Source organism: Pelobates fuscus, chromosome 3, assembly GCF_036172605.1.
Source record: "Pelobates fuscus isolate aPelFus1 chromosome 3, aPelFus1.pri, whole genome shotgun sequence".
In the NCBI taxonomy this organism is placed as follows: domain Eukaryota; kingdom Metazoa; phylum Chordata; class Amphibia; order Anura; family Pelobatidae; genus Pelobates; species Pelobates fuscus.
This window is the reverse complement of record NC_086319.1, coordinates 419,358,615-419,430,703: the sequence shown is the minus strand read 5'-3', so window position 1 is coordinate 419,430,703 and position 72,089 is coordinate 419,358,615. Positions and strand designations below refer to the sequence as shown.

Here is a 72,089-nt window from a genome sequence, read left to right as displayed (position 1 = left end):
AGCGCATCAGCTACCACATTCAACATACCAGGGATGTGCCTAGCCCTAAACACCAAATTAAAAGACATACAAAGAAGGACAAAACGCCGCAGCAAACACAAAACAGGGGGGGACGACGCCGACAAACTATTGATCGCCTGTACTACCGCCATGTTATCCGAGTGAAATATAATATGCTTGTTGGACAACACCCGCCCCCACAAACTCACCGCTACCACCACCGGGAATAGCTCCAGAAACGCTAGATTTTTAATCAGCGAGCTCTGCCTCCAGGCCTCCGGCCATGGCTCAGCGCACCAGTGACCCCCCAGGTAAGCCCCAAAGCCTATGCTACCAGAAGCGTCGGTGTATAGACCAACAACCTCCCCTGATGCCGCCGGCTCTCGAAAAACCACCGTCCCATTAAAATCCTGCAAGAACCGGTCCCACACCATTAAATCCGCCTTCATATCCGCCGAAACCCTAATGTAATGTGACGGCAGACGCACCTTACTCGTAGCTTGCGCGAGGCGCCTACAGAAAACCCTCCCCATGGGTATGACCCGGCACGCGAAATTAAGGCTCCCCACCAGCGATTGGAGCCCACGCAGTGTCACTTTCTTGGCCCTCCCTACCGTGGCCACCAGCTCCCGCAGCCGTGATAATTTGTCCCCCGGTAACCTGCATTCCCATTTACAGGAGTCAATTTCTAAGCCCAAAAAACTAAGGCACGTCGTAGGCCCTACCGTCTTGTCTTCCGCCAGGGGAACCCCTACTTTATGCGCCACCCACTGAAACACGTCCAATATCTGTTTACAGCGGTCCGAGTCCCGCGGGCCCACGCAAAGAAAATCATCGAGGTAATGCACCACCGCACCCTCTGCCGATTCCGTCCGCACAACCCACTCCAAGAAGGTACTAAACTTCTCGAAATAGGCGCACGAGATCGAACACCCCATAGGCAGGCACAGATCAACAAAATATTCCCCTTCAAAACAGCAACCGAGCAGATGATGGCAGTCCGGGTGTATCGGGAGCAGTCGAAATGCTGCTTCCACATCTACCATTGCCATCAGCGCACCATGCCCCAGCCTCCGAACCAACTCGACTGCCTTGTCAAATGACGTATAAGAGACGGAGCTAAGAGCCGTGTCGATGTCATCATTCACCGAAGCCCCTTTCGGGTACGATAAATGGTGAATCAACCTGAATTTGCCTGCCTCCTTCTTGGGGACCACGCCCAACGGGGATATTCGCAAATCGGGCAATGGCGGTGCCGGGAACGGCCCCGCCATCCTCCCCAGTTGCACTTCCTTACTTAGCTTGTCCTTCACTACCTCTGGGTGTTCCCGCACTGACTTAAGATTCCCACATAACGTACCAGGTCCCCTAACTACGTAGGGAATAAAGAACCCTTCCCGAAAACCCCGCCACAAGAAAATAGCATCTTCCCTGTTAACGTATCGCCTTAGCCAAGGCAACATCACGTCTATTTTCACCGGAGACGCTCCCAACGGGAGCTGCGGTAGCTGCCGCCCCTGCGGGCCCGCTTCCCCCGCCAGACTTACCCTTTTTGAAACAACGGTTGACACCGTGGGACCCCCCGCAGCCTGAGCATTCGTGCCGGAACCTGCAATTATTTCCCCATTTGCAATGTCCTTCGTTGAACATCCAACAGAAACCTTTCTTTTGCCCAGCCGACCCGGCCCCCGAGGCCGTGCCGGCTGCCCCAGGAAAGGGCGCCGTCTTCTGGGCCATCATAAGGCGCATCCATAACGGCAGGTCCATTTGGTCCCACCGCATGCTCGCATTCGCTGCCAGCCGCTGACGAAATTGTTCGTCGTACCTCCACCACGCCAAACCTCCGTAGGTTCGGTACGCATCACCTATCCCATCCAAATAACAAAATAGTTCTGAGCAGCGCCCCGGAGCCTTCTCCCCGATTACACTAGCTAGAATGCAGAAGGCCCTCAACCAATTCCCAAAGGTCTTAGGTATCTTGCGATACCTCCGCCTTTTCTCCTCTTCCTCCTTTTTAGCATCCTTCTTATCCTCCTCCTTCAAGTCTAAGAACTCCTCTAGGGGAAGGAGGGAAAATATCTCCACAAACTCACCTTTCCATATCTTCTCCTTCACTTCCACCTTTAAATGACATCCGAGGGGGCCCGCGAAGGACACGTGCACATTCTGCCGCGCCGCATCCGGGACATCACCTACCTCCCGCTCCTCGCCCCCTCCTTCCAACCCAGACAAATCAGCCCCCGCTCCCGACTCACCTCCGCCGTGCGCGGACAGCTGTGTAACCCCGAGCCCTGCAGCTATGTCCCGACTACTCTCTCGCGCCCACACCTTCCCGAATTGCGCAGGCGACCCCTCTTTCCCAGACCAAGAATCTAAAATTGTTCTTAAATCATTTAACAACTGTCCTGGGTGTCGTGTGTGTAGGAACTCACCACTCGAACCTCTGGCCGTAGCTGGCTGCAGAGGCGCCGTCCTTCCGTCCACCTTTTCAGGCACCGGAGAATCCCGTTGTCGCCGACTCCCAACCGCCTGGACTCGCCTCGAGACCGTAGGGGTATTGCTCCGAGACCTGTAGGGAGAAGGAAATCTGGGTAGTCTGTCCTGAACCTTCCTCACCCGCCTTTCCTCCCTACGTTCCTCCCAATCCTCCTCAGCAACGCTGCGTCTCGCAGGGCGACTGCCCTCACGAGGTGATCCCCTCCACCGATCACTGAGCCTCTCTCCCGGCGAACCCGATCTTCTCCGCTGACTCCTCCTCCTGCTATCCCTGGAATCACGCCTCCTACAACATGAGCCTGCTATGCTGCACCCGCTCCGCGCAGGTGATCTTTCCCTGCTCCCTGAACTCCTTGCTCTGCTCCTCGAAACGCTGCGCCTGACGCCAGAGAAGCGTCGTTCTGCTCTCCACTCACTCCCTGCGGCCTCCCTGTCATGAAGCTGACCCTGGGAGCGGCCAGATGGGCCCTCCCGCCTACCGTTGACATCCCGAACCAGCTTAACAGTTTGAGCACCCTGTCCCTCAACTGTCAGTGCCGAGCCTGGCCTCTCCTCGGCCGTCTGCCCCAAATCAGATTCATCTTCGCTATCCTGGCAGCCTGCCGTGTGCCCAGACCCACTCGCTTCTTGTGAGGTCCCCTTGTCCCTGCATCTGTCTCCCTGACCTGCCTCAGCCTGAGACGTCCCTGCCCTCACACCGCTGTCCTGGCCTCCCCCCACGGCCTGAGGGGCCGTCATACATCCGACATCACCATCACTCCCCTGCCCCCCAGCATTCGCACTAGTGGCTGACTCACCGGGACGTGTCCGCTTCGTGCCACCGCTCACATGACTCCCAGCCGGCCTGGCCTCCGTCCCGGCCGTCTTCCGAGATCCGCCCAGACCGTTCCTCCTGCCAGCCGCGGAACCGCGTGGCTTGGATCCATCCGCCACCATGCGCTGTGCGGCCGTCCTCGCCAGGCCGCTGCCGCGCCCCCCGGAGCGAGCCGTGCGCCTGCCTGGCTCTGTTGACCGGGGCTCACCCGGACCGTCGGTCTCCCCACCTCCCGCCGAAGGGCTCCTCCTCCGCCGCGCTGCAGGCCCAGCGCCCGGGCTCAAACGCTGAGGTGGTCTCGTCCTCCTCGCCGGTCGACGGGCCGGTACCGCAGGAGCAGGCCCAGCAGTCCCCAACTGCTGATGAAGCCAATCCAGTCCTCTGTCCTTCACCGCTGCCCGAACACCATCCGGGATCTCATCTAGCGACGCCATAATCCTGCAGAAACGACAAAGAAAAAGAACCTCGCCGACCTGACACAATTTACAGGTAAGAAAGGCTCTGGTTAAAATGGCCCCTATTCAAAAATGGCTGCTCTTTATACTCCCTGTCTCCGCCCCCAAGCTCCATTAAACTAAGCCAACCCCCAAACACTAGCACCTGCCCACTTCCTGGCTCTGTCAAGGCCCACTCCTCCTACTGCGTTGTTCCATGGGCTTCAATGTGTTCATTATCAGTGTATAGATACTCAGTATCATTATACAGAGCGGTGTGTTCATTATCAGTGTATAGATACTCAGTATTATTATACAGAGCGCTGTGTTCATTATCAGTGTATAGATACTCAGTATCATTATACAGAGCGCTGTGTTCATTATCAGTGTATAGATACTCAGTATCATTATGCAGAGCGCTGTGTTCATTATCAGTGTATAGATACTCAGTATTATTATACAGAGCGCTGTGTTCATTATCAGTGTATAGATACTCAGTATCATTATACAGAGCGCTGTGTTCATTATCAGTGTATAGATACTCAGTATCATTATACAGAGCGCTGTGTTCATTATCAGTGTATAGATTCTCAGTATCATTATACAGAGTGCTTTGTTCATTATCAGCGTATAGATACTCGGTATCATTATACAGAGCGCTGTGTTCATTATCAGTGTATAGATACTCAGTATCATTATGCAGAGCGCTGTGTTCATTATCAGCGTATAGATACTCAGTATCATTATACAGAGCGCTGTGTTCATTATCAGTGTATAGATACTCAGTATCATTATACAGAGCGCTGTGTTCATTATCAGTGTATAGATACTCAGTATCATTATACAGAGTGCTTTGTTCATTATCAGCGTATAGATACTCGGTATCATTATACAGAGCGCTGTGTTCATTATCAGTGTATAGATACTCAGTATCATTATGCAGAGCGCTGTGTTCATTATCAGCGTATAGATACTCAGTATCATTATACAGAGCGCTGTGTTCATTATCAGTGTATAGATACTCAGTATCATTATACAGAGCGCTGTGTTCATTATCAGTGTATAGATACTCAGTATCATTATACAGAGCGCTGTGTTCATTATCAGTGTATAGATACTCAGTATTATTATACAGAGCGGTGTGTTCATTATCAGTGTATAGATACTCAGTATCATTATACAGAGCGGTGTGTTCATTATCAGTGTATAGATTCTCGGTATCATTATACAGAGCGCTGTGTTTATTATCAGTGTATAGATACTCGGTATCATTATACAGAGCGCTGTGTTCATTATCAGTGTATAGATACTCAGTATCATTATACAGAGCGGTGAGTTCATTATCAGTCTATAGATACTCAGTATCATTATACAGAGCGGTGTGTTCATTATCAGTGTATAGATACTCGGTATCATTATACAGAGCGCTCTGTTCATTATCAGTGTATAGATACTCAGTATCATTATACAGAGCGCTTTGTTCATTATCAGTGTATAGATACTCAGTATCATACAGAGCGCTGTGTTCATTATCAGTGTATAGAAACTCAGTATTATTATACAGAGCTGTGTGTTTATTATCAGTGTATAGATACTCAGTATCATTATACAGAGCGGTGTGTTCATTATCAGTGTATAGATACTCAATATCATTATACAGAGCGGTGTGTTCATTATCAGTGTATAGATACTCAGTATTATTATACAGAGCGCTGTGTTCATTATCAGTGTATAGATACTCAGTATCATTATACAGAGCGCTGTGTTCATTATCAGTGTATAGATACTCAGTATCATTATACAGAGCGGTGTGTTTATTATCAGTGTATAGATACTCAGTATCATTATACAGAGCGGTGTGTTCATTATCAGTGTATAGATACTCAGTATTATTATACAGAGCGCTGTGTTCATTATCAGTGTATAGATACTCAGTATCATTATACAGAGCGCTGTTTTCATTATCAGTGTATAGATACTCAGTATTATTATACAGAGCGCTGTGTTCATTATCAGTGTATAGATACTCAGTATTATTATACAGAGCGGTGTGTTCATTATCAGTGTATAGATACTCAGTATCATTATACAGAGCGCTGTTTTCATTATCAGTGTATAGATACTCAGTATTATTATACAGAGTGGTGTGTTCATTATCAGTGTATAGAAACTCAGTATTATTATACAGAGCTGTGTGTTTATTATCAGTGTATAGATACTCAGTATCATTATACAGAGCGCTGTTTTCATTATCAGTGTATAGATACTCAGTATTATTATACAGAGCGCTGTGTTCATTATCAGTGTATAGATACTCAGTATCATTATACAGAGCGGTGTGTTCATTATCAGTGTATAGATACTCAGTATCATTATACAGAGCGCTGTTTTCATTATCAGTGTATAGATACTCAGTATTATTATACAGAGAGCTGTGTTCATTATCAGTGTATAGATACTCAGTATCATTATACAGAGCGGTGTGTTCATTATCAGTGTATAGATACTCGGTATTATTACACAGAGTGGTGTGTTCATTATCAGTGTATAGATACTCAGTATCATTATACAGAGTGGTGTGTTCATTATCAGTGTATAGATACTCAGTATCATTATACAGAGCGCTGTGTTCATTATCAGTGTATAGATACTCGGTATTATTACACAGAGTGGTGTGTTCATTATCAGTGTATAGATACTCAGTATCATTATACAGAGTGGTGTGTTCATTATCAGTGTATAGATACTCAGTATCATTATACAGAGCGGTGTGTTCATTATCAGTGTATAGATACTCGGTATCATTATCCAGAGCGGTGTGTTCATTATCAGTGTATAGATACTCGGTATCATTATCCAGAGCGCTGTGTTCATTATCAGCATGTAGATACTCGGTATTATTGTACAGAGCGGTGTGTTCATTATCAGTGTATAGATACTCTGCATCATTATACAGAGCGCTGTGTTCATTATCAGTGTATAGATACTCAGTATCATTATACAGAGCTCGGTGGGTAGATACTCAGTATTATTATACAGAGCTCGGTAGGTAGATACTCAGTATTATTATACAGAGCTCAGTGGGTAGATACTCAGTATTATTAGACAGAGCTCGGTGGGTAGATACTCATTATTATTATACAGAGCTCGGTGGGTAGATACTCAGTATTATTAGACAGAGCCCGGTGGGTAGATACTCAGTATTATTATACCGAGCTCGGTGGGTAGATACTCAGTATTATTATACAGAGCTCGGTGGGTAGATACTCAGTATTATTATACAGAGCTTGGTGGGTAGATACTCAGTATTATTATACAGAGCTCAGTGGGTAGATACTCAGGATTATTATACAGAGCTCGGTGGGTAGATACTCAGTATTATTAGGCAGAGCTCGTGGGTAGATACTCAGTATTATTATACCGAGCTCGGTGGGTAGATACTCAGTATTATTATACAGAGCTTGGTGGGTAGATACTCAGTATTATTATACAGAGCTTGGTGGGTAGATACTCAGTATTATTATACAGAGCTTGGTGGGTAGATACTCAGTATTATTATACCGAGCTCAGTGGGTAGATACTCAGTATTATTATACCGAGCTCAGTGGGTAGATACTCAGTATTATTATACCGAGCTTGGTGGGTAGATACTCAGTATTATTATACAGAGCTCGGTGGGTAGATACTCAGTATTATTATACCGAGCTCAGTGGGTAGATACTCAATGTTATTATACAGAGCTCGGTGGGTAGATACTCAGTATTATTATACAGAGCTCGGTGGGTAGATACTCAGTATTATTATACAGAGCTCGGTGGGTAGATACTCAGTATTATTATACAGAGCTCGGTGGGTAGATACTCAGTATTATTATACCGAGCTCAGTGGGTAGATACTCAGTATTATTAGACAGAGCTCGGTGGGTAGATACTCAGTATTATTATACAGAGCTCGGTGGGTTACTCAGTATTATTATACCGAGCTCAGTGGGTAGATACTCAGTGTTATTATACAGAGCTCGGTGGGTAGATACTCAGTATTATTATACAGAGCTCGGTGGGTAGATACTCAGTATTATTATACAGAGCTCGGTGGGTAGATACTCAGTATTATTATACAGAGCTTGGTGGGTAGATACTCAGTATTATTATACAGAGCTCGGTGGGTAGATACTCAGTATTATTATACCGAGCTCAGTGGGTAGATACTCAGTATTATTAGACAGAGCTCGGTGGGTAGATACTCAGTATTATTATACAGAGCTCGGTGGGTAGATACTCAGGATTATTATACAGTGCTCGGTGGGTAGATACTCAGTATTATTAGACAGAGCTCGGTGGGTAGATACTCATTATTATTATACAGAGCTCGGTGGGTAGATACTCAGTATTATTATACAGAGCTCAGTGGGTAGATACTCAGTATTATTATACAGAGCTCGGTGGGTAGATACTCAGGATTATTATACAGTGCTCGGTGGGTAGATACTCAGTATTATTAGACAGAGCTCGGTGGGTAGATACTCATTATTATTATACAGAGCTCGGTGGGTAGATACTCAGTATTATTATACAGAGCTCAGTGGGTAGATACTCAGTATTATTATACAGAGCTCGGTGGGTAGATACTCAGTATTATTATACAGAGCTTGGTGGGTAGATACTCAGTATTATTATACAGAGCTTGGTGGGTAGATACTCAGTATTATTATACAGAGCTTGGTGGGTAGATACTCAGTATTATTATACAGAGCTTGGTGGGTAGATACTCAGTATTATTAGACAGAGCTCAGTGGGTAGATACTCAGTATTATTAGACAGAGCTTGGTGGGTAGATACTCAGTATTATTATACCAAGCTCAGTGGGTAGATACTCAGTATTATTATACAGAGCTCGGTGGGTAGATACTCAGTATTATTATACAGAGCTTGGTGGGTAGATACTCAGTATTATTATACAGAGCTTGGTGGGTAGATACTCAGTATTATTATACAGAGCTTGGTGGGTAGATACTCAGTATTATTATACAGAGCTCGGTGGGTAGATACTCAGTATTATTATACCGAGCTCAGTGGGTAGATACTCAGTATTATTATACAGAGCTCGGTGGGTAGATACTCAGTATTATTATACAGAGCCTGGTGGGTAGATACTCAGTATTATTATACAGAGCTCGGTGGGTAGATACTCAGTATTATTATACAGAGCTCGGTGGGTAGATCCTCAGTATTATTATACAGAGCTCGGTGGGTAGATACTCAGTATTATTATACAGGGCTCGTGGGTAGATACTCAGTATTATTATACAGAGCTTGGTGGGTAGATACTCAGTATTATTATACAGAGCTTGGTGGGTAGATACTCAGTATTATTATACAGAGCTCAGTGGGTAGATACTCAGTATTATTATACAGAGCTCGGTGGGTAGATACTCAGTATTATTATACAGAGCTTGGTGGGTAGATACTCAGTATTATTATACAGAGCTTGGTGGGTAGATACTCAGTATTATTATACAGAGCTTGGTGGGTAGATACTCAGTATTATTATACAGAGCTTGGTGGGTAGATACTCAGTATTATTAGACAGAGCTCAGTGGGTAGATACTCAGTATTATTAGACAGAGCTTGGTGGGTAGATACTCAGTATTATTATACCAAGCTCAGTGGGTAGATACTCAGTATTATTATACAGAGCTCGGTGGGTAGATACTCAGTATTATTATACAGAGCTTGGTGGGTAGATACTCAGTATTATTATACAGAGCTTGGTGGGTAGATACTCAGTATTATTATACAGAGCTTGGTGGGTAGATACTCAGTATTATTATACAGAGCTCGGTGGGTAGATACTCAGTATTATTATACCGAGCTCAGTGGGTAGATACTCAGTATTATTATACAGAGCTCGGTGGGTAGATACTCAGTATTATTATACAGAGCCTGGTGGGTAGATACTCAGTATTATTATACAGAGCTCGGTGGGTAGATACTCAGTATTATTATACAGAGCTCGGTGGGTAGATCCTCAGTATTATTATACAGAGCTCGGTGGGTAGATACTCAGTATTATTATACAGGGCTCGTGGGTAGATACTCAGTATTATTATACAGAGCTCGGTGGGTAGATACTCAGTATTATTATACAGAGCTCGGTGGGTAGATACTCAGTATTATTATACAGAGCTTGGTGGGTAGATACTCAGTATTATTATACAGAGGTCAGTGGGTAAATACTCAGTATTATTATACAGAGCTCAGTGGGTAGATACTCAGTATTATTAGACAGAGCTCGGTGGGTAGATACTCAGTATTATTAGACAGAGCTCGGTGGGTAGATACTCATTATTATTATACAGAGCTTGGTGGGTAGATACTCAGTATTATTATACAGAGCTCGGTGGGTAGCTACTCAGTATTATTATACAGAGCTTGGTGGGTAGATACTCAGTATTATTATACAGAGCTCGGTGGGTAGATACTCAGTATTATTATACAGAGCTCGGTGGGTAGATACTCAGTATTATTATACAGAGCTCGGTGGGTAGATACTGAGTATTATTATACAGAGCTCAGTGGGTAGATACTCAGTATTATTATACAGGGCTCGGTGGGTAGATACTCAGTATTATTATACAGAGCTCGGTGGGTAGATACTCAGTATTATTATACAGAGCTTGGTGGGTAGATACTCAGTATTATTAGACAGAGCTCAGTGGGTAGATACTCAGTATTATTAGACAGAGCTTGGTGGGTAGATACTCAGTATTATTATACCAAGCTCAGTGGGTAGATACTCAGTATTATTATACAGAGCTCGGTGGGTAGATACTCAGTATTATTATACAGAGCTTGGTGGGTAGATACTCAGTATTATTATACAGAGCTTGGTGGGTAGATACTCAGTATTATTATACAGAGCTTGGTGGGTAGATACTCAGTATTATTATACAGAGCTCAGTGGGTAGATACTCAGTATTATTAGACAGAGCTCGGTGGGTAGATACTCAGTATTATTAGACAGAGCTCGGTGGGTAGATACTCAGTATTATTATACAGAGCTTGGTGGGTAGATACTCAGTATTATTATACAGAGCTCGGTGGGTAGCTACTCAGTATTATTATACAGAGCTTGGTGGGTAGATACTCAGTATTATTATACAGAGCTCGGTGGGTAGATACTCAGTATTATTATACAGAGCTCGGTGGGTAGATACTCAGTATTATTATACAGAGCTCGGTGGGTAGATACTGAGTATTATTATACAGAGCTCAGTGGGTAGATACTCAGTATTATTATACAGGGCTCGGTGGGTAGATACTCAGTATTATTATACAGAGCTCGGTGGGTAGATACTCAGTATTATTATACAGAGCTTGGTGGGTAGATACTCAGTATTATTAGACAGAGCTCAGTGGGTAGATACTCAGTATTATTAGACAGAGCTTGGTGGGTAGATACTCAGTATTATTATACCAAGCTCAGTGGGTAGATACTCAGTATTATTATACAGAGCTCGGTGGGTAGATACTCAGTATTATTATACAGAGCTTGGTGGGTAGATACTCAGTATTATTATACAGAGCTTGGTGGGTAGATACTCAGTATTATTATACAGAGCTTGGTGGGTAGATACTCAGTATTATTATACAGAGCTCGGTGGGTAGATACTCAGTATTATTATACCGAGCTCAGTGGGTAGATACTCAGTATTATTATACAGAGCTCGGTGGGTAGATACTCAGTATTATTATACAGAGCCCGGTGGGTAGATACTCAGTATTATTATACAGAGCTCGGTGGGTAGATACTCAGTATTATTATACAGAGCTCGGTGGGTAGATCCTCAGTATTATTATACAGAGCTCGGTGGGTAGATACTCAGTATTATTATACAGGGCTCGTGGGGTAGATACTCAGTATTATTATACAGAGCTCGGTGGGTAGATACTGAGTATTATTATACAGAGCTCAGTGGGTAGATACTCAGTATTATTATACAGGGCTCGGTGGGTAGATACTCAGTATTATTATACAGAGCTCGGTGGGTAGATACTCAGTATTATTATACAGAGCTCGGTGGGTAGATACTCAGTATTATTATACAGAGCTTGGTGGGTAGATACTCAGGATTATTATACAGAGCTCGGTGGGTAGATACTCAGTATTATTATACAGAGCTCGGTAGGTAGATACTCAGTATTATTATACAGAGCTCGGTGGGTAGATACCCAGATTAATATACAGAGCTCAGTGGGTAGATACTCAGTATTATTATACAGAGCTCAGTGGGTAGATACTCAGTATTATTAGACAGAGCTTGGTGGGTAGATACTCAGTATTATTATACCAAGCTCAGTGGGTAGATACTCAGTATTATTATACAGAGCTCGGTGGGTAGATACTCAGTATTATTATACAGAGCTTGGTGGGTAGATACTCAGTATTATTATACAGAGCTTGGTGGGTAGATACTCAGTATTATTATACAGAGCTTGGTGGGTAGATACTCAGTATTATTATACAGAGCTCGGTGGGTAGATACTCACTATTATTATACCGAGCTCAGTGGGTAGATACTCAGTATTATTATACAGAGCTCGGTGGGTAGATACTCACTATTATTATACAGAGCCCGGTGGGTAGATACTCAGTATTATTATACAGAGCTCGGTGGGTAGATACTCAGTATTATTATACAGAGCTCGGTGGGTAGATCCTCAGTATTATTATACAGAGCTCGGTGGGTAGATACTCAGTATTATTATACAGGGCTCGTGGGGTAGATACTCAGTATTATTATACAGAGCTCGGTGGGTAGATACTGAGTATTATTATACAGAGCTCAGTGGGTAGATACTCAGTATTATTATACAGGGCTCGGTGGGTAGATACTCAGTATTATTATACAGAGCTCGGTGGGTAGATACTCAGTATTATTATACAGAGCTCGGTGGGTAGATACTCAGTATTATTATACAGAGCTTGGTGGGTAGATACTCAGGATTATTATACAGAGCTCGGTGGGTAGATACTCAGTATTATTATACAGAGCTCGGTAGGTAGATACTCAGTATTATTATACAGAGCTCGGTGGGTAGATACCCAGATTAATATACAGAGCTCAGTGGGTAGATACTCAGTATTATTATACAGAGCTCGGTGGGTAGATACTCAGTATTATTATACAGAGCTCGGTGGGTAGATACTTAGTATTATTAGACAGAGCTCGGTGGGTAGATACTCAGTATTATTATACAGAGCTCGGTGGGTAGATACTGAGTATTATTATACAGAGCTCAGTGGGTAGATACTCAGTATTATTATACAGGGCTCGGTGGGTAGATACTCAGTATTATTATACAGAGCTCGGTGGGTAGATACTGAGTATTATTATACAGAGCTCGGTGGGTAGATACTCAGTATTATTATACAGGGCTCGGTGGGTAGATACTCAGTATTATTATACAGAGCTCGGTGGGTAGATACTCAGTATTATTATACAGAGCTCGGTGGGTAGATACTCAGTATTATTATACAGAGCTTGGTGGGTAGATACTCAGGATTATTATACAGAGCTCGGTGGGTAGATACTCAGTATTATTATACAGAGCTCGGTAGGTAGATACTCAGTATTATTATACAGAGCTCGGTGGGTAGATACCCAGATTAATATACAGAGCTCAGTGGGTAGATACTCAGTATTATTATACAGAGCTCGGTGGGTAGATACTCAGTATTATTATACAGAGCTCGGTGGGTAGATACTTAGTATTATTAGACAGAGCTCGGTGGGTAGATACTCAGTATTATTATACAGAGCTCGGTGGGTAGATACTGAGTATTATTATACAGAGCTCAGTGGGTAGATACTCAGTATTATTATACAGGGCTCGGTGGGTAGATACTCAGTATTATTATACAGAGCTCGGTGGGTAGATACTGAGTATTATTATACAGAGCTCGGTGGGTAGATACTCAGTATTATTATACAGAGCTCGGTGGGTAGATACTTAGTATTATTAGACAGAGCTCGGTGGGTAGATAGTTTTCCGGCAGCGATGGGTGAAGAACAGACAGAGAAGCTGTTGAGAAGTTGCCAATATATACAGAGTAAGAAAGGGTGAAAGAGAAGGGGGATGGGAAGATGTAATAAGGGAGGTATGGAGAGAAGGAATGAGTGAAGGAGGGCAGGAGAGAGAGAGAATGATCAGGAACTGTATGGAGAGGAGTAAGTGTAGGAATGAGAGAAGTAAAGGAGGAAAGAATGGAGAGAAGGAATAAATGAAGGTATTTCCTGTCCTAACGTGTTTTACACCCCACCTCCTATAGACTGTAAGCTCGTTTGAGCAGGGTCCTCTTCAATCGATCGTTCCTGTAAGTTTTCTTGTAATTGTCCTATTTATAGTCAAATCCCCCTCTCTTATAATATTGTAAAGTGCTACGGAATCTGTTAGCGATATATAAATGGCAATAATAATAATAATAATAATAATAAGGAAGGAGGGAGTGGAGGAGAGGGAATGCGGGAGTAAAGGAGGGAGAGAAAGAGTAATTGGAGAAAGAAGGGAAGGTGTGAGTGAGTGAGTGAGTGAGTGAGAGAGAGAGTGGGAGGGAGGGAGGGAGAGAATGAGTGGATGGAGATAAGGAGTGATTGAGGGAGAGAAGGAGGGAGGGAGTTTAGCAGGGAGTAAAGGAGGTAGAGAAGGTGAAGGACAGAGGGAGGAAATGAGTGAGTTAAGAAAGGAGGGAAGGAGTGAAGGAGTGAGTTAAGGAAGGAGGGAGGAAAGAGGTGAGTGAAGGAGGGATTGGAGGAAAGGTGTGAGTGAAGGAAGGAGTGAGTGAAGGAGAGAGGGAATACGTGAGCGAAGGAAGGAGTGAGTGAAAGAGGGAGTGAAGGCGGGAGGAAATAAGTGAGTGAAGGAGTGAGTGTAGCAGTTAGTGAGGGAGGTAAAGAAGTTGAAGGAGTGAGTGAAGGAGATATTGAAGTTGAAGGAGGGCGTGTAGGAGTGAGTGTAGCAAGAAGTGAGTGAGGTAGAGCAGTTGAAGGAGTGAGTGTAGCAGGCAGTGAGTGAGGTAGAGCAGTTGAAGGAGGAGTGTAGCAAGCAGTGAGGGAGGTAGAGAAGTTGGAGGAGGGAGGGAGTGAAGGGGTGAGTGTAGCAGGCATTGAGGGAGGTAGAGAAGTTGAAGGAGGGAGGGAGTAAAGGGGTGAGTGTAACAGGCAGTGAGGGAGGTAGAGAAGTTGAAGGAGGGAGGGAGTGAAGGGGTGAGTGTAGCAGGCAGTGAGGGAGGGAGTGAAGGGGTGAGTGTAGCAAGCAGTGAGGGAGGGAGTGAAGGGGTGAGTGTAGCAAGCAGTGAGGGAGGGAGTGAAGGGGTGAGTGTAGCAGGCAGTGAGGGAGGTAGAGAAGTTGAAGGAGGGAGGGAGGGAGGGAGTGAAGGGGTGAGTGTAGCAGGCAGTGAGGGAGGGAGTGAAGGGGTGAGTGTAGCAGGCAGTGAGGGAGGGAGTGAAGGGGTGAGTGTAACAGGCAGTGAGGGAGGTAGAGAAGTTGAAGGAGGGAGGGAGTGAAGGGGTGAGTGTGGCAGGCAGTGAGGGAGGTAGAGAAGTTGAAGGAGGGAGGGAGTGAAGGGGTGAGTGTGGCAGGCAGTGAGGGAGGGAGTGAAGGGGTGAGTGTAACAGGCAGTGAGGGAGGTAGAGAAGTTGAAGGAGGGAGGCACAGAGAGGAGGGAGCACTGACAGGCTCAGACAGACAGCAGAGGTCGGGCTTACTGACAGCAGAGATGTCAACAGGCTGGAACAAGGAAGAGACAGTGTGACAGTGTCAGGAGGGAGCAGCGGGGAGAATACTGTCAGCTGAGTTCCGGAGAGAGTGCTATGAGCAGTGTAGAGACCGCTCAGTGTGAGTATTATAATTATTGGGGGTGTTTATAGAGCACTTTACAATATTACACAGAGAAAGTGTGGAGAGCAGAGTGAGTGTGAGTGATGTACAAAGTGAGTGTGAGCAGTGTGGAGAGCAGAGTGAGTGTGAGTGATGTACAAAGTGAGTGTGAGCAGTGTGGAGAGCAGAGTGAGTGTGAGTGATGTACAAAGTGAGTGTGAGCAGTGTGGAGAGCAGAGTGAGTGTGATTAGTGTGCATAGAAAACTGAGTGTGAGTGTGATTAGTGTAGGGCAGAGAGTGAGTGGGAACTGCCTGCAGACAGGGAATGAGCTGCAGTGAGTAGGACTGGGACATGGAGACTGAGTGGGATAAGTACAGATAGTGAGTGAGGTTGGAGTGCAGACAGTGAGAGTGGGATACAGAGAGCAAGAGTGGGGTACACAGAACAAGAGTGGGGTACCCAGTGTGATTGTGGTACACAGAGCAAGAGCGGGGTACACAGAGTGTGATTAAGGTACAGAGTGGGGTACAGAGAGTGTGAATGGGGTACAGAAAGTGTGATTGGGGTGCAGAGAGTAAGAGTGGGGTACACAGAGTTTGAATTGGGTGCAGACAGTGAGAGTGGGGTACACAGAGCATGTCAGACTTTGTATAAGTGTGTCAGATTGTGTATGAATGTTTCAGACTGTATATTAATGTGTATAAGTGTGTCAGACTGTGTATGAATGTCAGACTGTGTATAAGTGTGTCAGATTGTATATGAGTGTGTCAGACTGTATATTAATGTGTATGAGTGTATCAGACTATGTATAAGTGTGTCAGACTGTGTATGAGTGTGTCAGACTGTATATGAATGTCAGACTGTGTATAAGTCTGTCAGACTGTATATGAGTGTGTCAGACTGTATATTAATGTGTATGAGTGTATCAGACTATTTATAAGTGTGTAAGACTGTGTATGAGTGTGTCAGACTATGTATAAGTGTGTCAGACTGTGTATGAGTGTGTCAGACTGTATATGAGTGTGTCAGACTATGTATAAGTGTGTCAGACTATGTATGAGTGTATCAGACTGTGTATGAGTTTGTCAGACTGTGTATAAGTGTGTCACACTGTGTATAAGTGTGTCAGATTGTGTATGAATGTTTCAGACTGTATAATAATGTGTATGAGTGTATCAGACTATGTATGAGTGTGTCAGACTGTGTATAACTGTGTCAGACTGTATATGAGTGTATCAGACTGTATATAAGTGTGTCAGACTATGTATACGTGTGTCAGACTGTGTATGAGTGTATCAGACTGTATATTAATGTGTATGAGAGTGTCAGACTGTGTATAAGTGTGTCAGACTGTGTATAAGTGTGTCAGACTGTGCATGAGTGTATCAGACTGTATATTAATGTGTATGAGTGTGTCAGACTATGTATGAATGTGTCAGACTGCATATACGTGTGTCAGACTGTGTATGAGTGTATCAGACTGTATATTAATGTGTATGAGAGTGTCAGACTGTGTATAAGTGTGTCAGACTGTGTATAAGTGTGTCAGACTGTGCATGAGTGTATCAGACTGTATATTAATGTGTATGAGTGTGTCAGACTATGTATGAATGTGTCAGACTGCATATACGTGTGTCAGACTGTGTATGAGTGTATCAGACTGTATATTAATGTGTATGAGTGTGTCAGACTATGTATGAATGTGTCAGACTGCATATACGTGTGTCAGACTGTGTATGAGTGTATCAGACTGTATATTAATGTGTATGAGAGTGTCAGACTGTGTATAAGTGTGTCAGACTGTGTATAAGTGTGTCAGACTGTGCATGAGTGTATCAGACTGTATATTAATGTGTATGAGTGTGTCAGACTATGTATGAGTGTGTCAGACTGTATATTAATGTATATGAGTGTGTCAGACTGTGTATAAGTGTGTCAGACTGTATATTAATGTATATGAGTGTGTCAGACTATGTATGAGTGTGTCAGACTGTATATTAATGTATATGAGTGTGTCAGACTGTATATGAGTGTATCAGACTGTATATTAATGTATATGAGTGTGTCAGACTGTATATGAGTGTGTCAGACTTTGTATAAGTGTATCAGACTGTGTGCTTGTATGTGTGTGTGTGTGTGTATGTATGTGTGTGTGTGTGTGTGTGTGTGTGTGTGTGTATGTATGAGTGAGTACACATAGTTATACATATAGGAAAGCAAGAAGAGAACGAAGTCTGTCCTATATTATGGGGATATACCCCATATGTCAAAAGAAAACAGTTAAAAAGTTATATCTTTATTAGGTAACATAAACTGATTTATGTACACAGGGGGAGGGGGTGAGGAAAAAGGAGACAATGAGGTGCACAGCACCTTAATCAAACAATTCAAGTAACAATAAAGTAGCACTACCTAACCCTAAGGTGGTGTACAGTGAGATACTCAGTACTGTCCAGCGCTAGTGCTGGTTTACAATGGTAACCGTGGTCACCTGTCGGAACAAAAAATAATAATAAAATAAAATAAATAGTGATAAATCAATGGTCGTGATTTAAATGAAAAAACACCCGGTCTCAGGTAACCTGACCTGTCAAAGTTTGCAATAGGTACCGCAGACTCGTGCAACCCACTGTCAGCTGAAGGCTGAAATGTCAAGGGTTTTGCTCGTAGGATCAGTGTATGTGTCAATTACTGTCCAAAGGGTGCTAACAAAATCTCGTGTACAGGTTGGTGATACTCGTCAAGGGATATATGCCCCTAATGAGAGCCCACCGTGGCCAGAGTGCTACACGGCTTGGTCAATATCGATTATAGCAGAGCGGGGTTAGGGAGTACTGTAATCACTTCAGGGCTAAGGTGTACGTGTCCGGGGGTGTTGCTGATAGGATCGATGAAATGAACACTATTCAGATATGCAACCAAATCCCAGTACACAAATTAGCAAATTAGCAAATACTGGCTCCCAATACAATATGGCAAGTTAGGGAGTACTGTAATTATCTCAGGGCTAAAGTGTATATGTCCGGGGAAGTTGCTGATAGGATATGAACACTATTAGAATATGCAACCAGAACCCAGTATACAAATTAGCGGTGCTCGTGGAGAGAGATATCCCCTTAGTAAGAGCCTTAGGTTGAGAGAATGTAGCAGAACTCGCCTGCCAATACCAAATGCTGCAGAAAGTAACGGGGTTCGTCAATGGCCGGCCAACTACTTTGTGCACGTCTAAAGTGACGAGACAGGTGTACGATTGGCCGGATTCCCTCCTTCTAGGGGGAAAAAAAAAATATATATATACAGCAATATGTGGGGAGTACAGTGCAGTGTGCTATAACCCCTACTCTGTGCCTGTAAGGATGTTGAAGATTAAGTGTCCCGGCTGGTATAGATATGCCAAGTAGAGAGTAAGGAGGAATGGTGCCTTCATGGGTACCGGTTATAGGAAAGAGAGAGGTAAGAAGAATAGCGAAGAGGGTACAGTGCTGAGTGCACAAGTAACCCGTCTGGGTAGTCAATACACTGAGTTCAATAAATAACTTTCAAACAGTCGCCGAAAGGGCATCAGTGTAGGTGCTAGGTAATGGAAAGCCCAGCTGTATGGTCCAGTGGGGCGGGTGAAGGTCTCACCCGAGGTAAAGCCTAGGTCGGTTTGAGTGTCGACAGAGTGGATATGATCTCCCGGTTGTCTTAGCCCGACGCGCGTTTCGCCTGAGTGTCACAGGCTCGTCAGGGGTTCTCTCAACCTAAGGCTCTTACTAAGGGGATATCTCTCTCCACGAGCACCGCTAATTTGTATACTGGGTTCTGGTTGCATATTCTAATAGTGTTCATTACTTTGATCCTATCAGCAACTTCCCCGGACATATACACTTTAGCCCTGAGATAATTACAGTACTCCCTAACTTGCCATATTGTATTGGGAGCCAGTATTTGCTAATTTGCTAATTTGTGTACTGGGATTTGGTTGCATATCTGAATAGTGTTCATTTCATCGATCCTATCAGCAACACCCCCGGACACGTACACCTTAGCCCTGAAGTAATTACAGTACTCCCTAACCCCGCTCTGCTATAATCGATATTGACCAAGCCGTGTAGCACTCTGGCCACGGTGGGCTCTCATCAGGGGCATATATCCCTTGACGAGTATCACCAACCTGTACACGAGATTTTGTTAGCACCCTTTGGACAGTAATTGACACATACACTGATCCTACGAGCAAAACCCTTGACATTTCAGCCTTCAGCTGACAGTGGGTTGCACGAGTCTGCGGTACCTATTGCTAACTTTGACAGGTCAGGTTACCTGAGACCGGGTGTTTTTTCATTTAAATCACGACCATTGATTTATCACTATTTATTTTATTTTATTATTATTTTTTGTTCCGACAGGTGACCACGGTTACCATTGTAAACCAGCACTAGCGCTGGACAGTACTGAGTATCTCACTGTACACCACCTTAGGGTTAGGTAGTGCTACTTTATTGTTACTTGAATTGGTTGATTAAGGTGCTGTGCACCTCATTGTCTCCTTTTTCCTCCCCCCCTCCCCCTGTGTACATAAATCAGTTTATGTTACCTAATAAAGATATAACTTTTTAACTGTTTTCTTTTGACATATGGGGTATATCCCCATAATATAGGACAGACTTCATTCTCTTCTTGCTTTCCTCCCAATTACGTAGGGTTACCCCCTGTTCTGTCCTTTGGGACCCACTATCCGGCCACCCTTCTTTATATGTAGTTATACATATAGTCATAGCAGTTGTCCTGTACACCTGGAGTCTGTAAAATGAGCTGTGGGCTGTTAGTGTGGATGTTACAGAGTTGCAGTCTGGGCTCCCCTAATGCAAGGCTGGCAGTACGGCTGTTACAGAGCTGCATTCTGGGCTCCCCTAATGTGAGGCTGGCAGCACGGATGTTACAGAGATGCAGTCTGGGCTCCCCTAATGCGAGGCTGGCAAATGATTTAGGTAAACTAGAAAAATGGTCAGAGTTGTGGCAACTGACATTCAATGGGGATAAGTGCAAGATAATGCATCTTGGATGTAAAAACCCAAGGGCAGAGTACAGAATATTTGATAGAGTCCTAACCTCAACATCTGAGGAAAGGGATTTAGGGGTGATTATTTCTGATGACTTAAAGGTAGGCAGACAATGTAATAGAGCAGCAGGAAATGCTAGCAGAATGCTTGGTTGTATAGGGAGAGGTATTAGCAGTAGAAAGAGGGAAGTGCTCATGCCATTGTACAGAACACTGGTGAGACCTCACTTGGAGTACTGTACACAGTACTGGAGACCATATCTTCAGAAGGATATTGATACCTTAGAGAGAGTTCAAAGAAGGGCTACTAAACTGGTTCATGGATTGCAGGATAAAACTTACCAGGAAAGGTTAAAGGATCTTAACATGTATAGCTTGGAGGAAAGACGAGACAGGGGGGATATGATAGAAACATTTACATACATAAAGGGAATCAACACAGTAAAGGAGGAGACTGTATTTAAAAGAAGAAAAACTACCACAACAAGAGGACAGAGTCTTATATTAGAGGGACAAAGGTTTAAAAATAATATCAGGAAGTATTACTTTACTGAGAGGGTAGTGGATGCATGGAATAGCCTTCCAGCTGAAGTGGTAGAGGTTAACACAGTAAAGGAGTTTAAGCATGCGTGGGATAGGCATAAGGCTATCCTAACTATAAGATAATGCCAGAGACTAATGAAAGTATTTAGAAAATTGGGCAGACTAGATAGGCCGAATGGTTCTTATCTGCCGTCACATTCTATGTTTCTATGTACCTGAAGTCTGGCTCCTCTAATGTAAGGCTGGCAGTACGAATGTTTTACGGAGCTGCAGTCTGGGCTCCCCAAATGTGAGGCTGGCAGTATGGATGATACAGAGATGCAGTCTGGGCTCCCCTAATGTAAGGCTGGCAGTATAGATTTTACAGATCTGCAGTTTGGGCTCTGCTAATGTAAGTCTGGCCGTACGGATGTTACAGAGCTGCAGTCTGGCTCCCCAAATGTGAGGCTGGCAGTACGCATGTTACCGAGCTGCTTTCTGTGTTTTCTTGATGTGAGGCTGGCAATACAGATCACAGCCTCCATTTTAGAGTTTGTCTCCATTCATTACAGGAATTCTCTGAAATGAGCCTTGGGAAAAAACGGAGTGGATTTCAGATTACTAGTGTCACCAGTGATTACCAGCCATTGTCTCCGGTCTCCCCAATCTCTACAGAACATTGTCTCTCCCCAACTCCCAATGGGCCATGTTCCCCACCTACGTCACGATTCCGGGTAGTGCGTTTGGACCATGACCCTGTTGGTGCAGGTCGCAGATACCAGAGGGGGCGTTGGTTATGTGTGGACTTTTACCAACCCGAGACTGGATCTCCGCAAAGGGTGGGCGCTGGACACTCTCTGGACTCAGGACTTCCACGAGCTGCCCCAATTCTACCCATTTTATTATTGTCCCCAGGAGCTGGGGGTAAAGGGCAGCAAGCACCAAGATCCCAAGGGGCCCCGGTGTTGGGAGTAACAGAAAAAGACACAGTAATACAGGTGAGATATTCTCATATTCTCCCCAACTCGTATCCTTGTATAACTCACAGTATGCACTTTGGCTCTGTCACCTGAGAACATTCCTTAAACTGCTTCTTCCCAATCTGCTCCACAAGAATCACCTCAGGTTTCATAGATTCTTAATATCTGTTTAATACTGCAGAAGGAGTGATGGATGTGGGATAGGGCCCTCTACGTATGTCACTGTGTCACTCTGCAGGGTAGGGACGGATTCATAGCGGCCCCTGTCTATGTCACTGTGTCACTCTGCAGGGTAGGGACGGATTCATAGTGCCCCCTGTCTATGTCACTGTGTCACCCTGCAGCGGGAGGGATATATTTATAGCGCCCCCTGTCTGTGTCACTCTGCAGGGGCAGATTCATAGCGACCCCTGTCTGTGTCACTGTGTCACTTTGCAGGGAGAGGGACAGACTTATAGTGCCTCCTGTCTGTGTCACTGTGTCACCCTGCATGACTCATAGTGCCCCCTGTTTGTGTCCCTGTGTCACACTGCAGGGTGAGGGACAGATGTATAGCACCCCCTGTCTGTGTTACTTTGCAGGGAGGAGGGACAGACTCATAGCACCCCCTGTATGTGTCACCCTGCAGGGGGAGGGACAAATTTATAGCGCCCCCTGTCTGTGTCACTCTGCAGGGGGGAGGGGCAGATTCATACCGCCCCCTGTCTGTGTCACTGTGTCACCCTGCAGGGGGAGGGACAGATTTATTGCTCCCCTGTCTGTCACCCTGCAGGCAGGGGGAGGGACAGACTCATAGCGCCCCCTGTCTGTGTCTCTATATTAAATCTTGCTTTTTCCACATAGATCACTCCCCCTGCATCTCAGCTTCAGTCTCGTTTACTGTCCCCAGCACCGACTACACCCAGCGACTCTCATCCCAAGCGGCCAATTTCAGATGTGTTTAATGAACGACTCATTCTTGCTCGCTCTGTTTTCGGTCTGGGAGAAGATAGTGAGCATGACAGGTAAGCATGCACTCACACTAATAACACACAGACTGCACTCACACTATTAACACACAGGCTGGACTCACACTAATAACACACACACTGCACTCACACTAATAACACACAGACTGCACTCACACTAATAACACACAGGCTGCACTCACTCTAATAACACACACATTGCACTCACACTAATAACACACAGACTGCACTCACACTATTAACACACAGGCTGGACTCACACTAATAACACACACACTGCACTCACACTAATAACACACAGACTGCACTCACACTAATAACACACAGACTGCACTCACACTAATAACACACAGGCTGCACTCACACTAATAACACACAGGCTGCACTCACACTAATAACACACAGGCTGCACTCACACTAATAACACACAGGCTGCACTCACTCTAATAAGACACAGGCTGGACTCACACTAATAACACACACACTGCACTCACACTAATAACACACAGGCTGGACTCACACTAATAACACACACACTGCACTCACACTAATAACACACAGGCTGGACTCACACTAATAACACACAGGCTGCACTCACACTAATAACACACACACTGCACTCACACTAATAACACACAGACTGCACTCACACTAATAACACACACACTACACTCACACTAATAACACACACACTGCACTCACACTAATAACACACAGACTGCACTCACACTAATAACACACACACTTCACTCACACTAATAACACACAGGCTGCACTCACACTAATAACACACAGGCTGCACTCACACTAATAACACACAGGCTGCACTCACTCTAATAACACACAGACTGCACTCACACTATTAACACACAGGCTGGACTCACACTAATAACACACACACACTGCACTCACACTAATAACACACAGGCTGCACTCACACTAATAACACACAGGCTGCACTCACTCTAATAACACACAGGCTGGACTCACACTAATAACACACAGGCTGCACTCACACTAATAACACACAGGCTGCACTCACTCTAATAAGACACAGACTGCACTCACACTAATAACACACAGGCTGCACTCACACTAATAAAACACACACTGCCACACTTATAACACACACAGACTGCACTCACAGACTGCACTCACACTAATAACACACAGGCTGCACTCACACTAAGAACACACAGACTGCACTCACACTAATAACACACACACTGCACTCATACTAATAACACACACGCTGCACTCACACTAATAACACTCAGACTGCACTCACACTAATAAAACACACACTGCCACACTTATAACACACACAGACTGCACTCACAGGCTGCACTCACACTAATAACATACAGGCTGCACTCACACTAATAACACACAGGCTGCACTCACACTAATAACACACAGACTGCACTCACACTAATAAAACACACGCTACACTCACACTAATAACACACACACTGCACTCACACTAATAACAGAGCCCACACCACCGCTAAGCACACTTTCTCAATGGCGGCGTAGCTCACCTCATGTGGTAGTAACTTTCTGCTGAAGTAGGCTACCCCCGACCTGGCTCAGTACTGCTCCCAATCCAAACATAGATGCGTCTGTATGAATAAGAAAGCGTTTAGTTGGATTAGGAGCGGCCAGGACGGGTACATTTACCAGGGCTTTCTTAAGTTACTGTAATGCTTGCTCGCACTCAGGGCCGGCGCTACCATAAGGCGGCACAGGCGGCCGCCTTAGGGCGCACCGGCCGTGGGGGCGCAAAATCAGGCTGACCGGAAGGAGGGAAGCGCACTGCGCTCCCCTCCAACCGACGACCTGTTGTAGCGTGGCCGAGCGCCCGGTTCTGCGGGCGTGCGAGGGAGCACTCTCCCATGTGTGCTTCCTCTTCAGCTCCCTCGCGCGCCGCATACTGATACCGGAGCCGGAAGATGACGTCATCTTCCGGCGCCGGCATCCCTACGCGGTGCGTGAGGGAGCTGAAGAGGAAGCACACATGGGAGAGTGCTCCCTCGCGCCCGCCCGGGAGCCAGCCAGCCAGGGAGGGAGCCAGCCAGCCAGCCAGCAAGGGAAAAAGCCAGCCAGCCAGGGAGGGAGCCAGCCAGCCAAGGAGCCCAGCAGCACCACTGGACCCCAGGGAATCCCTTCAGCACTCCAAAAAGGTAAGGAGGCTGAGGGATTAAATAAAAAAAAAACATGTGTTAGTGTGAGTGTTAGTGTGTGTGTCTGCTAGTGAGTGTCAGTGAGTGACAGTGTGTGTGTCTGCTAGTGAGTGTCAGTGTGTGTGTCTGCTAGTGAGTGTCAGTGAGTGTGTCTGCTAGTGTCAGTGAGTGTGTCTGCTAGTGTCAGTGAGTGTGTCTGCTAGTGTCAGTGAGTGTGTCTGCTAGTGTCAGTGTGTGTTTGCTAGTGAGTGTCAGTGAGTGTGTCTGCTAGTGAGTGTCAGTGTGTTACTGTGTGTCTCTTACTGAGTGTGTTTGTGTGTGTATTAGTGAGTCTGTTTGATGTCTGTTAGTGAGTGTTTGTCAGTGAGTGTGTATGTTTTGTAAGTGAGTGTGTATGTATGTCTGTCGCTGAGTGTGTCTGTCAGTAAATGTGTGTGTCTGTTAGCTGGTGTGTATGCATCTGTTCGTGAGAGTGTGTGTGTGTCTTCAGCACTTACCTTTCTCTAGCGCCGGACTCCCTTGGCGCTGGGGATCCCTCCGCCTCTCAGCTCCGAATGCTCTTGCCGCGCATGCATTCAAACCGCCCATAGGAAAGCATTACTCAATGCTTTCCTATGGACGTTCAGTGTTTTCGAATAGCGGAAGCTCCTCTAGCGGCTGTCAGTGAGACATCCACTAGAGGCTGGATTAACCCTCGGTGAAACATAGCAGTTTCTCTGAAACTGCTATGTTTTCAGCTGCAGGGTTAAAACTAGAGGGACCTGACACCCAGACCACTTCATTGAGCTGATGTGATCTGGGTGTCTGTAGTGGTCCTTTAATTGTGTGTGCATCTGCATGCACTGGCGTAAATACCGCGGTCGCAGGGGTCACAGCCCTGCAACCCCTGCGACCAGGTGCCCGCCGCCATGTGTTGGAGGGGGCGAGGATATGAATGACATCGTATCCCTGCTCCCTGTGTACCAGACAGCATGCATCCAGGGGACAAGATTGAACTAGTATGTAATTGTGTATGTCTCTGTATGTGTGTATGTCTCTGTATGTATGTATGTAGGTCTCTGTATGCCTGTATGTCTTTGTATGTATGTTTCTGTATGCATGTATGTGTCTGTATGTTTCTGTATGCCTGTATGTCTCTGTATATACAAATGTATGTGTCCGTATGCCTGTATGTCTCTGTATGTACAAATGTATGTGTCTGTATGCCTGTATGTCTTTGTACGTATGTGTCTGTATGCCTGTATGTCTCTGTATACCTGTATATATGTATGTGTCTGTATGTCTCTGTATGCGTGTATGTCTTTGTATGCCTGTATGTCTGTATGTGTCTGTATGACGGTATGCCTCTGTATGTATGTCTATATGCCTGCATGTATGTCTCTGTCTGTGTCTGTATGTCTCTGTATGATTATTTCTGTGTTTGTATGAACCTTATTTTAAACGAGGGTGGGGGGCACCAAAATGCATCTTCGCCTGTGTAACTAAAAATCCTAGCACCGGTCCTGCTCGCACTCTGGGGTGCAGTTTATTTGTTGGGGTAAATTTTTTCGGGTCAAGTCTGTTAGGGGTTTGGCTAGGGCACTGTAGTTTGGGACAAATTTTCTTAATACCGTGCTATCCCTGTGTAACAAAACCCTACCTTATACCTGCGAATATTTACTGCTACCGGCCCTTTAAGAGCTAGCCGGGCACATATACAGGAACAGAGACCTCGGATTATAAAGACATATTGTTTATCCAGCAAAAGACATCAAACTGGATATAATTGAATGTGCTTACCTGTTTCGTGGGGATTATTCTTTAAAACAGTTCGGGACTTTTAAAGCATTCGCTTACTTTTGCGACCCAGACAGTATGGACCCAGCATTCATGGCACGAATGCAAACTACCGAACACCGGACCACCCTGCTACCTAATTATGTGGTAATTTACCTCCCTGATCGGCACATCCAGCTCTTATGGGAAACGCTTTGTTTCAGTTCCTGGGTGGCCGCCATTTCGGGACTTTTACACGTGGTCGCGGCCATCTTAACTCCCGAACAGCGGTGTTTTGCCATCGAGTGTCTGGAACTAAAATCGGACACTCGAGTAGGCGAACACCGCTGAGACCTCCATAACACCGTAAATTTGTGCCAAAACTACCGACCGCCCTGCCGTTCGGTAGAAAGACTATGCAGCATATAGGGATTCTGACGAACATCAAGATGCCCACGGATGGCAAGCTTTTCGTGACTTTTTAACGCACGAACGAGGACCGACCGCAAGGCCAAAACTCATGGAACTATTTTTGGCTAGTGTGCCTGTGCGGTCGGTCAAAACTTTAAAGCTCCATAACTCCCGAACCCGTTAACCGAATGGGATAATTTTTACATATGTTGCTCCCCCAGATCACACTCAGCCATAACTGTATATAGCTTCATACATATCACACTCAGCCATAACTGTATATAGCTTCATACATATCACACTCAGCCATAACTGTATATAGCTTCATACATATCACACTCAGCCATAACTGTATATAGCTTCATACATATCACACTCAGCCATAACTGTATATAGCTTCATAGATATCACACTCAGCCATAACTGTATATAGCTTCATACATATCACACTCAGCCATAACTGTATATAGCTTCATACATATCACACTCAGCCATAACTGTATATAGCTTCATAGATATCACACTCAGCCATAACTGTATATAGCTTCATATATATCACACTCAGCCATAACTGTATATAGCTTCATACATATCACACTCAGCCATAACTGTATATAGCTTCATACATATCACACTCAGCCATAACTGTATATAGCTTCATACATATCACACTCAGCCATAACTGTATATAGCTTCATACATATCACACTCAGCCATAACTGTATATAGCTTCATACATATCACACTCAGCCATAACTGTATATAGCTTCATACATATCACACTCAGCCATAACTGTATATAGCTTCATACATATCACACTCAGCCATAACTGTATATAGCTTCATACATATCACACTCAGCCATAACTGTATATAGCTTCAAACATATCACACTCAGCCATAACTGTATATAGCTTCATACATATCACACTCAGCCATAACTGTATATAGCTTCATATATATCACACTCAGCCATAACTGTATATAGCTTCATACATATCACACTCAGCCATAACTGTATATAGCTTCATACATATCACACTCAGCCATAACTGTATATAGCTTCATACATATCACACTCAGCCATAACTGTATATAGCTTCATACATATCACACTCAGCCATAACTGTATATAGCTTCATACATATCACACTCAGCCATAATTGTATTACTTCATACATATCACACTCAGCCATAACTGTATATAGCTTCATATATATCACACTCAGCCATAACTGTATATAGCTTTAGAGATGTAGCAAAATGGACATCTGCAAGTTACTCCTTATTCCTTACATTGGCTGTCCATATCTCCCCCTGTTATTTCGTGTATTTTGCCCCATTTATTTTGTGTGGTTCTTCTTTAGCTGTTCAGGAGACTTCATACGAATGGAATCCATTCGTCTGCCGAACGAGGACCACCCCTGTGCCCCATTAGAATGTTAACAACAACCATTAAGTGCGAAACCGCAAGGGAAACAATTAATGAATGCTTCTCCTGGGTGGCCGCTATTTCATATAACCGAACACGTGGCTGAGAGATTAGCGACCATCTTGTCTCCCGAACGAGGGCAGCAGTATTTTGTCGTCGAGTGAAGTGAACTATTTTCAGCTAGGCATTCACGCGAACACCGGTAAACTGTTGACCGCTGTCTGTTCCTGTTCCGGACCACCTACGCGAACGGCGTTCGGAGATATAAACTACCAAACAGGGGGAGCATTTGTACCCTGAAAGCAAGAGATTCCTTTGTATGGTTTTCACACGGGAGCCCCACGAACAGAGACTGGCTAAGACACATATTTCCCTAGAACCATTTTGGGCTAGCGTCTCGTGTCTGGCCCGTCAAAACTTCCACACGATGGCATTGCCGTTCTACTGAACCGAACTGAGTGATTCTTGGATATGTTGGTCACTCACATTGGGGTTCCAAAGAAGAAAAACACTCCAGGATAAAGAAGGTGAATTTATTTGTGGGTTTATCACCTCACCAAAATAAGTGCGACGTTTCGGCTCCTGAGAGCCTTAATCAAGTGAGCCGAAATGTCGCACTTATTTTGGTGAGGTGGTGAACCCACCAATTAATTCACCTTCTATATCCTGGAGTGCTGCCTGTGTTTTTCTTCTTTGGTACTACATTGGTGGATTCAGCGGTGTCCATCCTATACACAGAGCTGCCCCTTGGTGGAAGGCCGGAGCATATGTGCAGGACCTGATTGCAGGGTGTTCTGTTTTTCTTGGACTCACATTGGGGTTATCAGGGAATGTACTTTTTGTGGGGTTCCCAGGTATGGTTGGGGAACTTTTGGGGTACAGTATATTTTGTGCCTGGGAAATAACTGAATTAGAGGAGTTTACTCAGGCAATTATTTCTCAGGCACAAGGGATCCTGGGATTGAAACCCTTGCATTTTCTGCCTGTGAGACCCCTTTCATGGGAGATGACATAAAAGCCGTGTATGTGATAATAAAAATTAGTTATACCCCCAGAACAGAGTGTCGTCCAGTTGCTGGGGATGTGGTGGGAGATTATTGGATTACTTTGCTGTGCCTGACTGTTGCATTGGATGGTCTTATTTGTTCCTGACTGTAGTTTGGAGTACCAGCGGAGAAGAGTCCCTGCTAGGACTAGGACTCCACTACATTGGTTGGCAGCGTCGGGATACAGAGCTCACAGAGGAACAAGAACCAGTGGATCTAGCAGTGCCAGATGTACCGTGGATGGAGATTAACTACTCCATCCTAAAACTGTCCACGTTAAAGGATCTCCTAGAGGTAAGAAAAAGGCTAACCTCATTGCTGAAGTGATTGCAGAATACCGAACAGATGGAGCGGTTCGGTATATGAACTGGAACCGTCGGAGTTCCGAAGGGAATTACAGTTTCGGCTGTCCTTTTATGGGGAAATTCCATCTACAGACATTGTTTCACGAACCATGTCAGAGGTCCAGGAGTTTGTGCTAAGGCAAAGGGATCAACAAACCCCCGAAAGAACCCAAGCAGTGACAGTGGTGCAAGAGGGTAAGCCCAAAATACCCTTGTAGCGGAACGCAGTAAGCCTGTCCTGCAAAATGCCGGTGTGACTATATTCGTTATAATTTTGCCTGTGTTGAATTGCTATTCGTCTATTTAAAGTGTGAATTGTGTGTTATTCGGTAGTTTCCATCTGTACTAATTGCTTAGGGAAACTACCGAATAGAGGGACCACCCCGGAGAGAAGTGTGCCAGCAATTAAGGTTCACATTCTTTCCAAACCGCAAGTTAACCGGCTCATTAACATTGTATCTGGGTGGCCGCCATTCGGCATGCGTACACGTGGCGGCGGCCATCTTACGCATGAAAATCTCAGCGGTGTTTGGTCGTCGAGTGTCTGGAACTCAAATCGGACACTCAAACAACCAAACCCCGCTGAGACCTCCAGAGCTCCGTAACTGCCGAACGGAGAGACATAACAAATCCCCATTCGGTAGTAACAAAGTACCGAATGAGGGAATCCCTATCTAGGTGAATTAAAGTATGGATGGCAGTTATAAATGTCTGTTTTTACTGCCGAACGGAGACCGACCGCAGGGCCCATTCTCATGGAACCCTTTTCGGATACCAACTCGTGTGCGGTCGGTCAAACTTCACCTTCCTGTAACTACCGAACCACTGGTCCGATCTGGGTGAATTTTGGATATTATATTCACCCAGATCAGGGCTACCTAGCGGTACCCTAATATTAAGGATATGTGATGGTTTAGGGGTACATCTAAGTCTGGGGTAAAGTACTGTACAAGTTAAGGGGATTATGACTCACTCTGAGGGGAGGAGATGTGTGGGAGGTAACAAGCATTGTATTGGTTACTGTCATAATTACTGTAGTTCCCTCCCTTGCATGGGAGCAGGCTTTATAAGAAACCCTGGAATAAACGATTGTCAGTTCTACTCCTGAAACTGTGTGTCGTCCAGTTATTGGGAGTGCTGTGGGGATATTGCTGTACCTTTTTACCTGTTGGAAACTCTGCTGTGGATTTACTAATGACTTGTTCCTGAGCCTTCCTTGGATCTAAAGTGGAGAATAGCTGTGAGAAATCAGCTCTCCGCTACAACCCTATAATGCATTTAAAAACTATGTAGAGGCGGTGGAAGATATTGGTGCATTCCTCCAGGATTTTGAAAGACAATGTGCCCTACATAAAATTGATGTTTATGACCAGGTCCCACTATTGATAAGACTGTCAGGTTGAGCAGCACTGTCCGCACTGTCTCAGAAGAGGAAATAAGAAATTATGGCAGAGTAAAAGAGGTGATACTGATACTCCAGATATGCCATCACGCCAGAGGCATACCGCAGGCGGTTGAGGGACTTGAAAAAGGCGAATAAAGATTCCCATGCCGAATGGGCTTGCTGACTGCACTGGACTGCTCTGGGGTGGGTGAAAGCCCACAAATCAAGCATCATGGAGGATGTATTACAGTTGGTGCAACTGGAGCAATTTTTAATGGGTTGGCTCCAGACACCCAGGAGTGGGTAAGGGACCTCAACCCCTCTACCCTCACAGAGGCATTAAGGCAGGCATATGAATATCTGGATTCCTGCCGACAGGAGAGACCGGTCCAATCCAGACCCGTCTTCAGATCTACAACAGCACCCCTCCCCCCCCAGGCAATTCACTACCGCTAATGCCCCACAGCCCCGCTACCACCTGTGGGGCCACATCCAGTGCCACATTTGCAAAATGATGGGGCACATGCACAGAGATTGCCCCCAGGACAGGGCTCAGTGGATCTGCCCGGGACCAACTCTACCTACCCGGGATGCTGCCCACAGCTACCAGGCAGAGGCCCCCACCCAGTTCACCGCCACAGCACCCCAAGAAGACCACTGGGAAGTATTGCATGAAGCGGACCCAATTTAAGCAGCCACAGATAACCGTCAACATCACAGGCAGACTGTGCATCTTCAGGGTAAGACAGTCCAAGGGCTTCGGGATGGGAGCCACCCTTACCCTGGTAGAGCGACATCTAGTACCAGACGGAGCAAAGACCGGGAGTTCGGTGGCAGTGCGGGTAGCCGGGGGAGCAGTACACTGGCTGCCTACTGTCCGGGTACATTTGGATTGGGGAGCGGGGTCTGGAATGGTGGACGTGGGGTTGATGCCGGAGCTGCCGGCAGAAGTACTGTTGGGGAATGACCTGGGAAGGCTCACCTCTGCTTTTGAGCCCCAGGGACAACCGGAGAAACTATACCCGGTAGTTACACGGCAGCAGGCCCACACCAGAGACCACAGCTCACACCCGGAGGCTTAGGTAAGAGACCCATCCCCACCTCTGGAGTGTTTACCATGCAATTCCCACACTGAGTTTGGGAAAGAGGTGACTGCAGACCCCATGCAACAGGTTTACAGAGATAGAGTCACCTCTAGTCAGGCGGGGTTAAAAGGGGAGAGGTATGTGTGGGATAAGGGGCTGCTGTGCAGGAAGTCTGAGTCCTGCTATCCGGGCATTTTGGGGTGAGCAGATAGCAAGTATCGGCTCACCCAAAATTTCTTTTGGCCTGGGATTTCGCAGGATATTATTTGGTATTGCCAGACGTGCGATACTTGCCAGAGGATAGCTAAGAGGGAAGACCACTGTGACAAACTGCCATTTGCCACTGGGCATTGGAGAGGACTTATTGCTAGCCTCCTGCCCTGCGACTATGGCCCTGGAAGGTATTGCCCTTTGAGACTTACATGTGGACATAAAGGATTTTTGAGTGCTGTTCCTGGCCATTTAAATGCTTTGGAGCAGGGTTACAACTTTTAAACTGGCACTTCGAATGCAGTCGAAGTGCCGAAGCCGTTGAAGTGTGTGTGTTCGTTTGTCAAATGGCGGCCATTTTAACTTAGTCGAACGCGGTCAGCGGTGTGTGCAGCCAAATCTATGGAACTGTTTGCGGCTATCCAATTGCACGAACACCGCTGACCCGTACCTACTTCGACACTGCGGCTGGAGACTAAGTCCCGTTTCTCGGTGCAAAATAGACCGACCGCACAGCCCAAATCCATGGAACTGTTTTGGGCATGAAAATGTGCTTGCGGTCGGTCATAAAGGACTTATACCTATCTCCCGAACGGCTGGACGGATTCGAATGATTTCTGGGTATGTTTGTATTTGGAATGTGCTGATTAATAATATGTAACTGTTATTAATATTGGATGCATGGTTTTAGAGTTATGAAAGTTGGGTAAAATGTATGTTTAAATTGTACGTTATAATTGGGTTACCTCTCAGGCTAAGGGGAGGGAATCTGTGGGATGTAACCATTGTGTGATTGGGTAATGTTTAATTTGATGTGGGCGTCTCCTTTGCAGGGGAGAATTGCATAAAAGCAGAGTGTGTGTAATTAAACCAGAGTTTTTCTTGACCCTCAACACGTAGTCTTGTCTCGTGATTGGAGGGGACAGCTATATTCACACTGGGGATTGCTATGCGCTGCATACTCCCTTGAGCTTTAATCACTTAGCTCTTTTGAGAGTCGGTTCCGGTTACGCCCTCCTTGGAGGAGAGGTCTTCCCCACACGGTCCGGATGCTAGAGGTTCATGCAGGGTGGAAGGAAGACGGCGCGGCTCCAGTTAAGCTACGGCGGTTGTGGAGTCTGCGGTGGTTGTGGTGTCGTCTGCAGTGCTGGGAGTCCTCAGGAAGCACTATGAGCATCCGTCAACGGAAGGTGTCCGTTACAACCACCAAAAGGACAAGCTCCACCCTTTCCCGTGATTGAGGAAACATTTAGCCAAATAGCAGTAGACCTGGTAGGACCTTTAGCTAAGCCTAGCCCCTCCGGCAAGAAATATATCTTGACAGTGGTGGAATACGCCACCAGGTACCCAGAGGCAGTGGTGCTGACCAATATCCATGCAGAAACAGTTGAGGAGGCCCTGATGCGAATCTTCTTCCGCATGGGATATCCCCGGGTGATAGTGTCGGATTGGGGCAGCCAATTTACCGCACAGGTCACCCACCAACTCTGGAGGCTCTGCCGCATTAAACCGATTATGAGCTCCCCTTACCACCCCCAGACCAACCGTCTCTGCGAACGATTTAATGGGACGCTGAAGCAAATGCTCCAGTAGTTGCAAAACCCTTGCATTTTCTGCCTGTGAGACCCCTTGCATGACAGATGACAAAAAAAGCCATGTATGTGGAAATAAAAATCAGTTATAGCTGAGTGTCGTCCAGGTACTGGGGAGGAGGTGGGAGATTCTTGGATTATTTTACTGTGCCTGACTGTTCCATTAGAGTGTTTTATTTGTTCCTGAGTAGTTTGGAGTACCAGCGGAGAAGAGTCCCTGCTAGGACTAGGGCTCCGCTACAATAGATATTACACTCAGCCATAACTTTATATAGCTTCAAACATATCACACTCAGCCATAACTGTATATAGCTTCATACATATCACACTCAGCCATAACTGTATATAGCTTTATACATATCACACTCACCCATAACTGTATATAGCTTCAAACATATCACACTCAGCCATAACTGTATATAGCTTTATACATATCACACTCAGCCATAACTGTATATAGCTTCACAGATATCATAATGTCTAAAAGCTCTCTCTCCCCCTTCCCCCCCAGCAGCTCCAGTAACAATCTGATAGCCATCGACAACAAAATCGAACAAGCTATGGTGAGTGTGAGAACCTTTACTATGTCACTACACCGCTATTCACTTCCTCCGCTATTCCTCTACTGCTTCACTACACCGCTAACAAGCAATGCTCTCTACTATTCCTCTACTGCTTCACTACACCGCTAACCAGCAATGCTCTCTACTATTCCTCTACTGCTTCACTACACCGCTAACCAGCAATGTTCTCTGCTATTCCTGTAATCCTTCACTAAACATAGAAACAATTTGGCGGCAGATAAGAACCATTCGGCCCACCTAGTCTGCCCAATTTTCTAAATCCTTTCATTAGTCCCTGACCTTATCTTATAGTAAGGATAGCCTTATGCCTATCCCACGCATGCTTAAACTCCTTCACTGTGTTAACCTCTACCAATTCAGCTGGAAGTCTATTCTATGCATCCACTACCCTCTCAGTAAAGTAATACTTCGGGATATTATTTTGAAACCTTTGCCCCTCTAATTTAAGACTATGTCCTCCTGTTGTGGTAGTTTTTCTTCTTTTAAATATGGTCTCCTCCTTTACTGTGTTGATTGCCTTTATGTATTTAAATATTTCTATCATATCCCCCCTGTCTCGTCTTTCCTCCAAGCTATAGATGTTAATACTCCAAGTGAGGATCTTTCTACTGCTAATACCTCTCCCTATGCAACCAAGCATTCTGGGAGTGTAGGGCCCCCTAGTGGGCCTAAAACATAATTAATGGGTCTTCTACGGGAACAAGAGTTTAGGTTGGAAATGTTGCAGCATGGTGGGAGGGGCCTCCTGTGGCAAAACCGACCTCGCTACGTGTCCTTGGAGGGGGCTGATTGCCCGCCTCTTGCCTTTGGACTATGGACCAGACTTTATGGGAATGTGATACCCCAGATAGCCATACCATGGAGCCTATTCATATAATGAAAGACTATGGGAAAGACTTTAGCTCCATGGCAATTGTACTGTGTGAGTAGGATCTGCGCGCTATTCGGTAGTTTTGTGCGTGCAGATCCCAGCTATCTGGGGATAGGTGAAATGTCTGTGTGTTATGTGTAAATGTGACTTTATGTATTTTAAAGTGTTTTATGTCGTTTTGCAACCATGTGGTTAATGGAGTCTGCCTTTAGTCCTGGATAATTGGATTACTTCTCCAATTAACTTCAGGGCAGAAGGGAGGAAACCAGGGTGCATTGTGGGGATGTTTTTCTGCCAGCCAGAAAGGAACAAAATATACTTTTAGTAACTTTTGAACCCCTGGTCGGATTCATGCCATTTTTTAATATGTTGTTCCCCTGAATGGATTGATTGTGGATATGTATTTTTATGTGAATGTGATGTATGGTTTTAAAGTTATGAAAGTTGTGTAAAAGTATATTTTACACTGTATGCATAATGGGATTATGTGTCACACTAAGGGGAGGGGATGTGTGGGAGGTAACATCTATGTCATTGGTTCTTTTATGCCTCCCCCTGGGTGTGGCCTGTATGTGTGAGTTGGAAATAAAAGCCGGGCTGGATGAGCCAGTCCAGAGTTCCTGTTTTACCCTCAAAGTGATGTCGTCTCATTATTGGGGGAAGGATTTATTGCATGCTGTTCCAGTTGACTGCTAGGAGTACAAGCCTATTCGTATGGTTCCTATTCAATGGTCTACAGCATTCATATGCGTGGGAGAATTTAAAAGGTTTCTCGGATTCAGTGTTCATGTGTCTCCAGTCGGGAGAATGGTGTTTGCAGTAGCTGCCTGTGCATCTGTAAAGGGGATTATCGCCTAAACTGGGTTTTACCCTCTTGTAAGTGAAACGGTCCGTTACACCTCCCCTTACCTTTTAAGAGGCTCCTCCATTTCCTGTCCCTCCTTGTGATTCCTGCTGGCTCCAGGAAGTTCAGGACAGCCATGATAGGGATGCAAACGTCTTTCCAGACACCAGCCATGCCAAGATCACCAGGCGTGCAGATATGATCATCTGGTACCAAGTGCCCAAGAGTCCCAGAGGAACTAGCCGTTGTCGATTCCAGGAACCTCGGAAATGGTCCAGGCCACCAGCGACAGTGGCCTCTAATCCCTCTGCTGAATCCCGCAGGAGAAACTCAGACAGGTAGAACTAGTGGGTTTTTGTACGATAACTCCAGCAGTAGAGGGAACCACGGTTACTCCTCCCAAGCGGCACGATCAGGAGAAGCGACATCTTCAGAAGCTTTATCCAATGTAATGTCCAGAGAATCATGGCGAAGAAGGGAAATTCATACGCCCCCGAGGGAGGCCATTCCTGGAGGAATGTGTCCACTGCTTCGCTAAGGGGATCCGGGAGCCAACTGAAGAATAAGTCAGTTTGGCGATTCGTCCTGGATGCAAAAAGATCCAGGTGTAGGGGACCTTGAAGGGAATCCAGCACCTGAAACACTGAAGGATGTAGTTGCCAATCGCTGGCGCCTCTCCAGTGTCGAGAAAACCACCACTAGATTGTCCCGTCCTGGAAGGTATTCCGCTACAATCGATAAGTTCTTGTCCAGACAATACTGGTACAAATCCCTCGTCAGATCCGACAGCAGTTTAGATGGGGAACCTCCCAATCGGTTTATGTAGCATACCGCCAAGACGTTGTCCATGCATAGAAGCTGCGAGCAATGACTCATCCCTTTGGTGAAACTCCAAATGGCGAATGACCCCGCAATCAGTTCCAGACAATTGATGTAAAGGGTCTTCTCCTCTGGAGTCCAGAGATCTCCTGTCGCCAAGCCATCGCTGTTATGGTTGCCCCAGGCTAGCTGAGGGTTGGACCGTAGAAAGGATGCTCCTAGCGCTCACCAAGGACCATCAGCACCGCACCAGACACCATAAGCACTGCAGACCCCACGAACAGCCGCTGCTTGGTTGGGGTCTCGCCGTCTCCTACCCACCCTGGACCTACGACAAGGCTCCAGTGGGTGAACCTCTCTTCCTTCCAGAGAGCGAAGCAGGAACAGGAACAAGCTCTTACAAGAGCTCAGTGAAGCTAAGGGAGTATGAAGAGCATAGCAATCCCTGTAGTGATTATAGCTGTCCCCTCCAAACACGAGTCAAGGCTGCAAGTTGAGGGTCAAGTAGAACTGGTTTAATGAGCATACAGGTCTTTCTTATATACACATTTACCCACAAGGTTACCACCCACGTGGACCTTGTGGAACACAGGACACAAAGTTACAACAGCCAATCAACACAGTACAGTACAGTCAGACACTCTCAGCTAATGCACACAAGCCCTCCCCTCTACCTGTCATACAATTACCATACACAATGGACTAACTTAATTACCACAGGCAGAAAATATACAGTTTTACCAAAAGTCCAGAAACACCCCAAAACACAAACATATCCTCATAAATCCTACATCCCTGGATAGCCCTGATCTGGGTGAACAACATATACAAAAATCACCCAGAGCAGGGGTTCAAAAGTTTTATGGAAGTCACATTTGACCGACCGCAAGCATGGCTTTCATGCCCAAAACAGTTCCACAGATTTAGGCTGTGCGGCCGGTCTATCTTCTCCTCTATCCTGGAGATAATTGGATTAAGTGGCTGTGGTAAGCCAATTATCTCCAGGTACAGGAAATATATCTAAGTCCAAAAACTGTTACAAAAACCACATAAAAATACATAACTCATATAATACAATGTTTAAACTATATGTCCAACATATCCCTAGATAGCTTGGATCTGAGCGCTCAATATGTCCAAAAATCACTCAGATCTCACGAATACATTTGGATCGCCATGGGGTTAAACAATAGAGAGGGCTGATGAGAGATTGAGGAGGGACAAAGCAGCCAGTTTCAACTGGTCTGGCAGTGTCCCTGGGACAACGCCCTGCTGAAGAACAATAGGACAGGAGAGAGGGGGAGGGGTAGAGGCACATTTCCCCATGGAATTAAAGGGGCAGAAAAAATCCAATAAGCCCAAATAGACTTTTTAAATTGCAATACACCCCAGGGGCCATACTCACAGGGCTGGAGAGCAGGCCTCTCCAAAAGTCAGTGGCAAAGGGTAGTCTGTCACAATCGGAAGCAGTGCCTCACCCCAGACAACTGGCATCAGAAGTCCGGCCAAGATCCGAATATCACCTTGCTGTTCCAGGCCTCCATGTGTCGAAGCCACCAGTGGAGTTCTAGGCGGGCCTCGTCCGACAGACATATGACTCGGTCGTAGGAGACCGATGACCTGAGATATTGTGCCTTCAGGCTTTGGAGAGTCTGATCGTGTAGGAGTCCCTGGAATATGGCTTAAATGGAGGGTAATGGCAGTCCTATCGTTCGTGCCAGATCCCTCAATGTGGCCCGTGAGTTGCGTAGCAGATGTCTTATATTTTTCCTGATAGCGGATATCTTGGACATCGGAAGACAGAGCACTGCCTGAACTGAACCCACCACGAATCCCAGGAACTGGATTGACCGAGAGGGAGTCAGTCCTGATTTCTCCATGTTGATGACGAACCACAGGTCCTCGAGCAGGTGGATTGGAAGCGACGGCCTGTTGACGCAGGGCGTCCGGATACTGTGCCATCAACAGAATATCGTCCAGATAGACAATCGACCTGATCCCTCTGGCCCTCAGAGTCGCCATGACTGGCTTCAACAACTTAGTAAAGCACCAAGGAGCCGAACTGAAACCGAACGGAAGACATGTGAACTGCCAGATGTTCCCCTGCCAGGGGAACTGAAGTAAGCACCTGTTGTCGCAGTGGGTCGGTACCATGAGATAGGCATCCTTCAAATATATTCGGGAGAAACAAAGTCAATCCGAAATCTGGACACGTGAACCCACGGATCTCCCGTGATGGCCCTCCAGTAAGGAAAAAAGTGAGACAGTCTGCCCGCAATGGGTAAGTTTAGCAAATAAGGAATGACTCTTATCTGATGCGTATCTTGCCCGTGTGGAGGCAGCGCCTCGGCCTCTGGAGGACCCTGGGGAAAACAGCTGGCGATACTGGTATCGGGAGCAGGATGATGAGAACGACTCCGAGATGCAGGGCCTTATGCCCATGAAGGCACCGCTGGTGGCGCGCCCCCTCTTCCGACCAGCCCTGGAGGAAAAAACAAAATACCCTCTTGAGAGACAGTTGAGCCTTCTTTAGAGATGTATAACTGGAGATGTGGCAGTTCAGCTCCTTCATGAAGGCATCACTGAGACCTTTGGAATTCGGACCCAATTCCTTAGAGGCCAAGTCAGCCAGTTTACCATCCAGCTTGTACAAGACCGCTTTGTGGCGTTCTGAGTTTAGGGACATATTGGCATTGCCCTGGAGACAGATAGCTCTTAGGGCCCACTCCCTGAAGGAGATGAGCGCCCACGGAGCTACACTGTGTAGGGCATCATCCACCATCAGGAAAATCTGCGTCAGCAGACCACTGAGATCGAGCAGTGTTCCAGGCCTTTGCGAGGGTCCTTCCCTGACCTCGTCACGAAGGTGGCGAACACAGTGAACACAGTGTCGGACGTGGGCATTGAGCCCGTAGTTTTGCCTGGACCTCCTTGTCCAAAGGCGGCAAAGCCAGTAACGGAGAAACTTCGCAATGTGGTCAAGGGGAGCCCATTCTGCGGAACGAGGATGTTTGAGGAGACGTGGGTCCAAGAGCGGGTGATCAGAGGGATCCAAGATTTCTCCTGGGGCGTCAGCAGTAGCCACGGAGGCCTTCAGCGAACCAGTTGGAGGAGAGCCCAGAATGGTTTCTCTCACGTAGACCCAGTGCATACACCCACAACAATCCAGTACATCATAAAAAAAAAAAAATATATATATATATATATATAAAACAATTATATATAATAAAATAACCATACAGCTAAGCACAAACAATATCAATATGAAAGAAACAAAACCCAGAGCAGATACACTCTATGAGTTGGACAGTGCTCACCTGGAGGCAGCATCAAAGAAACAGGAAGTGGGAGGATCTGCCTAAGTGGTTTTATTTTGTTTTGAAAAGTTATGTTAACTATTTCTTTGCAGCTGGAGATTTTCAGTAAAGAAGGTAAAGCAAATATGAAGCCTCCTATCTTGCCTTAATATTACCCCTAAATCCCTGTCCTCTGATGTTGAGGTTAGGATTCTATCAAATATTCTGTACTCTGCCCTTGGGTTTTTACGTCCAAGATGCATTATCTTGCACTTATCCACATTAAATGTCAGTTGCCACAACTCTGACCATTTTTCTAGTTTACCTAAATCATTAGCCATTTGGCTTATCCCTCCTGGAACATCAACCCTGTTACATATCTTAGTATCATCAGCAAAAAGACACACCTTACCATCAAGACCTTCTGCAATATCACTAATAAAAATATTAAAGAGAATGGGTCCAAGTACAGATCCCTGAGGTACCCCACTGGTGACAAGCCCAAGCTTCGAATATACTCCATTGACTACAACCTCTGTTTCCTGTCACTCAGCCACTGCCTTACCCATTCCACAATATTGGAATCCAAACTTAAAGATTGCAATTTATTGATAAGCCTTCTATGTGCAACAGTGTCAAAAGCCTTACTGAAATCTAGGTAAGCAATGTCTACTGCACCACCCTGATCTATTATTTTAGTTACCCAATCAAAAAACGCAATAAGATTAGTTTGGCATGATCTCCCTGAAGTAAACCCATGTTGTCTCTGATCTTGAAATCCATGTGTTTTTAGATGTTCAACAATCCTATCCTTTAACATGGTTTCCATCACTTTCCCCACTACTGAAGTAAGGCTTACTGGCCTATAGTTGCCCGACTCCTCCCTACTACCTTTCTTGTGAATGGGCACAACATTCGCTAACTTCCAATCTTCTGGGACTACTACTGTTATCAATGATTGGTTAAATAAATCTGTTAATGGTTTTGCTAGTACACCTCTAAGCTCTTTTAATAGCTTTGGGTGTATTCCATCCGGTCCCATTTACTTATTTGTCTTTATTTTTGACAGTTGAAATAGAACCTCTTCCTCTGTAAACTCACGTGTAATAAATGACTCATTTATCCTTTTTCCAAACTGAGGTCCCTTTCCTTCATTTTCATCTGTAAATACCGAACAAAAATATTAATCGAGGCAGTCAGCTAGACCTTTATCCTCTTCTACATACCTTCCTTCTTTTGTTTTTAATCTAACTAATCCTTGTTTTACTTTTCTTTTCTCATTTATGTATCTAAAAATAAGTTTTGTCCCCCTTTTTTATTGACTGTTCTATTTTCTCTTCTGTGTGTGATTTGGAAGCTCTTATAACTTGCTTAGCCTCTTTCTGTCTACTCTTATAGATCTGTCTGTCTTCCTCACTCTGGTTTTTTTTATAATACTAAATGCTAACTTTTTTTTTTAATTTTTTTTTTTTTTACTATTTTGGCCACATCTGCGGAGTACCACAGTGGTTTCTTGAATTTTTTGCTTTTACTGACAAGCCTAATGCAATTTTCTGTTGCCTTCAGTAGTGCAACTTTAAATAATCACATTTCTCTTGGACTTCATTTAAATTGCTCCAGTCTGATTAATAGGACTCCTTTACACATATTCTAATTTTAGAAAAGTCTGTTTTTCTAAAGTCTAAAACTTTTGTTTATGTGTGGTGTGACTCAGTCACTGTTCTTATAGTAAACCACACTGACTGATGTACACCGCTAACCTGTACTGACCCCACACACAGCTCTGTCACTACACCTCCATCCTGCCCTGCAGCTCTCTCTGCTATTCCCGTACTGACCCCACACACAGCTCTGTCACTGCATCTCCATCCTGCCCTACATCTCTCTCTGCTATTCCTGTACTGACCCCACACACAGCTCTGTCACTGCACCTCCATCCTGCCCTGTAGCTCTTTCTGCTATTCCTGTACTGACCCCACACACAGCTCTGTCACTGCACCTCCATCCTGCCCTGCAACTCTCTCTGCTATTCCTGTACTGACCCCACACACAGCTCTGTCACTACACCTCCATCCTGCCCTGCAGCTCTCTCTGCTATTCCTGTACTGACCCCACACACAGCTCTGTCACTGCACCTCCATCCTGCCCTGCATCTCTCTCTGCTATTCCTGTACTGACCCCACACACAGCTCTGTCACTGCACCTCCATCCTGCCCTGCAGCTCTCTCTGATATTCCTGTACTGACCCCACACACAGCTCTGTCACTGCACCTCCATCCTGCCCTGCAGCTCTCTCTGCTATTCCTGTACTGACCCCCACACAGCTCTGTCACTACACCTCCATCCTGACCTGCAGCTCTCTCTGCTATTCCTGTACTGACCCCACACACAGCGCTGTCACTGCACCTCCATCCTGCCCTGCAGCTCTCTCTGCTATTCCTGTACTGACCCCACACACAGCTCTGTCACTACACCTCCATCCTGCCCTGCAGCTCTCTCTGCTATTCCTGTACTGACCCCACACACAGCTCTGTCACTACACCTCCATCCTGCCCTGCAGCTCTCTGCTATTCCTGTACTGACCCCACACACAGCTCTGTCACTGCACCTCCATCCTGCCCTGCAGCTCTCTTTGCTATTCCTGTACTGACCCCACACACAGCTCTGTCACTGCACCTCCATCCTGCCCTGCAGCTCTCTTTGCTATTCCTGTACTGACCCCACACACAGCTCTGTCACTGCACCTCCATCCTGCCCTGCAGCTCTCTCTGCTATTCCTGTACTGACCCCACACACAGCTCTGTCACTGCACCTCCATCCTGCCCTGCACCTCTCTCTGCTATTTCTGTACTGACCCCACACACAGCTCTGTCACTGCACCTCCATCCTGACCTGCAGCTCTCTCTCCTATTCCTGTACTGACCCCACACACAGCTCTGTCACTGCACCTCCATCCTGCCCTGCAGCTCTCTCTGCTATTTCTGTACTGACCCCACACACAGCTCTGTCACTGCACCTCCATCCTGCCCTGCAGCTCTCTCTGCTATTCCTGTACTGACCCCACACACAGCTCTGTCATTGCACCTCCATCCTGCCCTGCAGCTCTCTGCTATTCCTGTACTGACCCCACACACAGCTCTGTCACTGCACCTCCATCCTGCCCTGCAGCTCTCTCTGCTATTCCTGTACTGACCCCACACACAGCTCTGTCACTGCACCTCCATCCTGCCCTGCAGCTCTCTCTCCTATTCCTGTACTGACCCCACACACAGCTCTGTCACTGCACCTCCATCCTGCCCTGCAGCTCTCTCTGCTATTCCTGTACTGACCCCCCACACAGCTCTGTCACTACACCTCCATCCTGCCCTGCAGCTCTCTCTGCTATTCCTGTACTGACCCCACACACAGCCCTGTCACTGCACCTCCATCCTGCCCTGCAGCTCTCTCTGCTATTCCTGTACTGACCCCACACACAGCTCTGTCACTGCACCTCCTTCCTGCCCTGCAGCTCTCTCTGCTATTCCCGTACTGACCCCACACACAGCTCTGTCACTGCACCTCCATCCTGCCCTGCAGCTCTCTCTGCTATTTCTGTACTGACCCCACACACAGCTCTGTCACTGCACCTCCATCCTGCCCTGCAGCTCTCTCTGCTATTCCTGTACTGACCCCACACACAGCTCTGTCATTGCACCTCCATCCTGCCCTGCAGCTCTCTGCTATTCCTGTACTGACCCCACACACAGCTCTGTCACTGCACCTCCATCCTGCCCTGCAGCTCTCTCTGCTATTCCTGTACTGACCCCACACACAGCTCTGTCACTGCACCTCCATCCTGCCCTGCAGCTCTCTCTCCTATTCCTGTACTGACCCCACACACAGCTCTGTCACTGCACCTCCATCCTGCCCTGCAGCTCTCTCTGCTATTCCTGTACTGACCCCCCACACAGCTCTGTCACTACACCTCCATCCTGCCCTGCAGCTCTCTCTGCTATTCCTGTACTGACCCCACACACAGCCCTGTCACTGCACCTCCATCCTGCCCTGCAGCTCTCTCTGCTATTTCTGTACTGACCCCACACATAGCTCTGTCACTGCACCTCCATCCTGCCCTGCAGCTCTCTCTGCTATTCCTGTACTGACCCCCACACAGCTCTGTCACTACACCTCCATCCTGACCTGCAGCTCTCTCTGCTATTCCTGTACTGACCCCACACACAGCGCTGTCACTGCACCTCCATCCTGCCCTGCAGCTCTCTCTGCTATTCCTGTACTGACCCCACACACAGCTCTGTCACTACACCTCCATCCTGCCCTGCAGCTCTCTCTGCTATTCCTGTACTGACCCCACACACAGCTCTGTCACTGCACCTCCATCCTGCCCTGCACCTCTCTCTGCTATTTCTGTACTGACCCCACACACAGCTCTGTCACTGCACCTCCATCCTGACCTGCAGCTCTCTCTCCTATTCCTGTACTGACCCCACACACAGCTCTGTCACTGCACCTCCATCCTGCCCTGCAGCTCTCTCTGCTATTTCTGTACTGACCCCACACACAGCTCTGTCACTGCACCTCCATCCTGCCCTGCAGCTCTCTCTGCTATTCCTGTACTGACCCCCCACACAGCTCTGTCACTACACCTCCATCCTGCCCTGCAGCTCTCTCTGCTATTCCTGTACTGACCCCACACACAGCCCTGTCACTGCACCTCCATCCTGCCCTGCAGCTCTCTCTGCTATTTCTGTACTGACCCCACACATAGCTCTGTCACTGCACCTCCATCCTGCCCTGCAGCTCTCTCTGCTATTCCCGTACTGACCCCACACACAGCTCTGTCACTGCACCTCCATCCTGCCCTGCAGCTCTCTCTGCTATTCCTGCACTGACCCCACACACAGCTCTGTCACTGCACCTCCATCCTGCCCTGCAGCTCTCTCTGCTATTCCTGTACTGACCCCCCACACAGCGCTGTCACTGCACCTCCATCCTGCCCTGCAGCTCTCTCTGCTATTCCTGTACTGACCCCACACACAGCTCTGTCACTGCACCTCCATCCTGCCCTGCAGCTCTCTCTGCTATTCCTGTACTGACCCCCCACACAGCGCTGTCACTGCACCTCCATCCTGCCCTGCAGCTCTCTCTGCTATTCCTGTACTGACCCCACACACAGCTCTGTCACTACACCTCCATCCTGCCCTGCAGCTCTCTCTGCTATTCCCGTACTGACCCCCCACACAGCTCTGTCACTGCACCTCCATCCTGCCCTGCAGCTCTCTCTGCTATTCCTGTACTGACCCCCCACAAAGCTCTGTCAATGCACCTCCATCCTGCCCTGCAGCTCTCTCTGCTATTCCTGTACTGACCCCCCACAAAGCTCTGTCAATGCACCTCCTTATTCTACCCAATGGAATTATTTTACAGGCAGTAACTATGTTGAAGATATTGCTAGAATAATAAGAGTTTAATGGGAATCTCCAGTGCCAGGAAAACGATCTGTTTTCCTGGCACTGGAGGGTCCCTCTCCCTCCGACCCCCCAATCCCCAGGTACTGAAGGGGTGAAAACCCCTTCAGTCACTTACCTGAGGCAGCGGCGATGTCCCTCGCCGCTGTCTCCTCCTCCGCGACGCTCCTCCTCTGTATTGCGTCGGCCGGTGGGTGAGACTGATCCCGCCCACCGGCCGAGGAGACCTAATGCGCATGCGCGGCAATGCCGCGCATGCGCATTAGCGCACCCCATAGGAAAGCATTGAAAAATAATTTCAGTGCTTTCCTATGGGGATTTGAGCGACGCTGGAGGTCCTCACACAGCGTGAGGACGTCCAGCGACGCTCTAGCACAGGTTTCCTGTGCTATAGACCAGGAAGTGACTTCTAGTGGCTGTCTAGTAGACAGCCACTAGAGGTGGAGTTAACCCAGCAAGGTAATTATTGCAGTTTATAAAAAACTGCAATAATTACACATGCAGGGTTAGGAGTAGTGGGAGTTTGCACCCAGACCACTCCAATGAGCAGAAGTGGTCTGGGTGCCTGGAGTGTCCCTTTAAGATCTCCCACTGTCCTCCTTGAGTAATAAGATCTAATGACATTGATAAGAAGTGGAAACCAGAAGATAAGCAGCTGAATTAAATTAAAGACAATAAACCTTTTGTATCTGCGGTTCACGACTGGCAATGGTTTAAAACAAATGTCATTATTACAGGGATTAATTAATTAATCAATCGTTTCATATCGTTTCCATCTAACCCAGATGTAGTTCTGCCGTTTCTATCACAATGTTCACTGTTAGATATAAAATAGCTGTGACTAGCGTGCAATGCCAGGGGCCAATCAGATCCCAAGATCAGAGTGGTGAGGTTTTGCAGCATTTCGTAGAGTCTGGTTAAAGTATATTAATATTTAATCTGTCTCTGATAATGTTTATCATTTTTGCAACATAAAGTGGAATTTAGCACGTAAAAACCCCTTTCCTCTATTCTGTCCTTCTGTATCTCCTCAGAGACTAGCACAGTTTGTACACTATAGCAGCACTGAATTCAGTGTGAGGCTGACAAAGCATTTGCCTTGGACGGCACTTTCAGGGGGGTGGCTTTTTTTTTGCCTTGCCAGCCTCTTGCCTTGGGGGCCCAGGAGCTGGCTAGCTGGCCACCTCAGGACCCCCCGTGACTGGCATGTAGGAGGCAGGGTGCCAGGGAGCGCTCTCCCCTGCTCAACTCCCTTGCGCACCCTGCAGTGATCCCGAAGCCGGAATTTGACGTCACGCCAACCCCAGCATTACCGAGAGGCGCGCGAGAAAGTTGCCTCCATTGAGCCTGCCAGCCACTGGCATACATACCGTGGTTGCAGGGGTCGCAACTGCGACAGGGCCCGTCACTCCAGCGGGCCCTGCCGCCCTGCGGAACCCTGCGACCGGGTACCAGCTGCCATGTTTTGCAAGTGAAGGGGGCCTATCAAGTGGCCCATGTTGTTAGGGCCACCCGATGTATATGGATTTTCAGGGGGCCCGGTCAGCGCTGCGGCGCTTTAACAGCGCGACCGGGCCCCCTGTGATGACATCACTGCTGGGAGGAAGTGACTGCCCCATCACTCTACCCAGCTATCAGAGAGCTGCGTGTGGGAACTCTGACTCCCATCAGGCTGAGCCCCCACTGGACCCCAGGGAAAGTCACCCTCCTGCAAAAGGTAGGAAACAGGAGGGTGACTTAGACATTTTGTATATGTGTGTGTTTGTATGTGTGTGTCTCTGTATGTATGTGTGTGTGTGTGTGTGTGTGAGTCTTTATGTGTGTGTGTGTCTGTGTGAATCTGTCTGTGGGTGTGTGTCTGTGTGTCTCTGTATGTATGTGTGTCTGTATGTATTTGTATGTGTGTGTCTGTCTGTATCTATGTGTGTGTCTGTGTGCATGTGTCTGTGTGTATGTGTGTGTCTGTATGTATGTGTCTGTGTGACTGTCAGGGGGTGTATGTGTGCGTCTGTCTGTATGTGTGTGTCTGTATGTATGTGTGTCTGTATGTATGTGTCTGGGAGGGCCCACGGATCGATGGGGGGGGCACACGGATCAGTTGGCACCAGGACCCCATGGATTGTGTACGCCACTACTGTCAGCCCAACCCCTCGCCTGTCCCCCGATCTGCAACCAGTCCCACTGGACCCCAGGAAAGAATCCACTCCAGCACTCCCAAAGGTAGGGAGGCTGGGTGAATTGAACGAACTGTGTGTCTGTTAGTGTGTTTGTGTGTGTAAATGTGTTAGTGTGTATCTGTTAGTGAGTGTGTTAGTGTGTATATGTCTGTTAGTATATGTGTCTTCTGTTAGTGAGTGTGTTAGTGTGTTTGTGTGTGTGTATGTTAGTATGTTAGTGAGTGTGTTATTGCGTGTGTGTGTCTGCTAGTGAGTGTGTTATTGTGTGTGTCTGTTAGTGAGTGTCTTAGTGTGTGTGTGTCTGTTAGTGAGTGTGTGTCTATCAGAGAGTGTGTGTGTCTGTCACTGAGAGTGTATATGTTTTTGTCAGTGAGTGTGTATTTGTCAGTGAGTATCTGTCAGTTAGTATATGTGTGTCTCAGTGTGTGTGTGTGTCTGTCACTGAGTGAGTGAATGTCTGTCACTGAGTGTGTATTTGTGTCTGTCAGTGAGTGGGTATGCATGTCTGTTAGTGAATCCGTGTCTGTCGGTGTGTATGTGTGTCTGTCGGTGAATGTGAGTGTGTGTGTGTGTAACTGTGAGTGAGTGTAACAGTGAATGAGTGAGTGTGTAGGTTTCAGTGAAAGTGTGTGTTGGTTAAACAGTGTGTGTGACAATGTCTGCGTATCTGTCAGTGATTGTATGTCAGTGCATGCATCAATGAGGACGTGTGTCTGTCAGGAAGAGAAATTTAGAAAGGAGGGTGGGGGGACCCGAGTTTTGTCATGCCTAGGACAGCACAAAACCAGAATACACTTTTGCACTATAGGGATTCTTTGCAGCCTGCAATAGCACCCTGTAATGGCATGAGCAATATGAATGCTTCATGTTTTGTTTTGTAATTGGCCTGAGGGATTTAAAGTGTACCTTTAGCTAAAATGAAATACATCTAAATCTCACCTGTTCATTATACAGAATGGCTAGCAAAAGTATAGATCTTAAAAAGCCAAATAATTATATGGTCCCCCGCCTGTCAATCAGTTCTTGGCCTGAGGGTACATGCTGTGATAGATCTCTGGAGATCAGGAATATGGAAAGAGAGTGAGGTTTGGCACTCCATTATGAGACTGCCACGGTGGCAATGTAGCCAGGTAGCCAGGCTCAGCGTGCCAGCATTAGTACAGGAAAGTTACCATGTTGCTATACGAGGAGGAGAACGTGGAGACCCAGGAGCTTTGTGCTATAGTGGTTGCAGTGCCGAAGTGGCGGGAATAATTATTTCCAAAATTAATTAAACATAGCGTTTATCTTTCTGGTCATTGATATGTTGCTTTAGGAGTTGTATGTCAAGGAGAAGCTGTAATGACAGGTTTACCTTGTATATTAATATTACAATGCAGGGGAAAAATTTAACACACAGTCCCGGATCTGGTGGGACAATCCTAATATGGGAGCCCTGGCCTGCTGTTCCAGGAAATTTATTTGGAACATCAGAGAAAGCTTTAGGAAATGTGGCATTGCCGGGGCCATAGCAGGGCATATCTGCCCATATGAGAACGCTTTAACGGAGCTATACAAGGGACAGTCCAGGCTGGCAGTCATAGATTGCTGCTTACAGCACAATCGCAGCCCATTTTCACGCTTGTAATGATAGGTTGAGGGCAATGGACTGACCTACCTATAAAGAAGATATGGCAGGAAGTGGAAGCAAGTCACCAGGTCCTGCAGAGAGCCCCAGGTTTTGTCAAACCATGTCCAAACAGGGCACAATATAAACCAAAAAGTGTGGACCGCCTAAGAATTAAAATACTACAAAAACATCAGTATAACCAACATACACAGCTATAGCAGCACTTACCATAAAATGACAAAAATGTGACACAAAATACAACAAGGAAATACCAATTAAGCAGCGCGCTTTATGCTGTACTTAACGGTGGATCTTCAGGTAATATTCCATGAATAATACCATAAATACAAATACTGGCACTGCAGACCATCTGGTGTAAATGAATATAAATATTTAAAAAAGGGGATATCTGGATAAAACTCACATTTATCAGACATTATCAACCCTGGCTCTGGCTTCGGAGAGTCCAACTAGAGAGATAGCAAAGTAAGAGGTTTTTAGCAGTTTTTTTTATTGCATAATAAAGAATTTGAATACTGTTCAATATGGGTTCCTGGCCTCTCTGTTTGTCTCCTATACATATAGAAGGACTTTTTTATGGCTGGCTGAATTTGTAACTTGGTGACATCTTTCCTGGTCTGGGAGTTATCCCTCTCAAGTTGGATTCTCCAAACCCAGAGCCAGGGTTAATAAGGCTCTGGTAAATGTGAGTTTTATCCCAGATATCAACCTGTATTTTATTTATTTATTAAAATTCTTTATTTTTAGAATTGCAGTTGTTACAGAAATTAGAAAGCGGGTTAAAGTAACCAAAACGAAACAGGGAAATTGATACCGGAGAAACTGACGGAAGCCAAGCACAGAGAGATGGACACAGGTTTCTTCAGGAAGGAAGAGATTCTTTATTGGATCACCGATCGGGACTCAGAGGGACTAGCGTCACCAAAATACAGCAAAGTCTGAGTACTGAATACATAGAGTACATTCCTTATATAGCGCTGTAGCTCCTCCCACAATTAACTACACCCACACATACCCTTAACCTATTTAATAAATAGAGTCTAAACTCATCCATCCGGTCTAACCACGTGGCTCATCTGATACAAAGGAGAGGGACGCGTAATTCCAGTTCTTACATTCCTGCACCTGGTCAGTACAGTGATAACAGTATCTTAGCTACGTGTAATTAACTAACTGATACTACAAACACATATACATACATATGCCTTGTGGCAATCTTAGCCTGCTAAACTTGTATTTTACTGGAATTACATCACATTCCCCCCTTTGATGCCTCTGATATTTCACAATTACTTGAGGCATCACTTAACCTTGGTTTGCATATACCTCAGGTTACCATGAACCAGACCAGACTTATCTTATGATGTGAATCTTTTAACACTCATCTTCCTGCATTGGTTCTCCTTGATCTAGAGCCTTATACTTATATATCGCCATTATCTGTGCAGCAGCCTTCCTCTCTGCTATACTTCCTATCAGGCTTTGCACAGACCTAACTACTAAGGGTATAAGACACGGTAGGAGTAGACACAACAGTAAAATCAGTAGGACTCCACCTACCACTGCCTTAAGCCCTCCAAACCACTCATACCAGCTACCAAACCAACTACTTGGATTGTACCCTTTCCATACCTGAGTAGGCACATGCACTAGTTTAACCATATGGCTAGTAAGCTCAGCTATTGCTTGCCCTTCGTCATCTATTTGAAGACAGCAATTGCTCAGGTTAAACTTCCCACATACACCTCCCTCTACTGCCAAAAGGTAATCCAAGGCTAATCTATTTTGGTACACTGCTGTCCTCATCCTGGTATTATGCTTCGCTAGAAGATTGAGTGCTTGTGAGGTCTCATTAGTAATAATCTCAACCACCGCCTGTAATCTTATAATACGGTTGAGCATATAAATTGGGGTTCTATAACCAAAGGTACCATCTTCTGCCCACGTGGCTGGCCCATAATAATCTATGATACGCTGGGGAGGCCATTCATTATCTTCCCAGGTGCCTATCTCTAAGGGTCCCCTTTTCTTCCTATGATTCACATCATACACTTTAACACCTAAAGTCTCACCTGTTTCAATCGGTAACAAGAAGAAGGATGGTTTGAGCATACCCAACACACATGCCCCTTCCCAGTCCTGTGGCAACTCCGAATAGGCTTTCTTACCACAGATCCAGTACAAATTTGCTGGGGCTCTCCAGGTAGATGTGATGGATAAATCAAACCACACATCCTTTAAACTGGCATATCTAGCAAACGGGTTAGATGGTTCTGAGACATTTGAAGCCGACCACCAAGTTGTATTTTTAGTATCATCATCATAAGCTTTTTGCCCTAGACAAGTTAATTCTCCTACAGAAGTATTATACATTATTCCTTTCCTTGCTATGCAAACATAACCTACGATGGAGGTCTTTAATCTCCACTCAGATTTACCTCTAACACTCAAATGATAATCGGCTTGTGTAGATATTAGTTGGTCAACTGCCTCAGAACCGGACATTACCTCCTTTGCTTCCCAAGGCCATTGGTCTCCCATGTTAGTACCTCCACACACATAGCAGTTGGTAACATTAAGACTACCGGCAATACTTTCAGCTAGGTCAATGAACAGGTTTTTAGCGTTATGGGGGATCTTATTATCTATACTCATCTCTTCATAAAAGGAATGGTATACTTGATGAGTCTGGGAGGATACCGTATCAGTCTCTATTCCTATAAACAATAATGTCCCAGGATCTAAACCCGTCCCGTATATCTGAAACCCAAATAAATTTCCATACTTATCTAGGAACTTGTCGGGGTTATTAATAAGTATATGGACTGGGTTGCATTCCATAGACTTACAATAAGGGCTAGTTGGCAACTTAGTCACTATCATGTCTTTATCTACTGTCTGTCCCCAAGTCGCCCACCCCACACAAGACCAATATGGACAAAAGTTATAGTCTTTATTTGGGCATCTAGGACTCACATATTTATTTTTACTACTGGGACAAATATATTTATCATTAGACCCATACGTCCTCTCCCATCTAAGATCCCCACATACATTCCACGGTTTTCTACCACTTGATATCGCCTTACATGCATCAAATAGCAGAACACCCGAAGAATGTACGGATTCTAACACCGTCTTATTAATTAGGGTCCCCTGAGGATCTCCATTCCTGAGAGTCAACCAAATTGTACGAGGTTGATACTCTGGACTGAAGCACTTAGGTTCTCCTACTCCTAAATGGCACACACTATAGTCTATATTTAGGTATCTACATCTTGATACCTCTCCTTTACATTCGTATTGTGAATGCCAAATTAGGGTTTGGGAAATATGGTTACCTGTTCTCGTAGTCTTAATGCATACCTCACAGCTAGGAGTGTCGGTACCTCTACCTTCCTGAATATAAAAACACATATAAATAAACACAATCAAAAGCACATCTTTCGCCGTCATCCTCAGTCTTCGTCCGTGCGATGGAACCTCAGCTTCCAGGATGTGAGGGCTGCAGGGAATGGAGTTCTGCTCGTCTTCACAGGTGTCCCTTCGAGACTTTCCTGGCTTATACACTATGTGTTGGTAAGCGGACAGGCTTTATTATGGCCTTCTCACTCACACCTGTAACAATAAAATTTGTAATCCACAATAATTCCTCGTTACTCCGACTGAGTAGTGCGTTTCAACCGGATCTTGCAGGGATTCTCTGGATCTGCTGTAATTTGCCAAGAATCGACTGCTGCTGGTTTAACCCTGGAGTGATGTATCCACGGAGTTACTTCGGCTACTTTTATCGCTGTAGGGGTAGACAAAAGAACAACATAAGGACCTCTCCACTTGGGCCCTAACGGTACATTATTCCACTCTTTAATCCACACTTGGTCTCCTGGATGATAACTATGAACAGGGGGATAAATATTCACAGGTAATCTATCTTGTACCCATTTCTGTACCTCCTCCATAGTCTTACCCAACTCTACAACCTGCTGCCGGGTAATTCCTTCTCCCAACTGACTCAAGTCCCCCCTTAAGTTACCAAGTACGGGAGGTGGTCGCCCATACATGATTTCAAAAGGAGAGAGGCCCATCCTTCTGGTAGGGGTACTGCGGATTCGCAATAAAGCTATGGGTAAGAGAACGTTCCACTTAAGTTGGGTTTCCTGACACATTTTAGCCAACTGGTTCTTTATAGTTCTATTCATTCTCTCTACCTTACCAGAACTCTGGGGTCTATATGCAGTATGAAGCCTCCACTTTATACCAAGCATATGAGTCAGTTGTTGTAGGCACTGATGAACAAAAGCTGGACCATTGTCCGATCCTATAGAACAGGGTAGTCCATATCGGGGTATTATTTCTCGTAGCAGGAATCTTACAACTTCTCCTGCTTTCTCTGTACGAGTAGGACATGCTTCTACCCAGCCTGAATAGGTGCACACAATTACCAACAGGTAACGATGTCCACCCGATTTAGGCATTACTGTAAAGTCTATTTGTAGATCGGACATGGGGAGTCCCCCCATAAACTGGACTCCTGGTGGCTTTACTGGTCCTTGTCTTGCATTATTCTTAGCACACGTTGCACATCTGCGTACAATGGCCTGAGTCAAGTTGGACAATCTTGGTATGTAGAAATGTTTCCTGAGAGATTCTTCAGTACTGTCTCTCCCAGAATGTGTCCCGTTGTGATAATTTTGGACAATTTCTACCGCTAGTGATGCTGGTATGACTATTCTTCCATCTTCTAGCTGATACCACTTGTTCTCCAAATACTTTCCCGGTTCAGTCTTTAACCACTCCTCTTCTTGAGCTGTATAAACTGGAGTCCATTGGGACAGTGGAGTTGGTATAAGAGCAGCTATATGCCCCACATACTCCTGTCTTCCTGATTCAGCAGCACGCTTAGCTGCACTATCTGCCATCCGATTTCCCTTGGTTACATCACCATCTCCTCTCAGATGCGCTCGACAATGTATGATACCGACTTCTTTCGGCTCCCACACTGCTTCCAATAGTTGTAGGATTTCAGCTGCGTACTTGATTTCTTTGCCTTCTGAATTCAGTAGTCCTCTTTCTTTATACAAAGCTCCGTGGGCATGAGTGGTTAAAAACGCATACTTAGAGTCCGTATAGATATTTACTCTTAAACCTTCAGCCAATTGTAACGCTCGTGTTAGTGCTATTAATTCTGCCTTTTGTGCTGATGTTCCTTTCGCCAGTGGCCGAGCTTCTATCACCTTGTCTATTGTTGTCACTGCATATCCTGCATAGCGGATCCCTTCTTTCACATAACTACTGCCGTCGGTGTAATATTGAACATCGGGGTTCTGGATGGGAAAATCACGAAGATCTGGTCTACTTGAAAATACTTCATCCATTACTTCCAAACAATCATGTTGACTTTCAGTAGGTTGCGGCAAAAGGGTAGCTGGATTTAAGGTGTTTACAGTCTCTAAATGCACTCTTGGGTTTTCACACAACATTGCTTGATACTTGGTCATACGGCTGTTACTAAACCAATGATTTCCTTTGTAATCCAACAACGTCTGTACTGCATGTGGGACTCGTACATAAAGTTCTTGACCCAGAGTGAGTTTATCGGCTTCAGCTACTAGCAGGGCGGCTGCAGCTACGGCTCTTAGACAAGGTGGAAGTCCGCTGGCCACTGCATCCAGTTGCTTAGACATGTAGGCAACAGGTCTTTGCCATGATCCCAAGTACTGTGTCAATACTCCCACAGCCATTCTTCTTTGCTCGTGTACATATAAGTAGAATGGTCGTGTGTGATCAGGTAGACCTAATGCTGGGGCACTCATCAAAGCCTTCTTCACATCTTCAAATGCCGTTTGCTGTTCTTGGGTCCATAAGAAGGGGTCGTGCTCTGTACCTTTGATGGCTGCGTACAGAGGTTTTGCCAGTATCGCATAGCTGGGAATCCATATCCTACAGAAGCCTGCTGCCCCCAAGAATTCTCGCACTTGTCTTCTATTCTTGGGTATTGGTATTTGGCAGACAGCTTCTTTTCTCTCTGGCCCCATAATCCTTTGACCTTCAGAGATATGGAATCCCAGATACTTGACAGTTGGCAAACACAACTGAGCCTTCTTCCTGGACACCTTGTATCCTGCCTTCCAGAGAATATGTAGTAGATCGTGCGTTGCTTGCTGACATTTTTCTTTTGTAACTGCTGCTATCAACAAGTCATCTACATATTGTAACAATACACATTCTCCTGGGATAGACTCGAAATCCAGTAGATCTTGACTTAGAGCTGAACCAAATAGGGTAGGTGAATTTTTAAACCCTTGGGGCAGTCTTGTCCAAGTCATTTGGCGTTTTGAGCCCGTTACAGCGTTCTCCCATTGGAAAGCGAAAATACATTGGCTTTCTGCGGCAATTCGGAGGCAAAAGAAGGCATCTTTGAGATCTAAGACTGTGAAGTAAGTAGCCCCGCCCGGAATTAAAGCAAGCAGGTTATATGGATTGGGTACAACTGGAACAACCGCATCATTGACTGCTCTTAAGTCCTGTACAGGTCGATACTCATCTGTACCGGGCTTTTGAACAGGCAGCAATGGGGTGTTCCAGGGGGAAGTACAGAATTTTAGGATACCATACCGTATGAACTTATCCAGATAGGATTGGATGTTCTTCTTAGCCTTCTGCGGAATGTGATATTGTCTTAGGCTCACTGGATAAACCCCATGTTTCAGTTCAATTTTTATTGGTGGAATATTGCGGGCCAGTCCTGGTGGGTTGTTCTCTGCCCAAACTCCTGGTATGTTAAACAATGTCTCATCACTCCTAGGGTTTTGGCTAGTCAACACTGTATAAAGTCGCCACTCTTCTTCCTTTGGTACGGATAAAGTCATAATACCTGAAGGTCCATTAAACTTTAAGGATGTTGTTCCATTTGGTAGGAACGTAATCTGCGCTTGTAATTTTGATAGCATATCACGTCCCAGCAATTGGACTGGACATTCAGGCATATAAAGGAATTGGTGTTTTACTACGTGGCCTCCCAATGTACAGAGTCGACTTTTAAGAACCGGTTTTTCAGCACTTCTTCCAGTTGCTCCTATCACAGTAATAGTCCTTCCAGATGGAGGAGCAACTAGATTAGTCACCACTGAATGTTCAGCACCAGTGTCGATCATGAACGCACTCCTTTTCCCCCCTATTGATACATCGACCATAGGCTCCGCTCGACCAAGGGGGATGGAGCCCGGTCGGTATCAATAGTCCTCCATGACAGTGTCAGCCAATCCTACAAAGTCCCTACCTTCTCTATCGCGGGACCTTTGCGCTGCTGGAATATACCTGTCTTCCCTAACACTTCCTCTGTTCCCATTACTCCCTCTATAACCATTACTCCCTCCGGGGCCTCCTCTACCTCTCGCTCTACCTCTAAAGTTTCCGTAGCCTGCCCTGGGTTGGTCTCTCTCGTACTGCTCTCTTTGCGGACATTCGTTCCTCCAATGCCCTTCTTCCTTGCAATACGCGCATTGATCCCTACTCAAAGGCTCCCTACTCCATCTATTATTGCCTCTATCTGGGCCCCGTTTATCTACGCCTGCGATCGCTACCGCTAGCATATCAGCCTTTTTACGCATCTTGCGCTCTTCCTCTTTCTTACTTTCTGTATCCCTGTTCATATAGACCTTATTTGCTACCTCCATTAGTTGGGTGATGGACATACCTGCAAACCCTTCTAACTTTTGTAGCTTGCGCTTAATATCTCCGTATGCTTGGCTGACAAAGGCGGAGTTAACCATTCGGGAATTGTCTGCGTCTTCCGGATTAAAGGGGGTATACAAGCGGTATGCCTCCAATAATCGGTCATAAAAGACACTGGGCGCTTCATCGCTTTTCTGGATCACCTCAACTGTCTTCGACATGTTAATGGCTTTCTTTCCTCCGGCTTTCATGCCAGCAATTATAGCGTCTCTATAGGCTCTGAGTTGAACCATATCAGCACCATTTACGTTCCAATCGGGATCGGTGTTGGGATAGTGTGTCGCGGCCCATGCTGCTGGATTGGCTTGGTTCAAAGCACGGGCTCTATCCTCTAATGCTTTAATGGCTGCTTGATTTATTCTTGTCCTTTCCTCATTGTTAAATAAAGTCATTAGTAACTGCTGGCAATCAGCCCATGTCGGATTATGCGTCTGTACTATTGAGGTGAACAGATCAGTCATAGCTTGTGGTTTCTCAGTATACGAGGAATTATGGGTCTTCCAGTTTAAAAGATCGGTTGTGGTAAATGGGACATATACGAAGACTGGGTCAGCGTGTGCCATTTGACCTGCGGCATCGATATAAGCTGACCCGGGATTCAGACGAAGAGGCATCTGATAGTGCTTTAATTGTTGGGCACCAGTCAACTGTCGGGTTTGGATGGGGCTACGTAGAGAGGCGTCAGTCATGGGTTCCGGTCGGGGAGAGATAGGGTATGGGGATGTGGGAGGTCGGTTTTGGGAAAAGGTCGTAAATAAAACACTTCGAGCCGAGCTAGATGAAGCTTGACCGGAAGTCTGAAGTGGCGCCAAATCAGGATATTCGTTTCTAATGGGGGTGGATTCTGGTTCCGGAAGGGGAGATTTAGTACGAGGGGGGGTGGATCCTGTACTGGAGGAGGAAGCGGAAGTGGATGAGGGTAATGAGGGGAGGGGTGCAGGACTTCCTGCGTTTGCGTCACTTCTTCTTAACGGAAAGTAAGGGGGCGGCAAAGGGATCTCGGACTCAGGGGGCGTGTCCAAAATGGGCCTAACACCAGTCCTAGTGGACGAGCAAGTCCTAGCTACCATGAGGCGACACTGCTCCTCGTGGCATGTCTGGAGCCATTTTGGCGAGTCATTTACGGCCTGTCTCCAACAGTCAATATAAGGAAACTGGCCGTAAAGTTCAGGCCTACCCGATACAGCCACGTGTAAGCGCTGTACCAGAGTTGGATCCAAACTGCCACGTGGCGGCCATGCCGCAACCAAAGTAGGCCACTCCCTAGTACACAAAGTGACCAAACGTACAGGAGACATCTTTACCCCAAAATCACAAACTTTGAATCCCTTTTTAAAATTCTTAACCATACATCCTAAGGGATCCGGAATCGTTGACTGCGACGCACCCATACTTAACAATGGAACGTCGTCGACAACGAATACTATACACGCGTACTATTCAACAGTCACACCCGTTTCCTCTGGCAACAGCACCACGTGGTACGGTTACCAAGTGAAACGTACACAATAACAATAAACACTCAGGGAATTCCCGTACACACACAGCTGTTACACCAGTCACTATATAATCAATATTATGCCCTTTGGCGTAACTATACAGTCACCCACGCTATAATTCTCTATATACGAATTACCCGTCTATAACACACCCCAGTAACATCGTCTTTTACAAATAGCGGTTACAGTACGGTTAGCATAGGTCAAAGCACAAGTTAAGGTCACAATACAATTATTAGTGGTTATGGTGTTAAACATGCAATGGACGACAATGATTAGTACTTATTATATAATGTCAGTAAATATACAGGGTTATGGTACCGTGCACTATAATACAGCAACACACTATTAACACTCTCGCTAGACGGCTGAGCTCGCGCTATCTAACAAGATATACACTTTACTAAAACAATCGTTAACACATTTACAATTCCCAACTAAACTATTGGCCAGTACCTTGAATGGACTACCTAAAACTATATACACCCGTTTTGGTTAGCCACACTGCCCAATCACCACATATATAGCGAGCTAGAGAACCGAATTTACACAGGCGCCTCTTAGTCGCACTATCAAAAGTCTAGTGGGTTCCAAATTTACACGCCTTCCCACTTAGCCCAGATAGGATGAGAACTAGCGAACCGAATTTACACAGGCGCCGCTTAGTCTCCCGGTCCCTCCGACCTAGCGAACGTAATATACACCCTAGAACGCTAGTCTAGACAAGACACCGGTGTCCGGCTAGGGCTATTTACACCAGGACCCCGCCTGACTAACCAAATCAAACGGTCTGACTAAAGAGCGTTCGATCGAGCGGTGCGCCTTCGCTCCTTCCCTCCGACAGAGGGGGCAGATACACAGATTCAAAACCCCTTTGGGCCTACCGCACAATCGGTATACCCCTAGTGGGTCCTGCCGTCTAAAACAGCAGTTGTCTTACCTCCTCGTTCCTGAACCTGAGTTCACACTCATCGACGGGGACACCCCAGCACTTCTCACGTAGAGGCCGATGATCTCCTGGACAACAGACCAGTGGCGCCGAGACGAAGGGAGGTCCACGCAGAAGTTCAGGGGTGCAGCCGTAGAGAACGTGGGCAAAGATAGACCGTCTCACGCCTCTGCCTCTCAGCTACCGTTGAACGATGAGCTTCCCGGCCAATGCACCAAATGATACCGGAGAAACTGACGGAAGCCAAGCACAGAGAGATGGACACAGGTTTCTTCAGGAAGGAAGAGATTCTTTATTGGATCACCGATCGGGACTCAGAGGGACTAGCGTCACCAAAATACAGCAAAGTCTGAGTACTGAATACATAGAGTACATTCCTTATATAGCGCTGTAGCTCCTCCCACAATTAACTACACCCACACATACCCTTAACCTATTTAATAAATAGAGTCTAAACTCATCCATCCGGTCTAACCACGTGGCTCATCTGATACAAAGGAGAGGGACGCGTAATTCCAGTTCTTACATTCCTGCACCTGGTCAGTACAGTGATAACAGTATCTTAGCTACGTGTAATTAACTAACTGATACTACAAACACATATACATACATATGCCTTGTGGCAATCTTAGCCTGCTAAACTTGTATTTTACTGGAATTACATCACAAAATTACACTCAACAAAAGGTGCGTGATGGTAACAGGTCTCTCACATCTTTCCAGTCCCGCTGAAGGGGCGGGTGCTGGGTTTATTAGTCAAGGCTCTTTCAGTGGGCACAGGGTCTGATCTTGGCCGTATACCGCATATCCGTTTAGATTAGGACCTTGGCAGTCGGTGACTTATGTGTGAGTCAGTGTTGTGAGGGTGTTGTCCTCTTACAGTTGCAAGGTCATGGACTTAGAGGAGGAAATCAGTGCATGATGTAGTGGGCCATGTCCTCATATGGTACTGAAATCATGAGGTTATGGTGGTCCTGATCAGACCAGGAGTGTAGAACTGGGTAATTGAACGAGAACAAGAGAACAAAGGAAGGAGGGGACAGAGGGGGATAGGGCAGCCAGGACACTGGGAAGGGGGAAGGGTGGGATGAGGGAGGTGGGGATTAGGTGAGGTTCGGAGCTCTTAGAGTGGATAAAATTGTGTTTAGATCAGTCGGTATTTAAGATTCAGGTGGTTACCAGGGAAGGGAGGTGTCTCCATCTGCCAGAGGCCCCCATATCTTGTAAAGGGGATTCCTATAACCTGGGCAGTTAATCTGTCCATTTCTATGCTGTCATTAATTTTCTTTTTTATTTGTTGGGGTGTGAGTATGTTAGGGGTGGCCTATGCTTCTGCGATGGCCCTACGTGTTGCTAAGGTTATCTGTGCTGCTAGTTTATTTTAATTTCTTGTGAATGGTTCTATTGGTTTTGACAGCAAGAGGGCCCATGGGAAAGGTCTGGTAAGGAGACTAGAGAGTAGGGACCCTTACTATCTTCCAGACCAGAGCGATTTTAGGGCAGGTCCACCAGCAGTGGACGAAGGTGTTAAGACACCTTTTGTCTTAATAAGTAAATCACCGTTTAGTCCACCTTCCCCTCTCACCGTATCAAGTCCTTGTTCGTATACTGTATAATCCACGAGCCATAACCAAGGGAAGCAATAATCTCTCGAATAACGATATCCACCAAACGGCATAAGTTCCCAATAATAGTCCTTAAGCATAAATAAGAATCCCCCCAATAACGAGACTGAAGCTCCGTGTTGAGGGTCAAAACAAGATCTGAGGACTGGAACATCCAGCCTGCTTTTTATTAGGAAAAGGCACACACAGGACACTCCCAGGGGGAGGATGAAAACAACCAATCATACACAGGGTAACACCCCCACCTCTCCTCCCCTCAGATAACCACATAATACAATTATACAGTACAATAATTTACCCCAGTTATGGATGTACCCCAAAACCAGGGGGTACACCTTTAAGTCCAGCACCGCTTGAAAGGTCTTGGTTAGGGGAACACTCTGTCCAAATCTCAGCCCATTCGGTTAAGGGGTTCGGGAGTTATGGATGATGGAAGTTTTGACCGACTGCACGGATCTTCTAGCCGAAAAGAGTTCCACAAGTTTTGGCCCTGCAGTCGGTCTCTGTTCGCCGGTTAAAATCATACGAAATCCTTGTCATCCACAACTATCTCCGGGTTCGCTGGATCCCCCATAACCGATCACAAGTAACTACCGAATGGCTCGTCGTTCGGTAGCTCCAACACGAACTTCTGGGTGTATGGAGGTCTCAGCGGTGTTCGCCTGTTTGGGTATCCGTTTTTAGTTCCACGCGTTTACAGGCAAACACCGCTGTTCGCACGCAAGATGGCCGCGAACACGTGCAAAAGTCCCAAAATGGCGGCCACCCATATGTTAGACATGGAGTTCGTGCGAAATGGGGTGAACGGCTGGAAAACAGGCTGGAACGGTAAAAACATGTTTCATAACATACAAATCAGTCCTTTAGACGGATGGCCCAAAATAGTCGAATCCACTAAAGCACCAGACAGACGGATGGTTCCGTCACAGAAGGTACCCATCCCACTGCATTGTTTCCAACATAGGTTGGACGCTATTTAATATCATGGTGGCAATGGGGGGGGGGGGAGTTAAGAAACATATGAACAACATCTTATAAGCTTGTTCCATGCGGGTGACACAGATCGGGATGGTCAAATTTTGGACCAATCTGTGGGGTCGTCTGGTGTTCCCAGGTCCTTTCCCCATGCTTTAATATATTGTAGAGAGATTTGAGTGTGGTGCATTGCCAGCATAATGTAAAGGTTTGAGATTTGGTCCTACGAGGCAGTCTCTTCCAAAATTCGTGGGGGAGGAGGTTGCCGCTAGACAAACTGTCTGAGAGGAGGCAAAGCTCCTTAGTTAGAGAAATCTGAAGTGGTCAAAGGAGGTCAGGGTTTCTGAGTTTTGGAGGCCTGAGAATGTGATTAAGTCCCCAGTCTGGTAGAGATGTCCCAGTCTCGTGATATCCCGGTGCTCGAAGTGGGCGTAATGTTTTGGTTTAAGTCCTAGGGAAAACATTTTGTTTCTAAGTTTCGGGGTTCAATGTGATATGCCTGAGGATAGGTTGTTTTTGTCCTGTAAGCGGTCCTGTATTTTATGTCTATATTCATTTACACCAGATGGTCTGCACTATTTGTATCTATGTTATTATTCACAGATAGTGTTGTCGCGAACCCGGAATTTTCGGTTCGCGAACGGCGAGCGCGAACTTCCACAAATGTTCGCGAACCGGCGAACCGCGCGAACCGCGCGAACCGCCATTGACTTCAATGGGCAGGCGAATTTTAAAAACAACAGGGACTCTTTCTGGCCACAATAGTGATGGAAAAGTTGTTTCAAGGGGACTAACACCTGGACTGTGGCATGCCAGAGGGGGATCCATGGCAAAACTCCCATGGAAAATTGCACAGTTGATGCAGAGTCTGCTTTTAATCCATAAAGGGCAGAAATCACCTAACATTGACACCTGTCCTCAAAGCCCAGCCCTGATACACACTGACACAGAGCAGAATAGAGACTGTTCCCCCTACATAGGGTCACTTGGCAGATATGGATTGACACCTGTCCTCAAAACCCCTGATACACACTGACACAGAGCAGAATAGGGACTGTTCCCCCTACATAGGGTCACTTGGCAGATATGGATTGACACCTGTCCTCAAAACCCCTGATACACACTGACACAGAGCAGAATAGGGACTGTTCCCCCTACATAGGGTCACTTGGCAGATATGGATTGACACCTGTCCTCAAAACCCCTGATACACACTGACACAGAGCAGAATAGGGACTGTTCCCTGTCCACAGAGACCATGATACACACTGACACAGAGCAGAATAGAGACTGTTCACCGTCCACAGAGACCATGATACACACTGACACAGAGCAGAATAGGGACTGTTCCCCCTACATAGGGTCACTTGGCAGATATGGATTGACACCTGTCCTCAAAACCCCTGATACACACTGACACAGAGCAGAATAGAGACTGTTCCCTGTCCACAGAGACCATGATACACACTGACACAGAGCAGAATAGAGACTGTTCACCATCCACAGAGACCATGATACACACTGACACAGAGCAGAATAGGGACTGTACCCCCTACATAGGGTCACTTGGCAGATATGGATTGACACCTGTCCTCAAAACCCCTGATACACACTGACACAGAGCAGAATAGAGACTGTTCCCTGTCCACAGAGACCATGATACACACTGACACAGAGCAGAATAGGGACTGTTCCCCCTACATAGGGTCACTTGGCAGATATGGATTGACACCTGTCCTCAAAACCCCTGATACACACTGACACAGAGCAGAATAGGGACTGTTCCCTGTCCACAGAGACCATGATACACACTGACACAGAGCAGAATAGAGACTGTTCACCGTCCACAGAGACCATGATACACACTGACACAGAGCAGAATAGGGACTGTTCCCCCTACATAGGGTCACTTGGCAGATATGGATTGACACCTGTCCTCAAAACCCCTGATACACACTGACACGGAGCAGAATAGAGACTGTTCCCTGTCCACAGAGACCATGATACACACTGACACAGAGCAGAATAGAGACTGTTCACCATCCACAGAGACCATGATACACACTGACACAGAGCAGAATAGGGACTGTACCCCCTACATAGGGTCACTTGGCAGATATGGATTGACACCTGTCCTCAAAACCCCTGATACACACTGACACAGAGCAGAATAGAGACTGTTCCCTGTCCACAGAGACCATGATACACACTGACACAGAGCAGAATAGGGACTGTTCCCCCTACATAGGGTCACTTGGCAGATATGGATTGACACCTGTCCTCAAAACCCCTGATACACACTGACACAGAGCAGAATAGAGACTGTTCCCTGTCCACAGAGACCATGATACACACTGACACAGAGTGTCCGCGTGAAATAGGGCCGTGAGTAATGACGTCACGGGTAGCCTGCCCATAGTATCGCATAGGGTGGAAGAGCTGATAGGACATCTGAAACGTATTGGGATGGAGATGCTTAATTGTTCTCCAAAATGCTTGACACCACCCCATAGTGAATCTCTGCAAACTTTAATACCATCAGAGGAGGAAGAATGTGGCAGCCCACTGGGATTATTCGAAAAATTTCAAATTGATGATTTTCCAGACCCTGGGGTTGACATTAGTCCAGATTTACATCTTGTGACCCATAAGGATGTTCCAGGCACTACTTGTGAAATAAAGACAGATAATAAAGTGAATGATCCTTCTCCTTGGGACTTGCACCCTGTCGTTGAAGGTGGAGTAGGCAATGGCAAGAGCATGCTGTGGGTAGTCAGTGCAAACACTCTCTTCCCGGTGAATAATGAGGAGACTAACTATGATGACGTTATTTGCGTTGAAAGTAATGATGCCAGAGATCTTTTGAAACCATATGGAAGGAACGAATTGGTTAAAAGAAAGGCAAGAGACCACCTGCATATAGACAAGAATACGCATAAGAGAAAGAAGAGAACAGGTGAAAAAGAGAAGCTGCAGACTGCCTATCTGCAAATAGTTGAGTTATGTCCTGAAGATGTCCGTGTTACCACAGTGCAGACTCTGTTTGATACACTACTGAGGAGAGTCAGAGAAACCCCAGATCTTCACGTATTGGATGAGTCGGTGCGTGGAGTTGCAGAGAACGTAGAACAAGAAATATTTAAACTTTTCCTGTGTACTGACAGCAGATATAAGAATAAATACCGGATCCTCCTTTTCAATTTGAAGGACCCTAAAAATCAGATCCTGTTCCGTCGTGTGGTCCTTGGTGAAATCACCCCACAGTGTTTGGTTCTAATGAGTGCAACGTAAATTGGCAATGTGCACTGGAACAGTTCTGCAGAGCACACGCTGAAGGAAGGACTGACAGAGCCGCTTGAAGACAAGTAACTGCTATTCAATCTATAACAGTGAAAAACAAATTTTGGTTTTAAAAGCACGCTATAGAGACACCAGATATGAGTGGCAACTGTCAAAGTACGCTGGCAGGGTTGTGCAGGGCACACGCTGAAGGAAGGCCTGACAGAGCCGCTTGAAGGACACTGACTGTCTGCTATTAGCTTACACTGGAAACCTTTTTTCTTTGTAAAAGCACGCTAAAGAGACACCAGATATGATTGGCAACTGTCAAAGCACGCTGGCACAGGTCTGCAGAGCACACGCTGAAGTAGGCCTGACACCCAGATGCTTGCAGACAACTAACTGATCTTCTATTACAGTGAAAAAAAATGATTTCTTTAAAATCTAAAGCTTAAGCTATTGTTAAAACAGATATGAGTGGTGGCACTGACTGTGCAAATGGGCAAGGCATCCAACCTGACACAGAAGCTGGCAGGCAGGCAACTGCTCTTCTATTACAGTGAAAAAAAATTATTTATTTTAAATCTAAAGCTTAACCAATTGTTAAAACAGATATGAGTGGTGGCACTGGGCTAGTGGGCACAGTATCCAATGTGAACCTCACACAGAAGCTGGCAGGCAGGCAACTGCTCTTCTATTACAGTGGAAACAAAATTTTGGTTGTAAAAGCACGCTAAAGAGACACCAGATATGATTGGCACCTGTCAAAGCACGCTGGCACAGGTCTGCAGAGCACACGCTGAAGTAGGCCTGAAACACAGACGCTTGCAGACAACTAACTGCTCTTCTATTACAGTGAAAAAAAATTATTTCTTTTAAATCGAAAGCTTAACCAATTGTTAAAACAGATATGAGTGGTGGCACTGGGCAAATAGGCACAGTATCCAATGTGAACCTCACACAGAAGCTGGCAGGCAGGCAACTGCTCTTCTATTACAGTGAAAAAAAAATATTTATTTTAAATGTAAAGCTTAACCTATTGTTAAAACAGATATGAGTGGTGGCACTGGGCAAATAGGCACAGTATCCAATGTGAACCTCACACAGAAGCTGGCAGGCAGGCAACTGCTCTTCTATTACAGTGAAAAAAAATATTTATTTTAAATGTAAAGCTTAACCTATTGTTAAAACAGATATGAGTGGTGGCACTGGGCAAATAGGCACAGTATCCAATGTGAACCTCACACAGAAGCTGGCAGGCAGGCAACTGCTCTTCTATTACAGTGAAAAAAAAATATTTATTTTAAATGTGAAGCTTAACCTATTGTTAAAACAGATATGAGTGGTGGCACTGGGCAAATAGGCACAGTATCCAATGTGAACCTCACACAGAAGCTGGCAGGCAGGCAAATGCTCTTCTATTACAGTGGAAACAAAATTTTGGTTGTAAAAGCACGCTATAGAGACACCAGATATGATTGGCAACTGTCAAAGCACGCTGGCACAGGTCTGCAGAGCACACGCTGAAGTAGGCCTGAAACACAGACGCTTGCAGACAACTAACTGCTCTTCTATTACAGTGAAAAAAAAATATTTATTTTAAATGTAAAGCTTAACCTATTGTTAAAACAGATATGAGTGGTGGCACTGGGCAAATAGGCACAGTATCCAATGTGAACCTCACACAGAAGCTGGCAGGCAGGCAACTGCTCTTCTATTACAGTGAAAAAAAAATATTTATTTTAAATGTAAAGCTTAACCTATTGTTAAAACAGATATGAGTGGTGGCACTGGGCAAATAGGCACAGTATCCAATGTGAACCTCACACAGAAGCTGGCAGGCAGGCACCTGCAATTACATTACACAGGAAAAAAAAAAAAAAAAAAAGCAGACTGATGTTCTAGCCCTAAAAAGGGCTTTTTGGGGTGCTGTCCTTACAGCAGAGATCAGATGAGTCCTTCAGGATTGTAGTGGACACTGAATACCCTAGCCTAGCTATCCATTTCCATATCTAATCAGCAGCAGCTAAACTTTCCCTCCTCTCACTAAGCATGCATCTTCCGAATGAATCGAAAATGGATGCTGGGAGGGAGGTTGGAGGGTGTGGAAGGGAGGGAGTGCTTCTGATTGGCTGGAATGTGTCTGCTGACCGAGAGGCACAGGGTCAAAGTTTGCCCATTGATGACGAATAGGGGGCGGATCGAACTGCGCATGTGTCCGCCAGCCGCAGCGAACGCGAACACGCTAAGTTCGCCGGCGGACAGTTCGGTACATCACTATTCACAGAATATTACCAGAAGACCCACTGTTAAGTAATTGGTATTTCAAACAGGGCACAGAGCCCTCAAACCCTCTGAACCTTAATCACTACATCAAGCTGTAATAATACAATGACCTGCAGTGCTTATGGTTCCTGTAGTGTATGTTTAATAATATCTGTAATTCCCAAATTAACTTTCACACATACTCTTTAATCCAACCTGTTTTACCTCGTCTCTCCTTTTCTCCCCATCAGGATCTGGTTAAAACCCACCTCCTTTTTGCAGTCCGTGAAGAGGTTGAGTTTTTAAAAGAACAAATTAAAGATCTTACAGAACGGAACAGTCACTTGGAACATGAGAACAATCTCTTGCGGTCTCTTGCTACACCACAGCAGCTGACTGAATTGCACTCTCGTATCCAAGCATCAAGGAAAGGTCTTTGAGCTCTAATTCATGGTCCAATTGACCCCCTCCAAGGTGACTAACAGCCTCAGTTTTCTCTAACATTGGTAAAGAAAAATGGAATACAGAGGAACCATCATACTGTGACTCAATGAGGAGCAGTCACTCAGCAGAGAAGACTGGCTGACTCACACTCCGAACGGTACTGTCCCAGAAAACACTACTATACAATGAGATGGAATGTCTACAGAACTTGATTAGCCACCTCCAGAACCATCTCTTCCAAACACCTCCAAAAATACATCAAAGCACAGAATGATACAGCAGAGAGTGTGAACAGGACGTCAGCAGTGGTCAGGTGTAAGGAATAGTGACCAACGACTGAAAAAGTACTCGGGATCGCCATTTAGGCCTAGAAAGGAGATCTTTGGTTGACCAGAGTATGACCCTCGCATTAAGAGCGTTCTCAACTAACAATGCCAACTAACTGCAACTGGTTAACATAAATGGTAACAATATTTAATGTGAGTAATTTCTGTACACAGGAAGCATCGCTCAAGGTGGTTATTGGGGAGAACCTATAATGTCCCACTCCATAGTTTCAGCTGTTTTGTTTGTGAATATGTGACTATGCAACTTTACAAGCCTGATGAAGGCCTTCCAACTACATGGGGAATTGGTTAGTATTGACTGTACCGTACGTACATCAGTGACTAAACCTCAAACTGTATAGTTTTCTAGTGATTGTCTTGGTGTCTTCAGAAGTCATTGTTAAACATCCAATGCCCAGGAATGTGGGCAACCTTGAACCAGCTCAAACATATAGATTATTTATGTGCGTAGTTTGACCTTGAATGCAGACATACACTATTAGTAAATTCCTTGCCGTAGAGTATACTGCCTGAGAAAATCCGGCCTCGTTCTGAGGCACTGAATCTCCTCACTGCTACGACCTATCGAGATAACAGTCCATTTATAGATTTAACTACATTAGGAATTGGTAAATCAAGGGGCTGTGAATCTGAGGAAGGGGCTACAAACTAATATCATGCCAACTGCTATCTTGGGTATGGCAGAGCTTGGTTCAGCAGGAAGAAATCCCGTGCACAGAGATATGACTGTATGTGCTTATTTCACATGGATATGGCTGTATGTGCCGATTTCACATGGATATGGCTGTATGTGCTGTTTTCACATGGATATGTCTGTATGTGCCGATTTTCACATGGTTATGGCTGTATGTGCCGATTTCACATGGATATGACTGTATGTGCCGATTTCACATGGATATGGCTGTATGTGCCGATTTCACATGGATATGGCTGTATGTGCCGATTTCACATGGATATGGCTGTATGTGCCGAATTCACATGGATATGGCTGTATGTGCCGATTTCACATGGATATGACTGTATGTGCCGATTTCACATGGATATGGCTGCATGTGCCGATTTCACATGGATATGGCTGTATGTGCCGATTTCACATGGATATGGCTGTATGTGCCGATTTCACATGGATATGGCGGTATGTGCCGATTTCCCATGGATATGGCTGTATGTGCCGATTTCACATGGATATGGCTGTATGTGCCGATTTCACATGGATATGACTGTATGTGCTGATTTCACATGGATATGGCTGTATGTGCCGATTTCACATGGATATAGCTGTATGTGCCGATTTCACATGGATATGGCGGTATGTGCCGATTTCCCATGGATATGGCTGTATGTGCCGATTTCACATGGATATGGCTGTATGTGCCGATTTCACATGGATATGGCTGTATGTGCCGATTTCACATGGATATGACTGTATGTGCTGATTTCACATGGATATGGCTGTATGTGCCGATTTCACATGGATATGGCTGTATGTGCCGATTTCACATGGATATGGCTGTATGTGCCGATTTCACATGGATATGACTGTATGTGCTGATTTCACATGGATATGGCTGTATGTGCCGATTTCACATGGATATAGCTGTATGTGCCGATTTCACATGGTTATGGCTGCATGTGCCGATTTCACATGGAATTATGGAATCAACAAAAGTTATTAAAAAAAAGAATTCTAGCAAGAGGGACTAAAGGGAATGTGTGATATGTGATGCTAAAACGAACTGCAGCAATGCAATATAACCATGCATCAGATATGCAGATATCGGAGGTAGACCAGTACGGCTGCAAATAAGGGAAACACAGTGGTATAGCTGGCTATCAAGGGAAATACAACAGGGGAAAAACATAGTGCTCAGCTGATATGACAAACAGTTAACTATAATGGAATGGTATTATAGTATGTACCCAGGATTTCCCATAAGGCCACCAAGGACGTGGCCTTTGGGCAGCATGCATGAGATCTCCCTCACTGAAAGCTGGTCACTGTGGTAGTGTGTGCAGCGTCCAGCCCATTCCCATGCCGAGGAAGCTGGTCACTGTGGCAGTGTGTGCCATGTCCAGCCCATTCTCAAGCCAAGGAAGCTGATCACTGTTGTAGTGTATGCAGCAGCCAGCCCATTCTCATGCCAAGGAAGCTGGTCACTGTGGCAGTGTGTGCCATGTCCAGCCCATTCCCATGCCGAGGAAGCTGGTCACTGTGGCAGTGTGTGCAGCAGCCAGCCCATTCCCATGAAGAGGAAGCTGGTCACTGTAGCAGTGTGTGCCATGTCCAACCCATTTCCATGCCAAGGAAGCTGGTCACTGTAGCAGTGTGCGCAGCAGCTAGCCCAAGGAAACTGGTTACTGTAGCAGTGTGTGCAGCAGCCAGCCCATTCCCATGCCAAGGAAGCTGGTCACTGTAGCAGTGTGTGCCATGTCCAGCCCATTCTCATGCCAAGGAAGCTGGTCACTGTAGCAGTGTGTGCCATGTCCATCCCATTCTCATGCCAAGGAAGCTGGTCACTGTAGCAGTGTGTGCCATGTCCAGCCCATTTCCATGCCAAGGAAGCTGGTCACTGTAGCAGTGTGTGCCATGTCCAGCCCATTCTCATGCCAAGGAAGCTGGTCACTGTAGCAGTGTGTGCCATGTCCATCCCATTCTCATGCCAAGGAAGCTGGTCACTGTAGCAGTGTGTGCCATGTCCATCCCA

At 46.0% G+C, this 72,089-nt stretch overlaps 1 protein-coding gene across 2 annotated transcripts; it reads left to right on the top strand.

The window, feature by feature from the left end:
* Window positions 1-15,252: 15,252 nt before the first annotated feature.
* TSC22D4 (TSC22 domain family member 4) lies at window positions 15,253-70,157 on the top strand. 2 transcript variants are annotated; one of them, XM_063449786.1, is made up of 5 exons: window positions 15,253-15,641; window positions 21,764-22,189; window positions 23,015-23,175; window positions 35,096-35,144; window positions 68,845-70,157. In XM_063449786.1, the coding sequence occupies exons 2-5, from the start codon at window positions 21,776-21,778 to the stop codon at window positions 69,031-69,033; spliced, it is 813 nt and encodes a 270-aa protein (XP_063305856.1). In that variant the 5' UTR covers window positions 15,253-15,641; window positions 21,764-21,775; the 3' UTR covers window positions 69,034-70,157. The 2 variants fall into 2 exon arrangements, with proteins under 2 accessions (XP_063305856.1, XP_063305855.1); XM_063449785.1 differs by having other exon boundaries at window positions 35,093-35,144.
* Window positions 70,158-72,089: the final 1,932 nt, after the last annotated feature.

What these genes read in the sequence shown, in the direction of transcription:
- TSC22D4 (XM_063449785.1), top strand. Translation starts at nt 21,776, where the DNA reads ATGAGCCTTGGGAAAAAACGGAGTGGATTTCAGATTACTAGTGTCACC. An exon ending in GAAGATAGTGAGCATGACAG is followed by an intron (nt 23,176 to 35,092) that starts GTAAGCATGCAC and finishes CTTCCCCCCCAG; the next exon opens with CAGCTCCAGTAACAATCTGA. An exon ending in ACAAAATCGAACAAGCTATG is followed by an intron (nt 35,145 to 68,844) that starts GTGAGTGTGAGA and finishes TCTCCCCATCAG; the next exon opens with GATCTGGTTAAAACCCACCT.